This window comes from Chroicocephalus ridibundus, chromosome 1 (assembly GCF_963924245.1).
Source record: "Chroicocephalus ridibundus chromosome 1, bChrRid1.1, whole genome shotgun sequence".
NCBI lineage: Eukaryota > Metazoa > Chordata > Aves > Charadriiformes > Laridae > Chroicocephalus > Chroicocephalus ridibundus.
This window is the reverse complement of record NC_086284.1, coordinates 72,179,803-72,237,047: the sequence shown is the minus strand read 5'-3', so window position 1 is coordinate 72,237,047 and position 57,245 is coordinate 72,179,803. Positions and strand designations below refer to the sequence as shown.

General features: G+C 40.9%; 2 protein-coding genes and 1 long non-coding RNA gene across 4 annotated transcripts; 2 read left to right on the top strand and 1 right to left on the bottom strand.

Annotated features, from left to right (window-relative positions):
• Window positions 1–4,267: 4,267 nt before the first annotated feature.
• Window positions 4,268–15,150, bottom strand: MFSD9 (major facilitator superfamily domain containing 9). Its single transcript, XM_063339110.1, has 6 exons — window positions 14,882–15,150; window positions 12,498–12,585; window positions 11,146–11,189; window positions 10,214–10,343; window positions 8,719–8,928; window positions 4,268–8,180 (listed from the first exon to the last, which is right to left on the bottom strand). Exons 1-6 carry the CDS (start codon window positions 15,041–15,043, stop codon window positions 7,390–7,392), a joined length of 1,425 nt encoding a protein of 474 aa, XP_063195180.1. The 5' UTR covers window positions 15,044–15,150; the 3' UTR covers window positions 4,268–7,389.
• Window positions 13,919–19,470, top strand: LOC134517542 (uncharacterized). Its single transcript, XR_010071663.1, has 3 exons — window positions 13,919–14,052; window positions 14,489–14,663; window positions 18,580–19,470. It is a non-coding gene; the product is annotated as an uncharacterized LOC134517542 (long non-coding RNA).
• A 225-nt stretch (window positions 19,471–19,695) lies between these two features.
• TMEM182 (transmembrane protein 182) lies at window positions 19,696–49,871 on the top strand. 2 transcript variants are annotated; one of them, XM_063339133.1, is made up of 5 exons: window positions 19,696–19,841; window positions 26,598–26,697; window positions 28,041–28,139; window positions 36,750–36,887; window positions 48,763–49,871. In XM_063339133.1, exons 2-5 carry the CDS (start codon window positions 26,679–26,681, stop codon window positions 48,984–48,986), a joined length of 480 nt encoding a protein of 159 aa, XP_063195203.1. In that variant the 5' UTR covers window positions 19,696–19,841; window positions 26,598–26,678; the 3' UTR covers window positions 48,987–49,871. The 2 variants fall into 2 exon arrangements, with proteins under 2 accessions (XP_063195203.1, XP_063195193.1); XM_063339123.1 differs by lacking the exon at window positions 19,696–19,841 and adding an exon at window positions 25,884–26,220.
• The last annotated feature ends 7,374 nt before the right edge of the window (window positions 49,872–57,245 follow it).

The following is a 57,245-nucleotide window of genomic DNA, read 5'->3' as shown; positions in this document are numbered from 1 at the left end:
TTCTTTTCAGTAATGACAGCAGCAGGTGACACAGGCTGTGTCTGAAGGAGCCCTTCTCATTCAAGTCTTGCCCTGGTTTTGGTCACAGGTTTGTCTTTTACTATGTTTTGTTTTTTTTTTTTTTTCCCCTGCAAAGGAAAAAAGAAAGCTCAATAGCTCTTTTTGATCTATCTAAAAGGCCCATCTAACTTTAACTTGCAGAGGAGACTTTTCCTTCATGTTGGAGCAGAGAGTTTGTCTGCTGAATGAAATGCCCAATAAATCTGTCCTCGAGCACCATCTGATGGGGAAAGTCATGTATTGACCGGGGACATGTGTTTCACTTTTTCAGGAAACCACAGCTTCAGCAGTGACTGGGAAACTCGCAAAATCCACATGCAGATTTTTTGTTTCCGGATGGACTCCCCAGCACACTCTGTAGTATTGATATTTTACTGCCTTGGTGAGGAAGCACAATGCCCAATTGTCCAGATTTTGGGACAGAAGGAAAATATCTGTGTTACACTCTGATTCGAGGTTTTCTGAGAATGTCTTTCCCCCTTCAGCTGCTGAGAGGCCTATAAATTGAAAGTAAATAGGACAATGAAGTAGGTATAGCAAGAGTTAGAGAGTAGACACCCAGTTATATGTTTTAAGCAGATATTTGAAAGAGAAACCAAGAATAATTTCACAGAAGCACAGAATGGTTCGGTTGGAAGGGACCTTAAAGATCAACTAGTTCCAACCCCCCTGCCATGGGCAGGGACACCTCCCACTAGACCAGGCTGCTCAAAGCCCCATCCAGCCTGGCCTTGAACACTTCCAGGGATGGGGCATCCACAGCTTCCCAGGGCAACCTGTTCCATTGTCTCAGCACCCTCACAGGAAAGAATTTCTTCCTGATATCCAATCTAAATCTACCCTCTTTCAGTTTGAGGCCATTACCCCATGTCCTGTCATTACATTCCCTGATAAAGAGTCCCTCCCCGTCTCTCCTGTAGGCCCCCTTTAGGTACTGCAAGGCTGCTATAAGGTCTCCTCGGAGCCTTCTCTTCTCCAGGCTGAATTTGCAATAAGAGGCAAAATTTTAAGGGCTGCCCTACTTGGTACTAAAGTATAATGCTAGCTCCAGTGAAACCACAGGTGTTCAACAAAAGAAAACTGTGCTGCGTAACAGTTTAGAAACTTGAGAATGTCCTTCTCCACTGAAACCACATAGAAACCACATGGAGAAACAAAGTTAAAAATTTGGCCAAAATACTAAGCATGCTATTATGAAGAATATCTTGGGGTCTTTGGGAGAAAACACACTGCAGCCTGCATGGGATTTTTCAAGAGATGCCAAGTCCACCAGTTCCAGACACAAACAACATTCTAACGCTGAAACTTCAAGAAATGCTTCAGCTGGTCACCATTTCTAAAATTGTCTAAGTTCTGCCAACATCCCCCATCTCCTGAAGAGAAGATGAAGGATTTTGAAACTGGCTGGAGGAATGCTTTTTGTACTACAAGAGCTCTGATCCTATAAAAATATGTTTGTAAATATGCTTAAAACGCAGCATGTGCAATACACAGCCCCAGCCAGGTCAACAACAGGTTGAAGGCTCAGGTCAGAATGTTTTCTGGATGGAGGGGGTATCAAGTCTAAGCATAAGAAGGAGGAACTGCTTTAGGACACCACAGAGAGAGAAGTCATGGACTACCTGTTTCAGGTGCTATTTAAATCTGTGAGAGGGAAGGACTAACAGCCTTTTTTATCCCTCATTTTACCAGATCACGATATAACTTGCACTTTCTAGATAAACCTACAGCTGTGCTTGACACTGTCAGTTGTGTGAACAACTATCAAGACAAAGAGTTTCATCTCCCTCTTGGCCTGTTCATTAGATGTCCAGCTAAATGGGGTTAAACCACGACATTAAAAAATCAAAAAAAGCATGGCAGCTTAATTCTCCTCTGAACAGTTGAAGGAACCTTAGCATTTGGAAGTTAATCAACGTTGGGGCTGAAAATTGTTCCTCTTAGATACTGTGCTGAGTCACTTGAGACTCTTATCCGTGCAGGTGGTAGACAGATCTTCTAGTAGGACAACACAATGGGAAGACTGGTTTGACATCATTCCTCTCCCAAGTCAGCAAACACTGATGCGATTCCCGTACAGCACTGACAAGCTTTGGAAGCCGTTTTATCCTGTGAGATTTGACAGAATATAAGGGAATAGGATTGCAGAAGGGAAAGCAATAGTTGCACTGGCTGCTCTGATGAGTCTCACTGATTCATGATCTAAAATGTGCTCAGGTTTAAATTTGTGATTTGTGAGCTACAACAGCATCCTAATAGCGGCAGGTTTTGTTTCAAAAATATTTTTTTTTGACACAAAAAGGAAAAGGCATTTTAAATGCCCCAGTTTATTTCATTTATTTTTCATATCTGAGACCTCCTATTTATTGTCTCTAAATTAGAGAGACATAGATTTGACAGATGGACCACTCAGCAGATAAGGAATTGTCTGGATGGCTGCACTCAAAGGGCTGTGGTCAATGGCTCAATGTCCAAGTTGTGACCAGTGATGAGTGGTGTTCCTTGGGGATCGGTACTGGGACCAGTACTGTTTAACATCTTTGTCAGTGACACGGATGTTAGGATCGAGTGCACTCTTAGCAAGTTCGACAATGACACCAAGCTGTGTGGAGTGGTCAATATGCTGGAGGGAAGCGATGCCATCCAGAGGGACCTGGACAGGCTTGACAGGTGGGCCCATGAGAACCTCATTAAGTACAACGAGGCCAAGTACAAGGTCCTGTGCATGGGTCAGGGCAATCCTATGCACAATTACAGTCCGGGCAGAGTATGGATTGAGAGCAGCCCTGAGGAGAAGGACTTGGGGGTGTTGGTGGATGAGAAGCTCAACATAGGCTGGCAATGCACGCTCACAGCCCAGAATGCCAACCGCATCCTGGTCTGACTCTAAAGAAGACTGGCCAGCAGGTTGAGGGAGGTGATTCTCTGCCTCTACTCTGCTCTGGTGAGACCCCGCCTGGAGTACCGTGTCCAGCTTTGGAGCCCCTAACATAAGAAATACTTGGACCTGTTGGAGTGGGTCCAGAGGAGGGCCGCAAAGACGGTAAGAGGGCTGGAGCACCTCTCCTATGAAGACAGGCTGAGAGAGTTGGGCTTGTTCAGCCTGGAGAAGAGAAAGCTCCAGGTAGACCTTATAGTGGCCTTTCAGTACCTAAAGGGGGCCTACAGGAGAGATGGGGAGGGACTCTTTATAAGGCAGTGTAGCAATAGGATGAGGGGTAATGGTTTTAAACTGAAAGAGGGGAGATTTCAATTAGGTATCAGGAAGAAATCCTTTCCTGTGAGGGTGCTGAGACAATGGAACAGGGTGCCCAGGGAAGCTGTGGATGCCCCATCCCTGGAAGTGGTCAAGGCCAGGTTGGAATGGGGCTTTGAGCAGCCTGGTCTAGTGGGAGGTGTCCCTGCCCATGGCAGGGGAGTTGGAATTAGATTTTTTTTTTTTTTTTTAAGACTTTAAATGGGATGGGACTTTAAGGATGGGACTTTAAGGTCCCATCCAACTCTAACCATTCTATGATTTTATGATTAGAAATTTGACAGAATAGAAGAGCAGTTCCTATCCTGTAGCACACCTCAGATGTGTGTGTGTGATTTTATGATTAGAAATGATTTTATGATTAGAAATTTGACAGAATAGAAGAGCAGTTCCTATCCTGTAGCACACCTCAGAACTATTGTTCTTTGATGCTAATTTAGTATTTAAAATAACTAGAAATTTGGCTTCATTTCTCCTTGTTAAGTTAACACAGAAGTTTTTCCCTTTAAAACAAGCTCTACAAACTCATTGTGTAGAGAAAGAAGTCTGAGCTCCACTCAAAATCATTTAATTCTCAAAAAGTTCAGGCTCTAATGCAAGATTCATGATCAGCTCTTTGTGAATGAGTCTTCCAAATTATAGCGCTACCAGCACAGTCGAGGTCTTGGGTTTTCAAATCCCAAAATGCCAAGCCATAAAGCATCACTTACCCAGGGCTATTCCACAGCACCCATAACCAAACGTGGGCTGGCAGCACCTAAGCATACCCATCAGCTAGAATGCAGTGGCATTACAGAGAGTTAATAAGCAATGCTTGTTCTGTTTTGTTGTTTGGGGTTTTTTTGCTGCATTATCTGCTCAGTAATCAACCTATTCTCAGAAAATGAGAATGGTACTGACCTCTGTGGTGGTGCTGCGGTGAGTAAATTCAGAGAAAACAGGACAAGAAACTGAAATCTGCAGAACTGGTATGTTTATAAAGTTTCTCTTCAAATGTATGCAGCGGACACCAACATGGAATAAATCTTAACATTCGCTTCGTCATTTAAAAGCAATAAAATCAGTACATATCATATGCCACCAGCTGCTTTACAGAAATAAATTACTACGTTGTATACACAGCCTCTTCAACGTCAGCTGATCATAAAGGTCAGAAAAGTAGTTACTGTTAAAAAAAGTGACATTTTCAAAACATAAAAAGCAAAAAACCCCAGCCCTGCCTACAAGCCCAAGAAAATCAACCCAAAACTAAAGTAGCAGCAAGCAAGAGAAAAATTTTAATTTGCAGTGATTTGCAGGTAGAAACATTTTTTCTTTAGTCCATATTCAGATCCCTGTTTTGTTACTGTCTCACACACCACAAGTGGATTCAAGGAACTGCTAAGTTAATTCAGTAAAGGCCACTAGACTGTAGCCAAAAATAGCTGCAACTGCTCCTCCCTCAACTTAAAAGGGATGTCCTCATCTCCAGGGATGTCATTTACTCATCACTCTCTGAACTCGCAGGGTTATGGCGACTAAGAGGCAACAAAAGGGATGCAAACATGGTCTCCAGGCACCGTGCACTTTATCTCAAAACTGGCAAGTTCTCTATTTTCTTTGATTTCTTCTTTTTCATTCACTGTCGAGCCACTTCATGCTTGAATCCTTGGCTCCTGTGCCTTTTAGATGAAAAATAGTAGTCAGATTCAAATCATCATTTTAAGGAACGGGTTCAAGAAAAAAACCACAACAAAACCAAACCAAAATCATCTGCACTTCATATTGACTTGAACACCTCTATTTTGTGCTGTAGTTTCACCAGAGGAAGAGGGGAAAAAAACACAGTGACAAAATTGTAGATATGGAATGTCACTTCATTTTATTTCTATTCCTTTAAAAAAAAAAATAGTGCAACTTCTCTTTAAATGAGGCTTTATAAAGAAGAAATGTTTCTGGAACACTTCAGACATCATTTTGGCCTACAAGTAAAATACCTTTCTTCTGTAACATCAGTTGCAACATGGCCCTGAGACCACAGCCTTCCACAGATTTCTCAATTTGCTTATTTAATTTCATTGTTATTTAGCTTATATGGAGAACTGTTTTTCAAAATAAAGCAAAAATATTTGCTGCCGCTGGAAATCACATTTTTCACTTGTGTATAAACAAAACACTGAAATTTTGAAGTTTTTATATAATATTCAGGCAGCTGTAGATGTTAGTATAAACTGAATTTTATGGTGTTTACAGAATTCAGCTTTAATCAGTGCGGCAACTTAGAAGGGTAAGTGTTATGTTACCTGATATAATCAACAAGTATTGGAAAATTACTCAATCTTTTATATATATTAATTTTTGAGGGTTTTTTTCTACCCTTTTCCTTCACACCTTGCTATAGTTGCAAAAAGTTACAGAAGGATGTTTTTAGGTAAAAAAAAAATAAATTGAAAGATGGAAAGAAAGAAAATCAGAAATTTAGGGCAAGAATGTTTTGGGGAATCTACCAAGTAAGACAAGGGGAGATAAGACACTTGAAAATGCCTCAAGTTCCTAGGGAGAAATGAAACACAAATTATTACAATAAGGAACTCTGAGGATCTGTACTGAAATCATAGCAGTAATAAGACACACACTCATTATGTGAATATATAAAATTAAAACACCTCAGAGTTCCATACATATTCCCATCGCGCTGCCGCTGGAATCACTGAGGTTTCAAGAAGGATTTAAACGATACCAGGCACTGGGAAAGGAAAAGAAGAAAATAAAAATGAAAAATGCAAAACATATCTATAACTCTCCTGAAGCAGCGACACAATTTGCACGGATGCATTCAAGGAGATAACTACACTGTTTTTAATAAAAAAAAAAAAAAAGAAAAATCACCAACAATTATACATTGTTGACTTTGTACTTTCATCAAGTAATACCAGGAAAAGCATATGGAACATTATGAGTGCAAAATACGTTTTTCATATGTGTCAAATGAAATGCAAACAGCGGTGACTGGCGAGTAATATGAGCGTGAACAGTAAATAGTGCAGGAGGGTGCTACTACTCTCAGTATAGCTCTGAGAGTACGTAACCTCTCCTTAGTTAAGCAGTGCAGACAAATGAAGACTAAAATACCAACAAATAAACAGCTTTTCTCTTGCCACTGAAATGTCACTTATGCATTAATCCAGATTCATGAACTACTGCCAGTTGCTCCAGCACACCTTTAACAGTCATTCAAAAGAATTAAGAAACAAATTTATTCTTAAAATGTAGAAAAATTGCACAGGAAATATTAACAAATAATTTATGACAAAGTTGCTCAGTAGAAGTTATTACTAAACAGAAACCACCGGTTCGTTTCAATAAAGCTTACGTTCAGTCTCAGTTTCAGTCTGAATCACCCCATATTATTCTAAAATTGTCCCATTTTAGGCCTCCTAATATATGAAATTAGCATATACTCAATTCCGTTACCTGGGAAAGACCAGGAATCAGCAGGGGTCGGATGGCTACCCTGAGGTGCCTAATCATGCTATGCAGCAAGTTTTGTAGACAAAGTATGCTTAACAAAATCACATAAGCAAACACCTTGTTAATTAAGCTACTGTCACAGCAGACAAATGGCAGCAGACCGCAGCATAAGAAATTAAGGCTAACGAGCTATATTGCAAATTCTCTTTCTGATTAAATAATAAAAATTCACTTCTGATTAAATAATAAGAATCAATTTCTGTCTTTTAGCAATCTATCAATCTAAACACTGTTTCAAATGTGACCTACAACCAGGATTTGTGTATTTCATGGCATTCTTTTTTTCCCCTCCAAGAAGGTTAAAAATCCGTAAAAACATCCCAGGCAGTACAATACAGCAACAGCTGCCCCTCTCACCAGTGTTTTAGTGGTACCAGTTAGAGCAACATTTGTCTAGAGTTAACATCCCTGCATCAGAAATATTTATATGTACTTGCCTCCAAGTGAACAGAATGTGCCCTCTTAAAAGATCCTGTTACCATTGTACAAGTCTGGCAGCATCACCCCAGGCTGATTCACTTTGCCTCTCCTGTAAGATAAGTCGATGCAATCCAAATTTGCAGCTATTGATTTTTTAACTTAACATTTCCATGGCTACAATATTTTTGTTTGTTGGCATTCATTATCAGAATAGCTACTAAAGCTAGTCCAACCCCTAGACTTGGAGGGCCACAAGGACTGAACTCCTGAGCAACTCCAGAAAGCAGTGGGGCAACTATACGTCCCACTGATGTCACAGACTGTCCAACACCTAGGAGCGTACCACTGGCCTCATTCCCACCAATGGTCAATTCAAGATCGATGATACAAGTACGACCTATAGTAGTTGAAAAGGCTAAGAATGTGGAAGACAAAACGACCATCCATATGCTCAGCGCTGACGCGTACAGGAGAATCAATGTGCAGGTAAGAGTGCTGGAGTGCAACAAAATTCTGTAAGTGTTGTGCTGATACAGTCTCGTTATTGGTCCGAGCAGACAACCAGCCAGAACTCCAAGTGCGCTGCTATAACTCATTAGGTATCCAGCAAACAAGGGTTTCACCCCAAATCTCTCATCCAAGGCCAGACTAAAATTGCTGTAGTACAGCAGTATAGCAACAGACATCAGCAATCGCACTAAAAATATATCCCACAGATCAGAGCACGCGATTCCTTTAATCCTCTTCATCACTGTTGCAACTTGGACCCACGGAGACCAAAAAAGACTACCGCTTGTCACAGCTCCATTAGTTGCTGATTTGGAGTGCAGGTCACGATTTGTTTTTGCTGAGAAACTGTCGGTTCCTTTGTTGCCTTGTTGACGTTCCCTATTGCCAGCGTTTTCTTCACTCCAGGGTAACATCCAGACAAGACCTATATAGATGAAGAAATTAGTTGATTTAATTCAGTTGCATTAACTTTACATGGAAGACATTAGTCCGATTGTAACATTTTACTTAGTGTAAAGATCAAAATTTAAAAAAGGGCTTCCAATGATCATTTCACTTTAAAAAATTACAAAGATTAAATCTACTCTTATTTACAGTATCAGTTCAATTTTAAATGTGGTGAAAGCAAGGAAGGAACACACTGAGATGCCATATTCACAACATAACAAATCTAATGGCCGAAGTCAAAATTCTGATTTCCAGTCTTCATCTTTTGGCACATTAAAAATTCCCATTCCTGTGTCTGAATGTAAAAGTGATATATACAATACAATGTGGAGGTTAGCTGTTTCAAAAGTTTCACCCGTCCACCCAGGTTCAAATTCAAAGGGTAGTATCAGTATACAGAACATGTATGCCATAGATGATAAACACACCATGAATTCAAGGTATTACAAATGGCATAAAAAGACAAGAGTGGGGAATGAAGGGACCCAAGATGCAAAATACCGCATACAACTTACCAGCATTCAGAAGGAAGATAGAAGCACAGATGAAAGACGTTAGATAAAAGCCATCTTCCAACTCTGTAAGGTAGCCACCAACAACAGGCCCCAGAATGAAGCCCACACTAGAGGCTGCATTGAAGCGTCCCATTACTAAAGGGCGGTCTCTCTCAGAAACCAAGTCAGAAAGCAGGGCTTTAGAGATGGAGAGTGTGTGTTTGAAAATACCTGCAACATAATATAAACAAGATAATAAACATGTACCACTCAGTCCAAAGGATCTTAAATGACAGAAACTATCTGATGTATCAATTTTCAAAATCTATTTTTAAGATTCCATAAACCACAAATTCTTCAATGCTAGAGTCATGCAGCACGTTGGGCCATGCCCATCGTCCTGGCTGTTCAAGGATTTGGACTTAGGAATCAAAATTATTCATGCATCTGTGTTGAAGGAGTGCTCCTGCAGCCCTGCTGAAAGAAGTAGTAACTTAGCTGAGTGCTAGAGCAAACTAGGAATAAAACAGCCGCTAAAATAGGAACTTGTGGGTGGGTAATAGTGGAGTAGGAACAGCTTGTTTGTTTACGAACATAGCGCTGCACGAACTTTGCTCAGTATGGAGATTTCCATGATTGTAACATACCAAATTCATACAGGAGACTGGTGGGTGGCAAAAGATAAGTACAGAAGGGTAAGCATACTGCAAGAATACTAATAATGCATCTTTTATGTTCCTTCCCTCTGACCAGGGCAATGCTGTCACAGTCACAGTGCTGTTAGCATTAAAAAGTATTACCTCTACTAAGTAATCAAATTATCAACCAAATAATTCATTAGAAAATTGTCTTTAAATTAGGAAAAAACATAAAGAGTTCCTAAATCAAGAGTATGGACCATGGAAATGCCCTTTAGTAGATGTGTTCACAGTAATAGCAGTGCATATTATACCAGAATACATGCAAAAGGTGTTCCGCTATTAGAAGAACTCCGATACAAATCCTGGCACAATTCTGTGCTGCAAACATACATGCTTTTGCACAACATAAATATTCTGTTGAAGCAGTGACCTAAAATTTCAGCCAGATTTTGTAGTATCACTTTGAGATATGTTTTCAGCATGAGAAAAAAACCAATAATGCACACATCATTCCATTCCGCATTGCAAGTGCAGGCCAAGATTTCCAGCAGTGGTCTGGTATATTGTGTACCTGTTATGACTAACCTTAAAATAGCCTCTTTCATGGAATTGCTGCACTCCTATTCTCATAAAATTCAGACACTCAAGGTGGCATAAAACTTGTGACAGTTTTTGAGTATTCATTTCAAATTATTTTCAGAAAAAAAGTCAAAAGGTTTGACTTGTAGGGATTTTTTTTTCCATTACTAGGGTTTAGTTGGCGCTGCTGGATGATGATGCTGTGTAGCCATCCACATACCACAATTTCAGTAGCAGTAATTCTCAAGCTGAGACTACAGGGAATTTAAACCACAGAATGCCAAGCATTTACTCACCTACAGGGACTCTAGAAAGGGCAAACAGGAAGACAGTGGTGGATGTTCCAAGTAGGAAGTAACCCAGTGCACTGAGAAGAATACAAGCAAGCAGGGAACACCGTCTTCCTACTATATCACTCCAGCAGCCCTTTCATAAAGCAGAAAATTGAGATTAGCTTTTTATAACATTTAACAATCAATACTTCTAAATTAAATTAAGAAAAGAGATTAAAGGAGTGCCAATGAACGCTTCATAGGCTTATTACACAACTTTCCTAAATGGTCAAAATCTATAAGTGATGAGCAGAGTTCTGCCCTGCTAGCAGTGTACCTGCTGAAACTATCATTCTATTTAATGTCATACATACAGTTTTTTTTAAAATAACATCTCTCTCAAAAATACAATCCTGCAATAAACACTGTGAAATATTAGTAGTAGGGGTGCTCTGAAAATGTTATCACAACCAACCACAAATATTTCTTTCCAATAGTGGTCGCGATGTACTAGACACCGGTTGAGCATCCTAAAAGTAATGATCTTAGCTATGAGGTGTTTGTCATCTGAGCGCAGACAAGTAGGAAGTATTTATGAGAAGGGCAAACAGTAAACGTGCATGTAGCATGCTTACAAATCGGCTTGATTCCAACAGGAAGTTTTTTAAGAAAGCAGGCAATTGTCATAAGATTATAAAAGCAAGTTATCCTGGGTGGCCTGCATAGAAAACCCTGAAACAGTTTTTTCATGAGATGCCCAAAATCTGCTCTCTTGAAAGTCAGGAGGTACCAGGGTAATATTAAAGGTGCTCCTGGTTAAATATAGGCATCTAAGGTATTGATAGGTAAAGCATTCATTCAAGAGGTTCAGCCTTGATGTTTAGTCTCTGCGTTCTTGCTTAGATAAGGATGTAAAAAATCAAAAGTTAATAGAAAATAAAACCAAGCAAACTCACAACAAATGTGCTGGAAAACAGTTGCATTATACCGTAGAGAGATCCTAAAACAAACAAGTAAAATACTAATGTTAAAAATTAAACTGATTTTTTTAAAAAATGAAAACGGCACAAATTTTTTAAATGCTGAAACATGAGAGAAACTCTGGAAATAATTTACTAGCAGAATAGGAAGAAGGAGCAGGACAAACCAAAGATGGAGTTTAGCACATAACCAAGGAAGTATTTTCTGCTGAAAACTTGTACTACTATGTAATGAAGAAGGATGTTGCTTTGTATGGTGTATCAAACAAAACAGATCTTGGCTTTCTCAGAATAAGGACACAATTTCATTACTGGGAGGCACTAAATACTTTCCTCTTCGCACTTCAACCTATTACAAGGCACCACAGAAGCCCTGAAGAAACTACAAACCCTACTCTCTCATCTTGGAGGCTAAAAGTTTAGCAGCAGTTAGTAACAGAAGAGAAGCAGCAAAAAGAAGCAGAGAGAAACATATGCCAGCCTCTTTCATTTAAAAGAATACACCTCAAAACCCAGATTCTTTTAAAGTTAAAAATCAAAGCAGACTGTTGAAATGAAAACATAGTTTTGATGAATTGCTGCTTAAAATAATACTCTGACAACTCAGAACAGAACCAGAATTATTTCATGAAAAGTGCTAATTTCATCCAAAATAAAAAAGCATGGTAGTCAAAACCTGAATAACAGAGCCCCTGTCAATCACACGTAACTATAAAGAATATCATACTTGTATCATTGCAAACCATAAACAGTACCATAAGATATAAATAAGAACTTTAAAACCACAGAACTTCATCTTACCACTTTATTTTTAAGATAAAATTCCAAACATTCAGAATTTACTTGTAAATACTCCCTAAAAATGATAAATATTTTGCCAAAAGCCAGCTGCAAGGAATGTAATCAAACTGGGGGCAATCACAGTCTTTGGAAAGTTCAGGAGAACCAGCTTCAGAAGTTCTGTTTGCAAAGCCTATAAATAACAATAAAACTAAAAGCAACACCTCCAGCTCTCAAAGTTGCTGAGCTGTGAATTCTTGGATGCTGGAAAAGCATCCGTACAAGTATTACTGCAAGACTTCCTTGTTTGATCCAAGAATGCTCTTTCCCAAGCACCTGCTTTTGGCTACCGTCAGTATGCAAATTTGGACAGGTCTTAGCGTCGAACACAGTATGGCTACCCTTACAGTTTTACTTGGAATTTGGCATTACTTTTCATTATGCTACTAGCAAGGAAGAATTATGTTACAATGTCCAATTTGCAGTAAGGCATAATGCAGTTCACATTATCTTATTCTTTGGTAAATCAGTCAAGTACTGCAACTCACCTATTATTCCGGCAACTGTATGACTTGCTCCTAGAGATTTGATATGAAGGTTCATTAAAGGAACAACCATGCTCACACCAAATAAATCCTGAAAAGAAGGTAGAAAAATTTTTAATAACAGATCAGTTTTACAAAGGTGATGTCTTAATAACAGTCAATATGTTATAAAAAAAAAATTAAATCATTTCCATATCAAGACAAGATTAAAAGAAAATTTTTCACGGCCGAAGTGGTATGTTGTACAATGTTACAAAACCACATAAACTGAAAGATAAAGGATTGCCTCACAGAGGAGTTAAAACTATGAAAACAGCAATCCTCTTCCCTCCCTCCAGATACAACCATTCTGAAGTTATATATTTAAACGTTAAATATTCCTTTAATATATATTAAACTTGATCTGTTCAACAAGAAAAGTATTTGGTACCAGTATTTTAAATTCAAAGTGGTCTGTAGTTTCAATAACCTAAAAATATATTTTACTTGTGCAAAGAGAGTATATTTGGAAAATCTACAGTATTTTAACTCTCAACCACAATGGGGAAGAGGCTATGATAGATCTAAACCTAACTACAGACTGCCTTTGTGTATAACTTTAGGAATGTAGTGAAGAGACAGAAACATGAAAAAAGAAAAAAAGAAAAGCGTAAGTGAAAAACATTTTGTAACAGGAGGGCAAAGGACACTGCCCATTCTGAACAGTACAAGGATCTCCTACTTATTCCTTTTGATTTTTTATCTTTTGTTAAGGCAACCACATTGATCCAATAGTTCTTTCACTAATACTATCCGGCACAGCATACAGTGCCAGAACAGAATCTTACAGAACGCCTACTGGAGCAAGATCATCTTTTACCAGTGACTGCTTGAGTTGAACTAGGCTTCCTACTACATCCAAAGCCTGAATAACTGTAACAATGCGTATCACTAAGTAAATTCTCACGGTCTGTCATTAAGTATCTTTTGATGGCTGAAATTAAGACTTGCAAGGTTAGAATCATTATTGAATACATTAGCATGAGCAAACAGCACACGACTTATGAACATCTTCGATAACACAATCTTAGGCGCCATCTGCGAACCTGAAGAGAGGTTCAGTGACCTCATCCAGGTCATCGATAGAGACATTAAAAAAGAACACGTATCAGAATACATCCGGGTAGTACTGGACTTGTCATAAGCATGGAGGTAGAGCAAGACCCATCAAACACTATTGTAGATGGGTAGTTATTTCTCATTTCATCTTTATTTTCTTACATTGACTGCTAAATACCCTAATATTTGCCTGGTTACAGGAAGCTTGCATCACAGACAACAGTTCTTTATTATGATATTTCACCACACTCTTACACACTCTGAAAAGCTACTCGCTTCTTGTTTGATTTCAGCATGTACTCCAGCTCGGTGTCAGCAAGGTATTACAGGGCTGGGGAACCACACTGTTCGAAAGTGAGCTAAAGAGCAAAGCTTGTTCTAACACACCTTTTCCTGGAATATTTGCTCCAGAAGCCAACCCAACCAATTTGACTGTTTCTACTGCCCAACCCGAAGGCAGGTAAGAGAATATATCTACATTTCACGGTGCAAATTTCTGCTCATTTTGTATTCAACTTCCAAGTTAACCCTTTTGATTTTAGATTAATTAAATGACATCTTCCCGAGGCTCATGAAATGATACATAATACAAACTTTCTTTAAAGACTATATATTATGTTATTTCAGTAAGGGTTTTTTTGCGGGATTTTTTTTGTGTGTGTGTGTGTGTGGTTTTTTTGATTGGTTGGTTTTTTTTTTTGGAGGGGGGTTAGAAAATGCGCAGGGTTTGATTGTTGTTTTGGGTTTTTTTTAGGGGGTGTGGTGGGGGGGTAGTGTTTAGTTTACACTAAGCACTGGTACACGAAGAAACAAGGAAGAGCTCTCTGATAAGCGTAAGGCGACACTCTGCGTTAAAGGGCGCTGAGCAATTGCATTTTCCTTCACTTTTCTATCAGGCTGCACGACCGTCGGCAGGTTAACAGCAAAACCGCCGCTACAGAACACATTCAAATTCCAAAAAATCGGGTGAAGCGATGAAGCGATGCACCTCGGAACCCAGCAGCCTCAGCCGGAACGCAGCCCGGCCCCGGGGCCGGTGGAGCGGCAAGAGACACCGGCGAGGAAGATGAGGTGCGTGGGGCGGGGGGTGCCTGCCCGACCTCGGGCCTCCCAGCGCCTCCTGACAGCCCTGAGGGGACTCGCGGCTCCACAGCCGGCTGCGAGGCCGTCCCCACCTCGACCACGGCCGGGCAGCGGGTGGTGTGGGGCGGCGAAGGGACGACTCTCCTCACGCAGGCACGGCCGCCCCGTCCCAGGCCGCCCCCGCCCCACCCCGCTTCCCCGCTTACCAGGAAGCCCACCGCGTAGAGGCAGCGCACGAAGCGGGTGGACGCCGCCGACGCCGGCCTCCCCGCTGCTCCCCGGCTTCCATCCTCCACCTCCTCCATCCGGCCGGCGGCGGCCGTGGGCCCGCGCCCCGTGGCGGCGCCGGCGCCGCTGCCGCTGGGCATGCGCAGTGCGGGCGGGGCGGCGTGAACATGGCGGCGGGGCAGGGAGAGAGGGTAGGGGATGAGGGGAGATCCTGGTGTTTTGTTGGTGTCGGCGAGTGTGTTCTTCGTGTTTCTTCTTATTTTTGGGCGAATAGGAGGCGGAATAAGGATCCCTGCGGGTGTCGGAGGCCGTCGGGATCCCTGCCTGCCGCCCCCCCCCCACCTGTAGGACTTTGCCCTTGTTGCCTGTTTGTACGTGGAGAGTTTTGCAAGCCCTCATCTCGGGGCCTGGGGCTCTAAGGAGAGCAGGACGAGCTGACACAGGGTGGAGGGGCTTTGGAGGCAGAAATACGCCCTGGGAGCCTGGTGGCGGGTCGCCCGGGCCGTTCTCTCTCGGTTGCTGCTGACAGGTGGCTTTTGAACCTGGGCACCTCCTTCATGGGGACAAGTGGCCGTGTCCCACCACTGCTGCTGTTGCTTGTCCCTCTCACGGGGCTCAGCCCGATGCCTTCATCAAGTGTTTCTGGTGGCAGAGTGTTTTCCTGCCTTGTTACGTGGCTGGTGGTTGCGGCACTGAGCCAGGGAAGAAGGGCATCCCTCTTTCTGCCAGGCACGCTGCTGTGCTGCATTCCCATTAAAGTCAGGGATGTTGGAGATGTGGAGTTTTGGATGGCTATTATGTTATAATGTATTTGCATCCAAAGAAGTAAAACAGCAGTCTTAAATCTCTGAGATGCACAGGTGGAAGTGATTGTCACATGTAAAATACCGTTATGTTTGAGGCAGAGGTGATTTTTTTTTCATGTAGCAGCTAGGCCCGGGATCGATGAAAGGGCTGCGGTTTTAAATACTTTTTAAAAAAAAAACCAAAAATGCACAAGGAACAACTGAACTAGCAAACAGGAGATGTTTTAACTTTTTTTTTTAATTATCATTAAGGAGAAGCTTTAGAAAAACAATTACTTAAATTTTAAAAGCACCAGCTGATAAATTTTGAGAATGATCAATCAATAACTGACAATAGAATAGCCATAGTTCTATCTTCATGTTTTCAGAAGAAATAATTATTACGGGATGAAGGGTTTTCTACAGATTTAGGTCACAAAAAAGGAGAAGGTAACGCGGGTTTCCTTATGGTTATGAAGAATTAAGCTCAAACCCTTCCCCCCCCCCCCAAAAAAAAAAAAAATGGAAGACAGACCTATTTCTAGATACGCAGCTTATTTATAAGATACCAAGGCAGAGCTTAGCGTAGCATATCCATAGGGACAAAGAATTTGTCAGAGTCTCCAGAATAACTCAGTTGTTTTATATCCCAGTGGCTGTGATATTTTATAGTTGGCTTAACCAATACATCCCATTAATTTAGCTCTCTAAGGCCACTTTGAATAACAAATCCTCTCAGTGAGATTTTTAAAATTCTGGAATAACATTAATGGAGATCGCAATTGCATGCAATTTCTCTGAAATGGACAAAACGGTTACAAGATATTGAAATATCAGAGCATCGTGGGAATTGACACTACATTGTCTGATCGATAGTGCGCTAATTTTACCCCCTTGGTCATTTTGACTCTGACAGAAGAAATGGAAAAGGCCTGAAGATGTGTCGGAGGAAACTGTTGAAGAGGTGGATGATGTTGCAAGGGTTTAGGTGCTGTTCCTGGGGTATGAGGCAGATTGACTTTTATGCGAACACTGATCCCAAGTGAAATTTTTGAGGTTCTACATAAATGTCAGTCTCTGCCGTAAGTCTCAGAAACCAGAGTTAGCAATTCTGCATTCTTCTGAGATTCTGAAGATCAAAATAATCTAATATAATGGGGACAAAATAGCGTAGACAGGAATATTGAATTGCCTGACAATGAAAACTCTTTCTTAGTTATGTCTATTATTCCAAGCTACCTCCATGCAGGACAGCTTGTAAAGCAGAGAATAACCGAACTTTTTGATGGTCTGATAACATTGTCAGTGCAAACTGTTCATGTAGGGAAAAAAAAAGTATTTAGAAAAATATAGGTGTCTTCCTTCTCTTACTGCTCTTACAAAAGCATTAGATTAGTAAAGAATTGTGCATGCTACATGTTTACTTTTGCATAATATATAAGAAAAAGGCATTAACATACAGTAACATGGCAAATATCTCAGTTTCCTGTGAAGTGAAGGCAGATGGTTCCTGCTACCTCACTCATGTTCTGTCACTGCAATTATAAAATTTAAGATAAAGGCTCACAAATACAGAATTCTTAAGATACAGGCTCCTAAATAAAGTGATGGTATGACTGATAATGGAATTGACTAACAAAGGAATGAAATACGATGAAGATCATGTATCAGAGTCTTATTGAAAATACAACCAGCCTAATATTGTTGGGGGCAGAATTACATGGTTGGTTGATTAAAATGATAGTATATAGTACACTTACATTCCTTTCAGGTATTTGACTTGGTGCTGCTTTAAGGTGTTTGACTTGTTACTGGATGGTTCTTAAAGATAGTAGAGCAATATGTACTCAGAAATGGCAAATAGCACGTGGATTCAGAATTGTCTGATGCATCTCCAGACTGTATTTGTGAACGGATAATCTTCCCTGAAGAATAAGTGTGTCTAGGTGGTCCTCTTGTTTCTAAACCTTTTTCCATGACCTGGAAGAAGAGATAGAATAAAAATTATTGATTTTATGGATAACGCTAGGACCAGGAAAATTATGCAGACTACTGACACAGCACGATCTGAATACTCAGCTTTCATGATATGTAAGTACTCTGAGCGTAAAAGCACAGCTAGAAACAAAGCATGATGCATGCTTAGGGGGTGCACCTCTTTCTTGTGGCAGTCTGTGATTATGAGATGAATTTGGTAGTCATGGGAGATAACCAGTGACCGTAAGTTTTGATTGCTATTCTGTGGCCCAAAAAGCAAACTCCATCTTCTGATAGGAAATAGAGGAACCTGAAGTAGAAAAGCAGGAAAAGTTTATTCCTTTTGTATCAGTTACTTGGTCTGGTCTGAATACTAATGCAACATGGTGTCTAGTTCTGCTGTTCTGAAGATCAATGTTGAATAAATGCAGAGGGTAAAAAAAAAAAGGTTACTTTAATGGCAGTATCAGGCTGCCGGAGATCGGTCTGTCCTCAGCCTTGCTGAGTGGGCTGGTTTTGCCTCAAATTATGAATGGGAGGAGAACTAGTCTGGGGGAATCACAGAATCGTAGGGTTGGAAGGGACCTCTGGAGGTCATGTAGTCCAACCCCCTTGCCAAAGCAGGGTCACCTAGAGCAGGTGGCACAGGAACGTGTCCAGGCCGGTTTTGAATGTCTCCAGAGTTGGAGACTCCACCACCTCTCTGGGCAGCCTGTGCCAGTGCTCTGTCACCCGCAGAGTAAAGAAGTTCCTCCTCGTGTTTAGGTGGAACTTCCTATGTTCCAGCTTGTGCCCATTACCTCTTGTCCTGTTGCTGGGCACCACTGAAAAGAGCCTGGCCCCATCCTCCTGACACCCACCCTTTAAGTATTTATAAGTGTTGATAAGGTCCCCCCGCATCTGTCTTTTTCCAGACTGAAGAGACCCAAATCTTCAGCCTTTCTTCATAAGAGGTGTTCCAATCCCCTAATCATCTTTGTAGCCCTGTCTGAGAAAACGTCTGAGGTTCAGTTTGCTAACGAGAAGAAGGGGTGAGGGATCTGCAGTTCTTTACGAAAACCATCCGCTGTGGTAAATGCATGGTGTCACCTACCAAGCAAGGGCTTGAAGCGGTCTGCAGCTGCCCTTCCTCAGCCAGCCTGGTGGCTGTGCGTGCTCCAAGCCAAAGCGCTGAGGGAAACCATCTGAAATCTAACAAAGTTTTGAAGAAAAAGAACCTTTCATTCCTTCCATAAGGAAGAAAATTTTAAACCGTATAAATTCTTAAATAAAGTTCGTAAAATAATTTTGCAAGACAGACCTGAGACAACTACGGCAATTTGTTGCGGTAAATGGAACATCTTCTTGGATTCACACGTTACAAATAGGTAAGGTCAAGACCTCCAAAGGTATAATTTGTCATCAAATTTAGCGAATCTAACAATGACTTATTTCATTCTGGTTTACCGCTTCAGATCATTAGGGTAACATTCAACAGTCATTTCAACTTTTCATATACAAATTGAGCCTAGTAGAAAAAGTTTCAATCCAGCGGTCCAGAACATTTTAAGAGGTACTGTAAATGAACTTGAGTTTGGAAACTGATGTTAATCTGAAAGACATTTAAAGTGTAATCTCTCTGAAAAGATCTGCAGCTTTAAGGAATGTGGAAAGAAACCTTTTAATTGACTACAGCCTTAAGCTGTGAGTGCTGGTGGGCATGACAGAGTGATTTAGAAAGCATTTCTAAAACTCTTGTTAAAGGAAGGAATTACTTCAGGTGTTAGGCCTCATTCTCCCCTTCTGGAGTTTTCCATGGCAGCATAACTAAGACCACGTAGCTTTCCCTGTTTCTTTCAATTAATATTTAACAGATAAAATAAATATACCAGGAATGGTTTAGGTACTATTGATCCTGCTCTGAAGCAGAGGATGGCCTGGATGACTCCTGGTGACCCCAGTCCACTTCCTCTTGTACTTCTATACCCTTATTTCACACACACACAGCCTGTGATTTTTTAATTTTTTTTTAACCTCAGGAGCACTGTAGAAGCTGGAAGTGTACAGAAAGGACTGTTCCTCAGGCTTCCTGAATAGAATCCGAAAATGTGTACCAAAAACTGTCTGTGCAGTAGATGGAAGGAGTTACTACCTGAGAGTGTGATTCATACTAGCTTCCTGCTGTGGAAGGACCCAGGTAAGACAGCAATAAAAATGGTGAAGAAGGGTGCAATTCTTAATTTCTGATTGTTTCTGGCGTGCAGGCATATAACTGTTTCCATGGGAAACTGCCTGGAACAGCTCCTAAAATTAGTCAACTCATTAACTTCTGTGTAAATTGCACGCAGGGGTAAGCCATTCCTTTAAAGCACTGCAGGAAACATTAATGGTATTGGCCTGGCTTTCCTATAATTGAAAGAAAAGTTTGGAGCGCTCACCCAGGATGTGAGGAATTCAGAAGCATCTTCTTGTACCTCTGATGGTTCTAGTTATCTTGCCCAACTTCCAGGGACATGGATTAATTTCACAACAGTCACTGTTAGGACATCACATAACAGTAGTGTTATGACTCAATCAAAAAATATCGTGCTTTCCCATATTTTTACCTATTTTATCCAATGTCGATTTAATGTAAGATATGATGCAGAATGGGCTATATGAAACAGTGACCCACTCACAGTCACTAAAATTTTCTCTTCCTTTCTGTGGCTGAATGAATCTTGTGATGCTTTGCAGGTGTCAAAGTCCTGAGCACAGAGAGGGTATGAGGCAGGGTCCAAATGGGATATACACCCTACAGCTTTCTTCATTCGGGTGGCTGCAAGTCTATCGCATGTTCCTGCAGATGCGTGTTGCACCAGATTGTGCTAATAGAAATGGGAGGGAGAGGCTGTAGTTTTCATTACCTCCCACACAGTAAATAAGCAGAGTGTATGATATAATGCATGGATACATAAGAACGTGTAGTTATAATGGCTCATAAAGAAGACTGTTCTTGTTGGTTTATTAGAGTTCCTGTTGAAGCTGTTGCTGGGATATAGGCTGCTTCTGTCCTCAGATCAGAAGAAGGGTAGTTACCATCATCGATCTCTTCATGAGCTTAGTGTAGCTCATGCAGAATGAACGACTCTGTGATACCTGTGTCCAGAATGGCTTGATTTCATCCATATGTAGAGGACTTGTACTCTCTACAATCTCTGCTCAGGTTTTACATGAGCCAAAAATGTGCCCTTGTGGCAAAGAAAGTGAGTGGTATCCTGCTGTGCATTAGGCGTAGTGTTGCCAGCAAGTTGAGGGAGGTGATCCTTCCTCTCTACTCAGCACTGATGAGGCCACACGTGGAGTACTGGGTCCAGTTCTGGTCTCCCCAGTACAAAAGACACATGAACATACTGAATAGAGTCCAGCAAAGGTGATGAAGGGACTGGAGCGTCTCTCCTATGAGGAAAAGCTGAGAGAGCTGGGACTGTTCAGCCTAGAGAAGAGAAGGCTCAGGAGGATCTTTTAAATGTGAATAAATACCTGAGGGGAGGGTATAAAGAGGACAGAGCCAGGCTCTTTTCAGTGGCGCCCAGTGACAGGACCAGAGGCAGTGGTCACAGCCCAAAACACAGGATGTTCCTGCTGGATATCAGGAAACACTTTCACTGTGAGGGTGACTGTGAGGGCACTGGCATGGGTTGCCTAGGGAGGTTCTGGAGTCCCCAGCCTTGGGGATATTCAAAAGCTACCTGGACATGGTCTGGGGCAACCAGCTCTAGATGGTCCTGCTTGAGCTGCTTGCGTTGGATAAGGTGACCTCCAGACGTGCTTGCCAACCTCAGTCGTTCTGTGGTTCTGATATATGTGGCCTGATTTACTGTAGTGTTAATATTAAAGTAGTCATATCTCACACTAGTTGTTCCAGGCCCCGTTTTAGTCAGTGGAGGAAAAAAAAAAAAGGAAAAAAAAAGTAATTGAGCTTTTAAGGCATGATTCATTGCACATTGGAGCAGTCATCCAAAAATAGGTCGGATGGACTGTGCCCTGGAACTGCCAATATGACTGTAAAGGAAACCTGAGGTGACTGGCTTAATTGGAGACAGCTACCCTGCAGCTGTCTAGTGTTAGGTTAGATGAGTCCCAGCCAAAGATTTAATGGACAAGGTGTACTATACTCTGTACGTCTGCCTGGCGCGCTGCTGACAATTGGTCGTGTAGGTGCAATGGATAACATACCACCCAGCTGGAGAGGCTGGGCAGGATGAGGACCTGAATCAGCAGGTGAGATACTCCATCACTCTTCAGAATGTTTTTCTGCAACAGTAAATGGGCAGTGAGGTCTCAGAAGGACTCAGCTCTGAGGCAGCTGCTGGAATTGTTTCTTGGTGTATAGTGAGACATGCAACCAGTTCTAAAGGGCTGTTTTTAGATCATGGACATATCTGCCAGCACAGATAAGGAGCTGCCTGCCAATTCCAAACATACACATACGACATTTACTCAATCACACACAAACATAAACAAGCAAATAAACAACCTCCCCTCCCATAAACTAATCAAGCTTTTTCTCCTTCAGATGGAAAAGGAAGAAAGAAACAGCCTGCTATTGTTTTGGTTTGGGTTTTTTTTGTTGTTCTTTTCTATTTTTAAATACAAGGAGGGGCTCGGATACTATATTGAAGCTGGAGCTATTTAGATACATAAATAAAATATGCAGATTTAGGAGTTAGTTTAGCCCTATCTATCTGGAAATTAAATGGAAATAAAATCATAAAACTTTTGCCAGCTTTGTTAAATGAGGTTGGAATCCATCCATTATGTGGGGGCCTTCAATCTTCACACTATGAATCAACAAAATCAATGAATATTGGGCTTAATTGGCCAAATTGATTGTATATTAAAACTGATTAAATTACTTCATTGTCATTATAGTAGGGATAAATTTGGCTAAGTCATTGTGATTTTAAAATGCCAGTCGTTCTGTAGAAATTTAGGAGTTTTGGAAGTAGTTGGGGAGTGACCTTACTTAAGATTCAGAATAATGATTGTTTTGGCTTGATAAACCTGACCCTGTTTTCTCTGCCTTGAAACATTCTCTCTTCTATTGAGGGACCTTCAGAATTTAATTGAATTGAAGAAAAAGTGCCCATAGACTTTCTGTGAGCATTCAAGTAGTGGATAACATGAATTTTTAAGCTGACATAACAAGACTTAACAGGGCTTCTGATTCATTCCTGACATAGCTGGGCATAATACTGGAGATGTTAGAGTATTTGGAAGATAGCACTGCCGGAAAATGTGCCATAAATATAAAAGAGAATAATTAAATTAGATCCTCTCAGGATGAACATGCTGAACTGACACCAGAGTGCATGTACAGTATATTAAAAATAAATACTTGTACTGCACAGGCAGTGATTCAGCTGTCATTTGAATTCAGTGAAACTTTTCATGCAAACTGATTTCAATGAAGCTACTCATGAGAGTAAGTTATTCTCATGCAGAAATGGGTTCACGGAGTCACCGACGTATTTCTGACCTGAAGCCACGTAGGTGTAATAAGACTGAAACCAGCTATTTTGTTTCTTTGATTATTTGTGGTTCAGTAGCTGAGTCAAGTGGTTGGAGTTCTCTTTTTACTTCTGAGGCAACATTGAAAAAACCATTTCACCATTGTGTGACACGGTTTCCTTAGTTACAGGTATGAAGAGTAGTGCGTAACTATCTTTGAAAAGAGCTTTGAGAATTGTAGAGTAAAGCATGAAAAATATTTTTATTATTTTCGCTGTCGGAATTCACCAACTTCAGGTTTGTCCCCTTTTGCAGTACTCATACATACATAGGTCTGTCCAATTGGTATCTTGGAGGTTATAAATTCATATCATTGTAAAAATAACATTATTTAGGATGAGCCAAATGACATTATATTAATTTAATTAAATTTTATCTGTTTTTTTTAAATGGTTATCATGAACATGTTGTGACTATCTACATCTCTGGATTTCACTAAATAAAATGTCTTGGGCTTTGGGACAATGTTTTGTAAGGTCACCCATACAACAGCAAAGTGGTTGGGAACTCCAGCCCACTGAGTGGGTTTCAGTTCCAAATTAAGACCTTTGCATTCAGACTTCTCTGTGTGAAACAGGAATCTGTGCTGCCGTTAGAGTTGATGGACATCTTGTTAAAACACTCAGTAGTGCCTCCAGAATGACCTGGCCAGCTAATGGAGACTGGTTTCAGCGATCTAAACAAAGGTATCTAGCATCACTTTTAGGTGGTGTGAACCTGGCCTGTGGTTGTCATTCAAGAAAGTTGTGGGTCCCCTCTGAGTCCCTTGTCATACCTGCCTGCCACATGTAGATGCCTTAGACATCCTGGAGCATCTAATGGTGGGAGATGACAGTAAGGCAAATGTATCCCTCTGTCCATGTTTGATTCAGTCAGCATCACGTGGGCTCCTAGTGACATTTGAGGTTAAAGAAGGTGCCTAAGACCCCTGTGTGGGGCTGGCAGATATGGTTAAAACGGGGAGAGAAATATACCTTTCTGGAGTGGCAGCTGAGAGCTAGTAGGAGACCCTGGGAACTAGCTAGAGCTAGGTGTCTGCCTGAGTGACTGAACTGAGCTCCCCAAGTCTAATCGAGGTTGTGCTGAACCGCTCTCCAGGCTCCACTGACTGTATTGACTAGATTGCTATTGATTATAATGGAAAGACATCTAGCTCATGTGAAATTGTCTAAATTTGGGCATGTTAGTCCTGAACTGAATTCTACCTTGCTTTTTTCCTTTTTTTATTTTTCTATTTTGAACTATATTCTATTTCTATTAGAATAAAATCATAGAATCTAATAGAATCTAATAGAATCAAATAGAATAAAATAGAATGGAATGAAATGGAGTGGAGTAGAATATTTCAGTTGGTAAGGGACCTACAACAATCATCTAATCACCTGCCTGACCACTCCAGGGCTGACCAAAAGTTAAAGCGTTATTCTAACCTGCAAGTAATGCTTTTCTAAAATATGCCTTATTTTCTTTTATAGCCCATTCCATGTGTTCTTCTTTTTCCCAAAGTCTTTTTTTTTTTCTTTAATGACATAGAGAACAATAAAACATCACTTTCCCAAGTGATGTTTCCAAACATCACTTTCTGCTATAGCAAAGTGAACTGCATCAGTGGCTGTCAGGGAAAGCAAATATGGCAAAAAGAGTCTGTCTGACTGAAAATTCATTTACTGTTCTGCATACACTGAAACTGTGCAGTGCAAAAAGGCCACAAAATGTCAGAAGTGCTTGTGTATGAAGTTAGTATAGTGTCAGGTTTCAATAAAATATGACTTGTAACAAATGCAAATATGATGTTAAGCGGATAATGTAATGTTATGAAAACACGCAGGACACATCTCTGGTTCATCTGTCTGGAAATGAGGAGATGTGGTAGAAACAGTCTTTTCCTTTCTCTCCCTCAGCACACTGCTGCACTGTCCAAACGGATACTGGAAGTAGGAGTCCCTCTACCTGGAGACCTAAGTCTGTTACAATAAAATTTTGTGACAAATGTGTTCTGGAGTAAACTGACTTCATCCTTCTCTTGCTCCCAGCATGTCCCAGCATGGGAAGTCAGTGGAATGTTTTCTATTGTGGAAATAGGAATTTTAATAGGAATTTTTAATGGCATGCATTTCTGATATAGGCAAATAAGATGCATCTGAATAAATAAAGCAGTTAAATGCTTAGTTTAGTGTTGTTAAAGCTATTTCTTTAACAGTAAGATGTAGATTTTAAAAGCTAACTGGATTTGTAATAAAAGTTAGGATCTTTCAAAGGCATCTCTGCAATTTGGCTAACAGGTTTTCAAAGCTCCATAAAAAAATCTCAGCCTTCATTTACTAACATGACTTAACAGTAATGTCCAAAGTGTTCCATGTGCGTCCTTCCCCACTAGCAGCCAAGGAAACATTCACCACCAAGCCTGAGCTTTGGAAGTCCTTGCTGCTACTATGTGCCCTGTAACGCAGTTCACATGGACGGACAGAGCCATTGCATCTCCATCACCATCTCCACTGATGTTGGTGCACCAGCTGCAATAATATTTCAAGTCAATCCCTGCTTAGTTAGGGGAAGGTCGGCTATTTCTGACTGACCTCACCCAGACAGAGAAACAGAATGAAGCTCTGCCATCAGTGTCCTAAAATAGAAGGCCCTTTTCATCTGTCAGGCTTGAGTCAGCCACATGGAACACAAATTAGGAGACACAAATCGACTTACAGGGCATTGGGAAGAAGGGCACAGGCAGAAAGTCAAGTGAAGAGAAACTTCTTCAGATATGAGCTGTATTCTCCAAACAGCTTTTTAGTTACTTTCCCAATAATTTTACTGCTTCCTCTTAAGTAGTTAAGTTTTTGTTTTTGTTTTGTTGTTTGTTTGTTTTTTTTAAGATAACTGCGGTAATGAAACTGAGTGTGGGGATATTTTTTGGAGGCTTCTTTGCGGCTCTGGGGGTTTTGCTTTTTTTGGTGGCATTTGGAACTGATTATTGGCTTCTTGCTACAGAAATAGGAAGGTGCTCAAAAGCACCTGAAGATGCTGGGGTTAGTATGGACACTTTTATTTGTAATGAGAATGATATATGTTTCTTGGATGTGTTTTTTTAAGACTTTACTTCTGTATGAACTTTTCAATATACTCATTTTGACATTCTAAAGGCTTACAAGCCTACTTCAAAACCTCTTGTAACCAGTTGTATCTGAAATGAATTTGTCTTTTGCGATACTACTTCTGCAATACGACATTCTTTCAAAGGAAGTATGACTGTTCAGATATGCTATAGCTAACCTATATTCAGACAGGCTGTGTTTCATAATGATGGTGGTGTTTTTTACCTCAATATCTAATTTCAGTTGAACTTGAGTCTTTCAGCCATTTAAAAATTGTAAGGTAATGGCGGCTTTTTTTTTTTTCCCCATAGGGAGAGAAGGCCACTTTCCATCATGAAGGTTTCTTCTGGAGGTGCTGGTTTAGTGGAAATGTAGGAGAAAATAATGCCAGCATGTGGAATTTCTGGTATAGTAAGTAACCTTTTACAATATCTACAGTAGTTTGTTCTCCAAATTGTTGTGGGATTTTCTTCCGTCTTATGAATCACCAGATTTCATATGGCTTCTTTGGCGATTGGGTTCTTCAACTACCCTAAAATAAATTCTTTACGTTTTTGTAATCTGTACTAAAGGAAACCCCAGGACAAAATGAGACATGTTTATCAATTTATGCTGTGGCTGCCCTGTTAACCTGAGTCCATTCTTATCAGGACAGTCTCTTGCCACTTATAGTTAAACAGAGAGTTTATTTCTATAACATAGGGAAAAAGAGCTTGATAGTTAGGATCTTCCATGAATTTTTGCTTGGAGAGTTTCTCCAACTAGTTCTACGAGTGGGTTAAGGAGGGCATGGGCAACTCCACTGTGAAAATGGTGTAGGACGCATTATCTCCAGAAAAATTCCTCTACCAAATTCACAGATGACCCTTTGCTTTCTTTCACTATGTGCCAGGATTCTGGAAGATCAGATAGTATTTTACAACCAAAAGTCTCCCATGAAGAAGAGGTCAAGTAAAACTCCTTTTCCTGTCTTTAACCCTTCCTCTGAGGTGCAGAGATCCCTTTCCTTATTGCAAGACTTCCACAGTCCTTGTGAAAAGCAGGTGCCATCATACAAATTCGACTTTAATAACCCGTATTTTGCTAAACATATTGCTTGGTCTTAGGTGTCAAATATGATATTCACTCTAGTTAATTTCCCCTTGTTATTTATCTGGAGAATTCTGTGGTCAGGAATCTGAAATTTAAATGTTGTTTAAGGTATAGTCAGCCTTTATCTTTCCCAAGAAAGAAGGTGATGTTTTTATAGGCATTTAATATAAAGGATGAAATTACCCTTCTCTGGGGATATTGATTCCATAGACTAAATTCATATTTGTTGAAACTGTAAACTTTCTGAAGATGCTTGATATTTTTCATTGTTCTTTCACAAGAGAAAAAGTAATTTCCTTTTTTTTTTTGCTGTGGCACATGCGATAATGAGACGGACATAATTAACCCTCACAAGAGAAAGGAGAAAGGTACATATGCATATAAAAGCATACGTATGCATTGCATATAAATTGCAGTGTGCCTTCAGCAAGGCCACTTTACTGTTCCCGTAGTACAAATCTGTGTTGCCCTTTAAGGAATATCCTTGGCTGGAGAACAATGCTGGTATCTCTTACCAAACCAAATCCACTGTAAGCTATTGCCTGGGAAAGAACCTGGAATCCTGACTTACGAAACTCAGTTTGCCCATTTGAAGAAGAGGCTTAAAATATTTTATTGTTAAGGCAATGAAATATTCATCTTTATCTTTCTTTCACTTTTAGCTAACCAGTCACCTTCTAAGAATTGTACACATGCTTACCTGTCACCATTTCCTCTTATCCGAGATGAACACAACTCAACCTCCTATGACTCTGCAATCAGTAAGTATTTTTTTGGCTGCAAATGGATACAATGCCTATGGTTTCAAGAAAACAATTTGGATGGTTCAGTATAAAACAGCCTTATCGCTCCACACAGTTTAATTAATAGAGTTTTGGGTGTTTCATACTTGTCATAATTTTACAACATGCATATTTAAGCCACTATTTAGCAAAGCACTTAAATGAATGCTTGGCTTTAAGCATGATGGTAGAATGGAAGTCGTTTCTAAAAAAAGAGACATTTCCGTTTTAGTGCTTTTTTCTCCGACATAAAAAGTATCTTCCTTGAGCTGAATGCATTAAACAAGTGCTTCTTATGTATTCCAATAAAACTGGTTTGTTTGTTAAATAAATAACAACATGTAAAAATATATTGCATTTTTACTTTATGAGGAAAGAGGAGAGGGGCCTTGGTACTGTCTGAGCTTATTCAACTAACTCAAATATACTGCACCGACTGCTGGAAGTGCCAGCTTCTCTCCATTGACGCTATCGGGAGCTGAGGCACTGAAATTACTCTGAACAGTGTGTGCCATACATGAATAATGTAGCCTAAGACTGTAGCAATGGGCAGTTTTGTTTTGTGAACTAAGCTCTTTTTAAATATATATATATATATTCCCTATAATAGTTCATAATACTTACTATGTTACACTGAGATATTAACACTGAGAAACACTAGTGCAGTAACAGAGATACATATACACATATATATATGGAAGATACACAGTAATTGAAAACCTTATGTTTGAATAATGCCTGGAAAGCTCTGTTTTTACAGCTCTTCAAAACTACTTAAATATTGGTCACATTTCATCAGATCAAGGGCTTTATGCAAACGTATTTGAAGTAAATAACTTCTGATACCTATTTCATATGACTTTTTAAATAACCTGTGACGTGTGGATTCTGCTTGTCTCTGAACTCACTGACTCAGTGACTTAAGTGATCCCCTCCTGTCCCGAAGCTGTAATTATGCCTTTGCTAACTTTGAAGTGTCTTCAGAATCCAATTTTTATGCTGCAGACTTGAACAAGAAAGTTGACTGATCATGGTTCTCTTAATCTTTAGAAATTATGAAGTGTTTGTCCAGGAAGAATTCAGACCTCACCATTCAGAGATGCAATCTGTAACTTCACAGCACATCTAGAACAGTTTATCTTTCCATTTGAAAGTGACAGTCATCAGCTCCTAATAATCTAGACAGAGTTTGTATTCCACCATTCACTCATACATTCACGAAGGATCCTCGAATTATATTGCATGATTACACAGAAGTGGACAAACAAAGAATATGGAAAGGGGAAGGAATATCATCAAAAGTTTAATTAATTTTAGTTAATGTTTGCCAAAAGAGCCACTGCTCAAATATAATTTTCCTATCTATATTTCATATTAGGAGATTAAAAATAGACAGAACTGTACTATAGATGCTGGCCCAGGTGGAGTATATTCAGAGCCATTCCTGCTATATAAATAGATACAGTTGGATTGCTTTCGAGCTCATTAAAACCGAAGAGGGGTTTTTTATGCCTCCAGTTCATTTGCAGCATCCAAGCTGAGCTATTTACTAGAGCCAGGTATGCTTGTTCAAGAGTCTTTCACAACCTTTTATGAAGAAGGTTATGTCATTGTCTCTTCTGTTAGTTCAAAACTTGTTTCTCCTTTAGTCTAGTCTGACGGTCCTGCCCATGGTATTTGGCAAACAAGTTTTTAAAACCTAGCTGCAACTGCAGTTGCTAAATTAAGAAATGCTAGAAGGTTATTATCTTCTTCTTGATTCAGTGGAGGAAGTGCTTCTCTGTACAAGCCAGTGGCAAAAGCCCTCGGTTTGATTTCATGAAGAACAAGATTTCATCAACTATTTGTATATCCAGTTGGCTGCACCTAATACCTGTTATCAGCTAGTTTAGTTATCAGCTAAACATAGAACAAAAAGGAGCTACCAAAATATTGAGGTTACTGTCCCTCTTTTTGGTTCTGCTGATGTTTCTTGATACAATATTGCCATTTTCACGGCTCATAGCTTTCTCAGTATATTCACTTTTGGGGATAAAAAAAAAAATCTCCCCCACAGAAACTGTTTTTGTGAGTCCCTGAAGTCCTGTTTTAATTAGGAGTGGATAAGAAGAAATATTCTGTCATTTGAAAAATACTTAACTTGCTCTGTCATAGAAAAATAAACAGCTGAATAAAAAGCTTTAAACTTCATTAGAAAAATCAAACATGTATGCACAACACATTTTTCTAAAAACCTCTAACTTTCTGTTAACAGAACTGTTCGTTTCTGAGCAAGCAAAAGCATGTGACCTCTTTCACAGACTGTTTGTCTTAAGAGACTTTGGGACCTTATCGGAGATATTTGGATTTAACTGCAGCCCCTAGTGGAAACACGAGTGTGGTTTGTTGGTGGACAGCCACGTTACCAGCCAGTTAGAAGGGCTCAGGCAAAGATAAGTTTGCTGAGGAGCATAAATTCCCTGATGATTTTCAGGTGCAGTGACTGGACCAAGTTCTCTGTTGACAGAACTCCTTTGGCTTTAGTATCAGTAGGAATATGGCTCAGAGCTTTTCTGGGCCAGAATTCAAAGGAGGCTCAATCTATCCCCTCTGAGCTTATTTACATCTTTCTGTCTGTTGATTTTATGGCATTTGTGTGATAGTGCCCAAAAGGCTCAAACACTGAAGACCTTCAAGTTTAGTGTTTTAGTACACTTTACAAAGCTTTAGACCAAAGGCTTGGTTCATCCTGCTGTGCAAACCTCAACTATGAGCTCTTGATGTCGAGAATTATAGCCTTAGATGGAAATGTAAAGACCGAAGAGCCTATAGTGATGCTTACATTAGAGATTTGAATGCATGTTTTAATGTCTTATGTTTCTTTTCATCATTACTGCCAGACGCATGATTAGTTTCGAAGGGTTAGGTAGCACTGCATTGAAACTGCAGCTTTCTGCATCTTTTAATCGCAGTCACAATGGTTTTGTTCATTCACTGGTTTTGTTAAATATCTTGGTGGAGTGGGGAGGACTTCACCTACCTGCAGTGTAGGGTCCAAGCTGTGCTAACCATCATTTGTGCTTAATGCGCTTACAGAAATTTGCAGGCCGTGTCATTTATCTTAACCTGAAATAGGCGTCTGCATGAACTCAGGGGAAGTCTGACTGGTGACTTTCTGTGATGGTACAGTGGTTTATAGTGACAGCTATTACAGCGTGCAGCTATTAAGTAGACACAGACAGCACCTCATTGTGTTGCCAGCACATTCATTTATATGATGATTCACAAACATACGTGCAACAAACTACAAGCTAGGAATAAAAAAAAATAAATTAGCCCATACAATAAAACTGCCAGAGTAGTGACCTCTGCATTCTAAAGTAAACATACATTTGTATAATCATAATCAGACTGGTTATCCTGTCAAGCTGTTTTGAAAGCATAATAGTATAGTACTTAAATAATAATTCACTGCTAGCTAGATTAATGCATAGTATCCTGTCATTAGATTATTTAACACTGACATTAAAGGACTACCACACTTTTATGAAACTCTTTTACTACAGGACAATATTAGGCCTTGTTTTGAAAAATGTGCAAAGTGTTTACTCATACAAGTAGTCCTATGGCTATAGTGAGATTATTCCTAAGAAAAAGAAGTGTAAGATCTAGCGCTTAGTCAAGTCATTAATTTTATTTTTGAGGTGTTTTTTTTCAACTTTATTTAGAGATAAACAATAGTGTCTTAACTGTTGTAAATGGCCCCAGCGCCTTCTGAAGCTAATTTGGAAGCCATTTAATGGGGCTGTGCTGACACATTAGTTTAGTGCACTGATTTTCAGCTGCTAGTACTTTTTTTCCTGACCATTAGTATCTTATTTTGTCCAGCACTGGGCACATTGCCAGCATTTGCAGTAGAGCCTAATATAATGTAGAACACAGAATGTTTATAGGACTGAAGCAAAATTCTCGTTCAGCAACTATTACATCTAAAATAGTGTGATCAAATTTATTGGCAAGTTTGTTACTGGACTGAAATTAACCTAAAGTAATCTACAAAATATCAGCAATGAAATCTGAAAGTAAAAGTTGTACAGTGAAACGTTAGCAGTAGCCTATTTCTAGGGCAAAAAAATGCTGTCATGTAATACAGTCACATAATTACCCATAAGAGATTGTAATACAGTACATTTACTAAGGGAGAACTCCCCAGCCACCAAGCAGTGATAAAGCAAGGAGTATTTAAAAAAGCAATGTATTCATACTGTGAATATTGTATTTGTTTTACTGTTAAGGCTATTAAAAAAAAATATTACTACTAAGGGATAGTAAAGGGTACTGAATGAAACTGGGAAAAGTTTTGCAAGGTTTATCGTGTTGTCAGGTGTGTCTCCTGTGCTGCTGCTGAGATCTGTGATCTCATTTACGGCTGCTTATCTGCAGAGAAGATACTCCTGATTTAAGGCAGTTCAGGGACTTCACCTTTCACTGTATTTTATACTGTGTGTGGCAAGGCTCTTGTCAAAACTATTTTGATATCTCTTAAATTAAATAGAGAGGTTAAAAAGACATATTCTAAAATACAATCCACAGTCAAATCACAGGAAAGGTTCACTTTAGGATGTGAGTTTGTGGATGAAAATTCAAAGCAAATTTCCAAGCCATTTTTCCTATCCTTAGTAATGTTTATGCAGCATTTACTCGCATATGCTTCAAATAGTTTTTCAGCTTTGTAGTGCTTAATAATTTGTGTTCAATATGGAATTTGATACTAAGTGGCTGGGCTTTTTTTTGATAGGCCATAGAAAATGTATGGGCTGATGGCTGAGATTTAAAAACACTTGAAGTCATCAAGGGCAATAAAATATGTGGTATGTTTTCATGAGGTTGGTGTTAATGTCTCCAGTTGTAGATGGGTGTATCATTGTGTCATTAGTTAACCTTTTCCTGAATAACCCATTACGGAGCTTCAGAGGTGTGCAGAGATACTATGCAACAAGCGTGCATTGCAGATGTGACATCTTAAAATACGAGTCTGTGGCTTCAGTTTGTAACCAATGCTGGGATCTACTATATTAGAAAAGGGTGCTTTTGATAATTTTCAGCCATTTCTCCAAAATTCAGTCCCTTAATCAAAACTAGATACTTCCAGTTTTCAAATGATGCAGAAGTCTCCAGAGGAATCCAACTTAGGATCTTTAAGGAGAAAAGCAAGTAGCAAGGGAAAATTACAGGTCATGCAATTTTGGAGGCATATACTGCAGCTATAACGTTCCGATGGTATACAGGCCAAACGGTGTAGAGCTCAAAGACAAGCAGTACTATTTTATTTTTAGGCCTGCCTGTCACTGCCAAGGCAAATGTTGTACCCGATGAAGGGGCAGCTTACCAAGACAAGTTACAGAACCTTCTGTTTAGCACTCTCGCAGCACAGACCAATGGTATCTAAGCTTATCACTACAGATACGTTTGCCTTGGACTCTGGTGGTAGTGCTTGTACTTTATTTCTTCTACTGTAGGAAATACTTGGAATAATGCATGCACTTGAGGTAGCTAACTCAAATATATCTGGCAAGTGCCTCGAGGCAAGGGTATTCCTTGTCATCTGAACCAGAACATGGGCTATCTTATGAACTGCCTCAGTGAGACTTGAAATGAAAAAAACATATCTTAACACCTTGTATAGGTACACTGAGACACTGTTTCTTGGAACAGGCTGCTTGGACCACAGTGTCATCCCTTTTCATGGGATTCAAATCAGCATCTTCTGTTGTTTTTTTATCTGTCATGGTTCACCTCAATCTCAGAGCAGCAAAGTCTTTGACTTGAAGAGTAAGTTCATTCTTAGGTTGTTTAAATTTCAGCCAGCTCTTTTGTGTTTGCCTATAGATACCAGCTAAGCTAAATGACAGCAGTAGAGCTGCATTGTAATTTTGAATGGTTAGCCCTGCAGGAACTGATCTTGCCCACCTAGGCAGAGAAGATGGGAAATGTGATCTGAGCAAAAATGGTCTGAGTATGAAATAAGCGAAGCCTTCTTCAGCAAAAAAATGGTTGCTTTTTAACTCCCTTACTAAAGGAAAAAGTCTAAATGCTCTTAGGATGTTTCCTCAGACCTGTGCCACAAATGACCCTAATGACTTACTGTCTTGCAGATTAGAAAAGCCACTGATTTGGGAACATTGCAGGCTGCTTACCTGTCTACTCCATTTTCAAATCGATGTTTAATGATGGGGTTAGCTGGCTAAACAAGTATTAGGATCATCAGAATTTATCCATGATTCTCTAGAGTAAATAATTATTTCTAAAGAAATAGAATGAAAGCTTTTTTCAGGTGATAGCTAGGTCAAATCAGTATTTCACATATAATGCATAAAATACTTATGCTTTCGGAGCAGAGAAACAGTTTTGCATAGTTGCAGAGGTTTAAATAAATTTTCATCAGTTACATTTGTACTCCTTTTGTGTTCAGTTTCCTGGAATATTTGAGCAAATCAAGCTTTTCTGGTAAAATTGCACTAAAAGCAGACTTCAAAGCTTCCTGTATGAAGAGTAGATAATGAAACTGTATACTAATTTTATAATGCTGGAGAAGCTTGTGTCTTCATCCATTCAGAAAATAGAAACACTGCTCTATGACTTAGGTGACTGACCATAATGATATCGAAGAAAGCTTTTTCAAGGTCCATTTTGGCCAATGTGTCCTATTATGTAGCATGACTTTGAAGTACCTTGGGCCATCCATGTAAAATAGTTGGGTGGTTATAGACTGATTTAGAGGTATTAGGTTTTAAATGAGGAAGTAATGTCCCATGGACTTGGGGACTGCGATGAAGCTTAGCAAAGTAGACCCATGAGGAAAATAATATGAAATTGCTTCAGAGACCCAAGACTGAAGGACTTGAGAGATTTACCTTTCTAGGTCTCCATTCACTGTCCATTTGCATTAAGTGAATCATTTAACTATGTGTTTAACTTTAAACAGGTGCCTAAATCCCATAAAAGGTAGAGTATTTAAAGGAGAACACACACTTAACTGCTTTGCTGAGCCACAGCCTTATTTCTTACCTACTATTTCCATATTTTTTTGTTTATGTGGAAAGAAGTCTTGTATTGGATATGAACCAAAACACGATTTTAACCCTTCTGCCAGCTACTTTCAGACACATTCATCCTTCCTATGCGCAAATCTGCTGATCAGCATGGCGGAAAATTATGTCTCTGAATGTTTGCCTGGATTAAAAAGGTTATTATTTTAAAAGGGTGGCTAATGTGATGCATTGAACGTGATATAGCTAATACATTTACAAGGCTGATAGAAGCAAGATGGTGTATACTTTAACATCAGTTAAGCTGGTCAAGTTAAAAACTATAGATTTTTGGAACACATTAGTGGGAAGCACGAGCTGATAATGTCTAGTGCACCTTCAGATTTTAGATGAGAGCAAACCTGAATTATTCCAGAATAGCTGGCTCTAACAAGCTGTATGAATTTGAAACTTTGAGGATATGAACCAGTATAATAGTTGCTTGGTTGTGTTTTGCTATAACAGTAAGTAGGTGCTGTCAAATGATAAGTGGCAGTTTCTTTTGTGACTCACTTTTCCTGACTTGCCAGCTGGCTTATATGCTTTCCCTCAGTTGGGTGGAAATGTTTTTCACTGACTGAATTGTCAGTGCTTCAAGATTTTCAGATCTGACGATGGAGATCTTTGCAACTCATAATTTTACTAATGGGTTGTGTTAATGTACCAATTTTTAAATTCATGGGAGAAATTTATGTCACTCTTGTAGCATTTGTAAAATGATGACTTTGTTAAATGGATGTGCAATTAACCAGCTAAAAAATAATTGTTAGAAAGACTCTTTTGGCCAGAGTATGTCACAAAACTCTCGGCTCATTTATCACCAGCTGCATCCATTAATTCAACACTGCTTGGCACTGTCTAACAGGGGCTTCTGAAACATCATTTTAAAATTTAATAAAATGCAGAGAGCTTTAGAGCAGGAATAAGCTGGTTTAAAATACTTAACTGTTTTTCAGAACCCGGTTTACATTTTTTGAGTTTCTCTCCCTTCTTGATTTAGATTTCTGTCTATTGAATATGGCTATATGTAAGGAGAATTATTCAGCTGTAAATTGTAGAGAACTTACAGATTGCTATTGGTGATATAGTCTGAGCACTAAGAACATCAAAATGTTATTACAGCCCTCTGCTTCTCCTAAGTAATTTTGTTAAAACAATTGTATCCTGTCAGTCTAATCATTTATCCCAAGGAATCATTGCTACAGCTTTGGTGTACCATTTTCTAAAGAGCATAAATTTGGTCAAGTTGCTACCTTACAAGTCACTGCTAAATACTAAGCAGATGGATTTCATTCCTGGTAATTTACAACCTATTTTCCATGATCATCAGATAAGGACTGGCGTTCAAACCTGATTTGGTCCACATGATATATAATGTATATGCACAATAGAATGAATGTTTCATTTGTTAATAAGGCAAGTAAAAAGAGAAGGGGAAAAGAAAAATCTTTGTTAGCCAAATATGTCACTTGTTTAAGTTCTTAATAGTCTTGTATTATTTTTTCCTTCTTCCTTTCTCCAGTTTATCGAGGTTTCTGGACAGTTCTTATGCTCCTGGGAGTGCTCACTATTGTGATGGCTAGTTTCTTCATCATCTGTGCAGCTCCTTTTGCCAGCCACATTCTGTACAAAGCAGGAGGAGGCTTTTTCATCCTTGCTGGTGGGTATACTGTTTGTTCAGTCAATTAAAGAAGAGAAAGGATGAGGTATTTCTTCCATTTCTCTTGACCAAAAATTATATTAACCATGGTTAAAAGAAAGAAAAAGCATATGCTTCTGTTTGGCTTGTGGAGTGCCTACCTTGGAGACAATTCTTTCCACAGTTATTTAGTCATGAAGCTATTCAAAAAGCTACTTTGGGATTAAGATAAAAAAAATCCAGGACAAATCATGGAACTATACTGCAATCTCAATCTACTTTTTTTAGAAGGAAAAAGAGTGCATATTTAGGGATGCTGCCTTACAGGATTCTCAAGGGCTTTAGCTAAGGAGAGGAGTGTGTTTTTTTATCAGTGACATAAAAGATTATTACAGTAGGCTCTAAAGAAGTTGGAAGACAGGTCACATTCATATGACCAATATAGCAGAAATGTTTTGGATGTGATTGGAGTAAATAAAATAGTTGTCACATATGAGTAAGTAGGAGCTCTAAACCTCTGTGAATGAAAGATAACAAATAACTGCATTCCCTCCTTCCTCATAACCCACACATACTATGGCAGATGCACCCTCCCAGGATTCAGCTGATATGGGCAGCTCTCTGGGATGTTGTTCGGTTAACCTTGACAAGTCTGGGAAGACGTCACACTGGCGTGTAAGATACAGTTGTACAGGATGTAAGTGATAGTATATGCTCAATCACTGTTCTCCTTTGTATAAAGCCTGGTGAGAGGCAATCCTGTGAGAGCAGTGTTGTGTTACAGGGTAGAACCACTCGTGTCAGGACCAAAAGGCCTGGGCTCTCTCTTTGCTTCTGTTACTAACCTGCTGACTTTGCTTCCCCATTCATCTCACAGCTCTTCATACGCAGCTAGTGATCATTATTCCGTTTTAAAGGACCCTCAGTGAAGTGTGGGAAGTATTTTATAATATTTTTGCTGAAAAAAACTCCTGCATAGTTGCATTTGATCCCTTGAGAATTACCCCTCCACGCTTTTAAAAGACATAAAGAAATATTCATAGTCTGACAGAAATCCTAAGATATTTCAATGTTTTTTGTCGCCAGTTTGCAGGGTAATGGCCCACGTGAGTCCTGCTCTTTTTCTGCATTTGTAATCTGTAAAAAAACTCAGCTGTCACTATAAAGTAGCAGAGGCTGTTACAGAGGAAAAGGGCACTTGAAAGACACCAGGAACCAATGGGCTGAGGTCTGAAGCGACGTGTGTGTTCTCCACTCTGGGTCAGTTCCTCTGCCCTCATTTAGGCAGCGGAAAGTTAGATCCCCAAGTCTGTGCTAGTCTCCCGTGGCTTTCCTAGGAGACCTGCAAGTGGCAATAACATTCATTGGCAGTAAAAACAGTAGGCATGTAAGAAGTTTCCCTGTCTGGGTAGTCATTTCATCCTGAAAGAGGGGCCTAACTGGATCAGATGAATGTGCTATGGGACGAACCCTACACCTCTCTTTCCTTTACTGAGGGAATCTAGAGAGACTATTTTTTTAGGTGTGTGAAGTCAAATGAGCTTTATTATCCCAGTGTCTGACCTTGGGCCTGTCTCTTTGCCCCTCTCACCCTTTTTCCCTATAGAGCAGATGTACTTCAAGGGAAATCCTGACTTTTTACTCTCCATATTTGTTGTATCTTTCAACTTCAGGACTGTTTCCAATCAGGGCTTCAGAGAAGAGCTGTGTTATTCTTACTATTACCATTGTTGTTGTTGAAAAGCAAGGATATTTAGCAAAATCCTGCTATGATATGCCAAAAGGTAGTGTTGGCAGCAGAATATAGGACCCTGCAGCCATTTGGCTTGTACAAGACATCTTGGCTTAGGTAGGTTCCTTACCAAGCTCTTCGGCATTTTCTCCCAGTCCCACCAGTAGGGCGCGGGAGGTAATTATTGTAAATATCATTATCCTACCCAACACATCAGATCAGCCACAAAAACATTTTAAAAAATTTGTTGCACTCAGCCCTTCTCACAAGTACTCGTGTAGCCAAGGTGAGCGTTTAGTTATATAATGAATGAAAATCACGCTGTTGGGAGTGACCATACTGACACAAGAAGATTTTATAAATACTTTGCATTGTCAGTAGTTAAAGCTATGTCCTGTGGAATTTCTTGGGCAACAACTCAATTTCTTTTGGTATTACTGAACAGTGGCCCATCGTATTAAACAGAGAGTAAGAGGGATTCTCGGACCCAAAGGTATGACAGCATGAAATTGCTATCTCTCTTTCTCTCTCAATAGGAGTTCCTCACAATAATTAATATCTTAAATCTGGGATAACTTGGGGGCAGAGCAAGATAAGGTAGAACCTGATACATAAGAGGAGTGGTTTAACCTGCCTCTAGAAGGCAGGGTGGTGTGCCTTACTGTGTTCATAGAATCATACAATGGTTTGGGTTGGAAGGGACCTTAAAGATCATCTAGTTCCAACCCCCCTGCCATGAGCACGGACACCTTCCACTAGACCAGGTTGCTCAAAGCCCCATCCAACCTGTTCCCTGCTGTCCTGACCCCTTCCTCTGCCCATCTCGTCCAGGACTAGACAGCCTGTTCATTTACTGTCTCCCAAAGGAAAACAGGGCATGGAGGGGGAGAGTGATGAGAAGTGTTATTTTACCACTCATACCAACATGTGATCAGGATGCAGCCATGGTGTGCATCTATTTAAAGACAGCCCTAATAGGAAAATTAAAAGTTGTCATGTGACTTAGATCATAGGTGAAGTTAGAGTTCTTGTGAGACAGAAACCAGCATAGTGATTCGAAGAAAAAAAGGAATGATATATATTGTTTTGAAAGGGCCTGGATGCTGTCTTACCACAGAGTTCAAGTAGCTGTTAGACTGGAGAGAATAGTAGGCTTCTGAGAAAGAAGTTAGACAAGGTGGTTGTTCTATGGAAGTTTGAAAGAAGATAGGAAGATCGGTCATTTTTCTACGTACATATCTTTGAAGAAAAATGTTAGATGAAGCAATTTTAATACCTACTATTGGACTGAAGTGTCTGTAACCTTTTGCAACCTTAACTGACAAATTAGGTAGCAGATAAAAGTTCTGCCTCAACTGAAGAGAACAGCTTGTAGCATGATCTGCTGTGCCATCTTAGGGTTCAGAAAGCAGCTGAAGATATTATTGGGAATGGGATTCATGCCAACAAGTTCAGCCATCTGATAAAGCTAAGTGTTTTGTATGAACCAACTGCTTACAAAACACACTCTCAGAGGGACAGACACTTCACCTTATCTGTGCTAGGGCAGATAGACTTGTCTTTTAGAGGGACCTAGGGAAGGAGCCTAAACAGAGATTGTGAGTGACACAGAATAAATTTAGATTGCAAAAGACCTCTTGTGGCAATCAAGTGTGACTTCCTGTTCAAAGCAGGGCTGGCTTCAAAGTTAGATCAGGCAGCTCAGAGCTGTATCCAGTCAAGTTTTTAAAATCTCCAATAATTGATGTTCTACAGCATCTTTTGGCACTTGTCCCTATTTGACCAACTTAATTGTGAATTTCTTTTTTCCTTGCACCCACCTGAAATTGTCCTTGCTGCAGCTTGTGACCATTGTGTCCCATGATTTCAGTGTGCAGGTCTCTGAAGAGTCTATCCCCATCTTCTCTATAACCCCATTTAGAAGACTGTTCTCTTCTCTAGACTAAAACTCTCCAGGTCACTCGTCCTCTCCTTGTCATCCATCCCCCTAACCATCTTGGTGGTCATCACCTCAGTTCATCTGTATTCTGTTTCATTAGGGGGCCTCAAACTGGACACAGTTTTCCAGATATGATGTCACAAGTGCTGAGTAAAGGGAAATTGTAGTATTTACAAACCTGGTGACTGTGTTCTTGCTAATGCAGCTCTATATGAGGTTAACTTTCATTTCTGCTAGACCTGCTTGAATTCTAGCACATGGAGAGAGACCATTCTTGTGCTCTAAGAATGTTGTCTGTGAGGAACAACCAGTTCTTCTGGGCCCCTTTGTCCTTCAGGGCGCCTTTGTCCTTCAGGGCAGCCTGCCTTGGGATCCTGCCTACCAGTTCCCTGAACAGTCTGAAGTCTGTTCTCCTGAAGTTCTGGGTCTTTAATCTCCTACTCATTTTTCATATTCACAGAATCACAGCATGGTAGGGGTTGGAAGGGACCTTCGGAGATCATCCTGTCCAACGCCCCTGCCCATGCAGGTTCACCTAGAGCAGGTTGGACAGGAACACATCCAGGCGGGTTTTAAATATCTCCAGAGAAGGAGACTCCACAACGTCTCTGGGTATCCTCCTAGGATATTAAACTTTGCCTTTTTGTGGGCATTATAACCATAGCTAACACCATCTATGATATTCCTGGCCACTTTTTCCTTATTTCTGAGTAGCAGATCCAGCAAAGTTCTTCCATTAGTTGGTCTGTTCCACAGCTGTTTCAAAAAGTTATGCTTGATGCAGTCAGCTACCTACTTCCTGGATTGCTTGCTCACTGCAATGTTGCCCTTCTAAAAGGTATTAGGCTGAGTCCCACATGAGAACCAGAAGTCTTAAATATTTTTACAGTCCGGTTCTTGATTAGGTGGCCTGTAGCAGATACCCATCGTGACCACAGCCTTTTTGTCCACCGTGTTGATCTTAACCCATAAGCTCCTGTTACTTAGAAGATCTCTGTCCATTCAGGATACTTCTTTGTGCAGACTGCAGCCATCCCACCCCATCTTAGCTGCCTTTTCTTAAAAAGTCTGTATCCATCCAGCAAAGCGTTCCAATCAAGCAAGCAGTCTAACCATGTCTGCAGCTGCAGTGGCCTCATCCATCATCCAGTGACTGCATGAACTTGAATTCCTCCTGTGTTATTCCAACACTGAGTTCATTTATGTACATGCATTTGAGATGGGCTTTCAGATGTGCTGCTTTCTCAGTGGAAGTGTACGAGCTTCCCTCATTGCTCTGTCCCATGCATATGCTCTCCATTTTCTTCCCCCTGCTTATCTGGAGGCTTTGATGTCCATCTGCCAATGGTCCTTGCAAATACCTCTTCTCACAAGGTTTCTGAGCTTGTCTGACCCCACCTTGTCTGACAGATCTCACCTCTCCCCAGGAGTTCTTGTATCTCAAAGAGGGTCCAGTGGTCACAGAAGCCAAAGCCCTGCTTGTGACACTATCTGCAAAGGTAGGAGCTGATGGACAGCGTATGCCAACTTTTGTAGAGTTTTTATCCTTTAGGCAGCAGGTTTGAGACCATCATCAACTGGGCCCCATGCCATTACCTCTCACCCTCAGAGTCTGCCAATTACTCACTCAAGGACTCAAGGTCTCTCTGCCAGCATCACTGGTGCCCATGTTGGTGAACTGCAAAGGGTCTCCAAGGGCCAAAAGAACCTCAGAAGCCTCTCCACAGTGTCACATATCTGGGTCCCAAAACAGCAGCAAACCCACCCACAGAACAATTCTGCTGTCTGATCTGTGGTGGAGTCACACACCTGCCTTGTCTTCAGCCTGTTCTTTAAGAAAGGCTGCCCACTTCTACTGAGTGGTGCAGCTGAACTATCACAAATGGAGAGGCACACACAATTATTAGTATTGGTGGCAGCTTATTGACTAGCAGCTTTCCCTATTAAGCTTTGTAACCACATTAACTACCTGAGGCTGTAGGTGAAACTACAGAGGCTACACCTGTGGGGAAAAAGTGCGCATCAGTTCAATGATACCACAGTTAGTGTCTTGAGCACTGTCTTTGCAGTCTTATCTCTACGTCTGTGATATCAATGGATGGACCAAGAGCAGCTACAGTAGTGCAAAATGTAAGAAGCCTTATAGTTGTTTCAAAGGTCATAGGAAAAGAAGGGAAAGCTGCCATAAAATAATCACTTCGAGCAGCCTTCAATGAAGTCCCGAATTACCTTGGGCCTGTTCCTGTCCGGGCAGTGGTGAAAACTGTCCTCTTGTACTGATGTCAAAGCAGCAAGCCCCCAGGATGTGCACAGAGCATTACAGAATCACGCCCTTGTGAAAGAAGCAAGACCATTCTGTGGTTCTGTGATTAGAAGTACAAACATAGAAGCATAGAATATTTTGGGTTGGAAGGGACCTTAAAGATCATCTAGTTCCAACCCCCCTGCCATGGGCGGGGACACCTCCCACTAGACCAGGCTGCTCAAAGCTCCATCCAGCCTGGCCTTGAACACTTCCAGAGCACTTCTCTGGGCAACCTGTTCCAGTGTCATCACCCTCACAGTGAAGAATTTCTTCCTAATATCTAATCTAAATCTCTGCTTCCTGTCAAAAGAGTGGGAAAAAAGTGATATATTTATTCTAGCTCCTAGATGAGGACAAAAATCCGTCTTCAATATATATGTGCCAACTCCCATAGCTCTTAAGTGGGATCCTCTGCAGGTACTTCAGAGTGGAATGTCAACCATACTTTGTAAATAAAGGTCACAAGAGGCCAAGGTAGCTGGTGAAATCTGTAATAAGGACAAGGACAGAAAAATGCAATTGAAAAAAAGAATACATACACATACAAGTTTTCCTCAAGTGAGATAAAGAGTTCTAAACTTCTAGGCACAAGTAAAAAGCTCACATCATTCTTCCCAGCACCTGTTGTCTTCGTGTCTGCATACTAAAAGATTCATGCCATAAACAGCTATTCACCATTGACAAGTGAAAGGCATTTCTATGTGGGAAGAATAAGTACTAAAGGCCAGCAAACTGCTTCTTGAATTCATAGACATTTCTAAAGGTTCTGTATTCTTTCTCCTCTGCAATATGCACAAGTATTTGTTGGAAAGAAATTCAAAAGAATAAATGCAAAAGACAGAAAAGAGTGACCTCAGAGAAGTCCATGTCTTATCACACTGCACAGAGCTGTGTATCAAACATGTGCGTTCTTAAAAAAAATGCAAAATAGAATAAAAGAAAGAAAAAGGAGGAGGAGGGAGGTATTTATTTGTCTTAATCTCTCTCACACATATTTCATGTTCTAGGAATAACTTCCCCCATCATTCCTGATTCATGCGACTGCTGTTTTATTTTATATTCACTAAAAGGCAAGGGCAAATGGACACCCACACACTATGCAAAAGGTCTAAATGCTGAAAATGTAGAAATACATCATAGCACATGTTGTTCCTAAAAATACTTGCTTCATGAAATTGTGGAGTTTTTTTTCAATCTCAGTAATTTTGCTTTGGAGCTTGGCTATGAGAGTTCATGACATTCACAATAGATAGTGCAAGACTGCAGGAACAGACTTCCCAGAATAAATATATATTCCTTTCAGTATATTCTCCTCCATAATGAACAGCCATTCCTATTACACTTGTAATGGATGCTTTCTCAGCTCTTACTGGCATGACTAATATTCTGAAGGAAGGAGACAAGCCAGGGAGGCAAACTTCTGGATACAGAAGTAGGATGGAATAGCAATGGTGTAGTTACGTAAATGGAGGAATTCTCTCCATTATCTTCCACAAGCAGCATAAAATTTATCTAAGAAAACACTCTCCAGCAGTACAGAGTCTAATTCTGACCTCTCTTCCGTTTTACATGGACTCTGCTGATGGTTCTGAGTCACTAGTATTCTAGCGACTGTACTTGATTCTTCGTAGTCAAGTCTAAATCTTGTGATTGGGGGTGATGTAAAGAAAAAGCCTAATTTTAAGCTTTTTGCAATATACGATTTTTCTTCAAAAATACCGTATTCCCTACATATAAATTAAGGCAGTGAGATTTTGCAGTGATGGGAGCTAGTTTGAAACATTTGCGCAGACCAAGATAGACCATTGCTTAGGAAGATTTTGTGTTGCCTTCAGTCCAATGCCTTTCCTTTTGTTTAAGTGCACTCCAGTGAATGGTACTTCACCGCCTGGTGTAAATATCCAAAGCAGAATGTTGCAGAAATAGTGCAGATGTACGCACAAAGCAGAAGGATGGAGAGGCAGAAGACTTGTATTTATTAGCAACTCTGCTGTGGTATGTGTTATGTGTAAAGCAAATCTGCCTTGGCTTTGAGGAGCAAAACTCCTTTGAAAGCCGCAGTCAAGAGCAAAGCTCGGATACTTAGAACCTCTGAATATCAAATTAGTTGTTTCTGTTCCTCATTTTTCTTTCTACAAAATGGAGACAAACCCAGCTTTTGATCTGTATTTTTGTAAACGCCATATAAAGTGCTGACTGTTATTTGACATGACTATTACAGTTCATAGTGCATAGACCAAACTGATATCTTGTCACCTGTAAAAAATACTTCACACGCTACGTGTATCTGGATTTTATATGCTATTCAGTCCACTGAACAAATTGTTTGTACTCTCTTCATGATACTGCTTTTTCTTCAAACCTTTCTTGAACTGTTAACATCCCTCCATTTTGTTAAAATAAAATGATGTAAACAGACATGAAATCATATAATCTGAAAAGAAGCAGTATTCTTTTGGAATCTAACAACCAGATAAGTATTTAAGCTCTAGTCACCGTTCATTAAGCTCATATTTGCCTTTGAATCAGGTATTTTGATGCAATCAGTGTGGATGCCAGGAGGAAAAAACATTTAAGTCAGAGAGACTTCCACATGTGCTTAACTTTAAGCACAAGCTGAAGTGCTTAATGGGTAGGAAGGAACTAATGCCTCTGGCCTTAAAAATCAAACATTTTAAATAGATGCATTAGTGATAATAGAAGTACAAGATCTGCTTCCCTGCTCTCACCACTGCTTCTGATGTACTTGAACATCTTAGGAAACAAGACCAAATGGACAAAACAGAGTGTCTACCTGTTAAAATGTTAAAAATGTTTCTGTTTTCTTTTTTCTCTGCCACCATTTGTAACATACAGGACCATCAGTAAACTCCTGTGTAAGTGCTTAACTCCCATGAAATCATAACTCTGTGAACATTAGGCAAAAGGAGCACTAATGAATGAAATGCTATTGGAGTCGACAGGACATGGTCAGTTTTTACGTAGCCTGATTCTACTGTTCAAGACATTTCTTGGACACACTAGTCAATATGCCTACGAATTAGCCTCCGTTAGCAGATAGTGAGAACTCTTAAACCTCTTTTAGTGCCTTAATTAGCTGAGGGTTTACATATTCTCCCTTTCTTTTTCTTATCTTTTAAAGAAGGGCATTTCTCTCTGCTTGACATACATTTCTTCAGCAAATTTCCGTACCTGTCAATTTGTCACACACAGGTATTAGCAGCTTGCTGTGAAATCACCTGGTGGATTTCAACTTCCCTGATGGTGTTTTACCACTCACTGGCAGCACTGGCTTGCTATTTTGCACCTACATGGAGTTGGCTCTAGTTTATCCAACTAGAAGGTGTTATTTCAGACTGCTTGAAGAGCAAGTGTTTTGAGATTAAAGCACCTCTGACGGAGTCTTGTTTTAATGGCAGATGCTTCTGACTTAACTAGGCGACGTAGCTTTATATCTGCCCGGGGTGCTGGAGGTGAAAAGCATTCCAGATGTGCAAGGCCTGGTTACACTTACCTGCTGCTACAGTAAGGGAATATGCGTCACTACTTTTTGTAATTATTATTGGTTTGGACTAAGCTTGCCCTGAAGTAGAGAATAGATAGAAGACTACAGACATTTGAAAATTCACAGGCACCGCCATTTGAAGAGGTAAATTCCAATGTCCCTATGGATTTTGCTATATATGAATGTATCTTTCCAAATCTTTTTGTTACCTGGGCTAGAATTTTGTATTTTTTTTTAAGTTTGGAACATGAAGAAACTCCATGTCTCTAATAGCTCCATTTATATGTTTGGCCCTGAATCTTTTTACATCAAAAGTTCCTACCTCTGTTTAGTTCTGATTTTCCTGTGTTGCCTATATTATCTGTTATCATTAGATGTTCTGTTATAGGAATCTTCTGCTCAATTTGACTTATATTTGGCGAGTCTTCAATTTAATTTCTCATTCTTTATATCTGGCCCTAAGGTGATCTTTCTCTCTGATTGTTTCACCAGTTGTAGGTTTAATACAATCACAGCACTAAATTCCATCAGAATTGAGTTTTACTTAGGTAAAATACTTTCAAAATTGAATTCATGCCTTTTAGAGTTGAGTGTTGTTTTTTTAAAAACTTTGTTAGGAATTTGAGCCCTAGCAAAAAATGTAATCCTGGAAGTATATTTCATAGGCAGGAAATGTGTCTGCCTCCTTCTTTATTTAGTTTTTCTACTTTCTTTCAGCCTCATAAAAATTGCAGATCCTTTGGGACTTTCAGTCACATTTTGATTATGCCTCAGGTTAACTACTTCAGCTCATTTTTTGGTGGGCTTCAAAAGGTAGCGCTCACAAACATTGAGTTGTGAGCTCTCAGCTGTCAGATGTTCAGAATGTAAAGCTATTACACGTTGACAATAAAGCACCAACAAGAATGTCACCAGATCACCAACTTAAGCTGCTGCAGCTAACCTGTCTGATTTTGCCTGAAGCAAATGAGGGAGTGATGACAAGAGTTGCTCCCTGGTAAGTGGGTAGAAAGGGGAGGGAAAGGAGGTGGTGAGGCAGCATCTCAGGGTGGGGATGGGGAAAGGTAACCATGAAAGTTTACCAGGACAGGTGGGTCTGGAAGCAAACGCCTATCCACGGGTGCTTACACAGTACATTGGTAGGTTTTGCCACAGGTGTCACATTTGTTCAAGGTTGCATTGCAAGTATTTAGGAGGATGGGGAAGAGACCACAACTACCTTTGACTTTGCTGCTCTACAGCCTGAAAACTCGAGTGTGGCAATAAGTATTCCCAGGAGTATGCACTGGCTTTTGGTTTTAATGAGGCACCTAAACATCCTGAGATAAAAACACCATGGGTGGTTTCCCCCAAATATTTTAATGTTGGAATGTCCTGCTGCTGTAACTGTGCTGTGACAACTGGAGCTCAGGGAGCAAGTGGGTACATGCTGGAGCATGCGAAAAATTCAGACTTGTGCCCTCAGTTTTCTAGCAAGTCTTCTGCTGGAGCATCTGTGCTGCAGGCTTGCATTTCTCAAGTGTCCACATTCTTCTAAAGTGAAATGAAATATTAGGAGTGCAACTGATACTCTGGAAAGCACTTTCTTCTTATATCTCCTTCTGGTGTATAGTAACAAAGAGATTAACAAAGTTTGTAAGGACATGTGCTCCTATTACTATCATGTGTAAACAATCCAGAGCCCTTTCAGAGGAGTGGTTGGGAAAAGGCTGTGAATTATGTGGTGGATTAATTCCAGGAAACTGTGGTATCCCATCTGAGGTTAATACTAATAGCCTGCTTCATAGCTATTATTTCATTATTGGTGCATTTTGCTCCTATACTAGGAACTTCTTTTCTAATGTGGAGGATTTTGAATTAAATACATATTATTTTTTCTGCAAAATACTTGAGTAGAATACTCTGAAGGTAGTACGTTCCAAAAAGACCTCTTTTCATAAGAAAAAAGAAGCAAACATAGAGATGTGAAGATGAGAGAAAGATTTCCTACCCCTTTCCCATTTTCGTATCTCATCCAAAAGACTGTGATAGAAACAACGTCAGAGTTTGGGAAGCAAAAGTAATTATTTTTTTTCAGGTTGTCCTGTCCCGTCCAGCCTCCTTCCCCCTCCCTTGGATCCTGAATTCAAAACAGTAAATACCTGTCTTAATTTTGTCCCTAAACACACCTGTGTTTCGGGCTGCCCACCAAAACCAGTTATATCCTTTGTCGTGGGAATATGCCTTTCAGTGCAAACCAGAAGCAAGATGGAAATGGTTCTTGTTAGAGGAAGCCAAAGGCAAAAAACCTCCAGTGGTGGCTGACTGTGACTTGCGGATGGGGCCTCAAGCATCGATGGGTTCGTAGGTGTTGGAGTAAATGCACCCAGCATTTGTCTTATACTCTGTTGTTAAAACCTGGTGTTTCTTTTCCAGGTGTCTTGTTCTCTCTGGTAGTCGTGATGTATGTCATCTGGGTCCAGGCGATGGCTGATCTGGAAGACTACACAAACATGAAAAAAATGGATTGCCCAGACTTTGCTGTTTATGTACATTATGGCTGGTCATTTATGCTGGCTCCTATAGGAGTATTTTTTGCTTTATTAGCGGGAATGCTGTTCTTGTTGGTAGGGCGTGCCATTTATTTACACTCAGACTAGTCATACACTGCTGCAGGGAATAAAGGAATCTTAGTGAAACTTCATGACGATTGTAAACTGGAACACAATTTTATACGTTATTACCGTTATGGCAATCCTAAGTGTGCAGGCAGACTTCTGGAAGTTCTTCTGTTACTTCTTTAAGGGTAGAGGACACAAAACTCAATACAGGAAGAAATCACCTGTAGTCCCAACTAGTTTATTTGAATTCTTTAGGAAGTACACCCACTGTTCTCCATATAGTACTATTAGCAGCGTTTTTGCAGTTTTGCAAACAGAGGAAGGCAAAAATTGTCTGTAACCCAAAGCCCAACATGAAGTGGGCCAAATCAACATTTTATACATTTGTCTTTTAACATTTATCTTGTGCGTCTGCTTGTGGAGAATGGTACAAGGTGGAGGGGAAAACAAACATTTAAACAGAGTAATTCAATCTACCTCCTCTCCTGTTTTCCACTGCTTGCCTTAGCTTTAATACAAGCAAACATTTCTGCACTTTATAAAAATAGAGTGCAGTTGTTCATGCAGCATCCATGGGAAGCGGACGGGAGAGAAGACAATTGCCGTGATCTGCGACATGGTGCTAGTCCATACATGTAAAAACTTACCTGCTTCTGTTACACATTTCTCTTTTCTGTATGCATCTGAAAGCTGTATACTTCTGTATTCTGAAATCCATATTTGTTGCATGATTCTGTAAGCCAATATGCCATAGTTAAATCTCTAGCTGAAGTTATGCCAAAATTGTACTTTGAATTATACCATTAATATTTTAATCAAGTTTTAAGCCTTTTATTTTTGAATGGAATAATTGGCTCCTCCAACAAACATTTTCCTGGTTGTGTAAAATGACTTTTTTATTAAAAAATGTTTATGAAGACAATATCTAGGACATGAAAATGTATGTTTTCTATAGCCTTCATCTTCCTTCATATTAAAAATCTGCATTATAGACCAAATCCAAGTTGCCTACTAGTTATCCCAGGGAAAGCAAGGAATGTACCTAAGACAGCAGGGGAGATGGATTTGGTTCTGTGTTGTAGGAGTGGATGGTTCTGTGTGTGTGTGCGTGCATATGTCTGGAAGATGGGTGAGGATGGGGCTGTATGCATGGTATGGAAAAGATGGGGTGGAGTTTTAACAATGGGGAAACTGTGTCTGGCATCGGGCCCAAGCTGAAATTAAATCCATCTGAGAGTGTGTTGGTTTTCACTTTGTAACTCAATGCAGAATAGTTTGGGACTGATGGGGAAAAATAAAGACTGCATGTTGGTTTCTTCTTGTTCATAATGCTTAATTCCACAGCTGTTATGAATACTGAAAGCATCACTAAAAGGCAGGAAAGGAGTGCCCACCTAGAAGATGTGGTGGGCCAGATTGGATGCTGCTTCCATTTCAGGAGCTTTTGTGATTGGAAGCTTTCCAGCCTTCCCTGCTACTTATTTATTTTTCCATCATCAAGATTAGCTTTATACATTATAGAACAGGAAGAAAACAAGGGTGGGGGGGTAGGGGAGCTGGGACTCTGAGGTTTAGAATAATTACCAAATCACAAAAATATTTTTATTGGCAGCTAACATGGTGTTTTTAATTACTGTGTCAGAGAGTATGATGGGTGAATTTTAACCAAATATTCATAAGCATATATATGAACTCCATATAAATGTTAGCCATCCGGAGAACATTAGGGTTACACCATAATGCCCTTGGTTAGTCAGGAAATGCTGAAATTAACCCTGCCCCTTGTGCATATGGTATTCTATTCCTGCCCTTAATTACACAATCACATACTGTTTCTCAAATAATACAATCTGTTGGTATTTACCCCCTTTACAGTCTAGGATACTCACTGGTAATTGTGGAGGCAAATTCAATAATCGAGAGTTATTTGACTAGGTACCCCTCCCAAACCCTGTCGGCTTCTCTGCAGGGGAGAGCCCTTCTCCACAAGAGCTTAGAGGGGGCAATACGCTTGAGCCACTTTCTTGCAACATTTAGAAGCTGGAGGAATTGAGAGGTGCCTCAGAGCTGGACTTCTTCCAGCAAACCTAACCATGTGTGCAGCAGCAGCTAATAAACTCTGCAAGGAATGAGCCAAAGGCTCCTGTGGAGCCCTTAATTCAGCCCATGTGCATCTTCAGAACTCTCTCCATTATGCAGCTAAATTAGCTACACTCTTGTGTGCGAGGCGGCCTCTCTTGGAGGCAACCCGTTGGGTCAGACTGCAGGCGTAATGGCCGTTGAAGACCCAAGGTGTTTCTGAGGGTTTGCTTAGAAACTTCAGGAAGCCTTTCTGGCGTCAGTAGAAATTGCTTGAGTACTCATAAATTCTTCACTCAAACTCACACTTTTTGGCAATAGTCTGTAGCTCTGTCCATTTGCTTTAATTGGGTACCACCTTCTTCTCCTAACGGCAGAACTGAGAGTCAGGTTCCTTCTGAAATGGTGTGGACGGGTTGTTTGCTCCCTCCAAAACCTGTATGTAGCTGAGCATATGATGCGTAATAAGGAGCTGCTGCAGACCGGGGAATGGTGTTGAAGGTGGTGGGGAGGCATTTCTGTATGGATTTACCTAAAAGCAGAGTCTAACTCTTGTTCTGATTTCATTAAAGAACTGCGTGCAGGGGAATGGGTCTGTAAGAACTGAGGGAAGACAGGCCAGCTAAGGAGACTCACTCCGTGGCATTCTTCCAGATATGCTTTTGTCTAGAAAATCCTTGGCGGCGATGCAGGGATTTTCATGATTAGAGCTGAGTAAAAGATTGTAAAGGGGATTAAATACTGTAATCAAAATATTCTGTGAAATTGGTCACAGAACTGTGTTGCTCACAAACCTAAAGGGTTTTTTGGTTTTTATTTTTAATTGGCTGGCTGGCTTAATAGTCTGTAGTCATATTGGAAGAAAAGACATATTATTTTTTTAAGTAACGTGTTTGGAAAAGTGATGGTGAAAGGAACAGGTAGATAAGAAGCATTTTCTGATTACTTTCAATCTGACAATCATCCGCTTGTCCAGTGCAAACATGACGAGGACTGTGACTGCCCATGCAGGAGGCAGGAAGAAAAGGAGGGGCTGGAGGTGAGAAAGGAGGGAGAGAAAGGAGGGCGAGCGTCCCTCTGCGATACCCTCTGCCAGCCCGCCGGGCAGCTGTTGTGGATTCCTGGGGGACACGCTGACACAACGTGGTGAAGGCAGCTGCGGACATAAACAGTCAGAAAAGGATTTGCCCAGGATTTATCCTTGTTACTCACTGGGGTGGCTGCTGGAAGTTTCAGTGGAGCTGACCTTCATGAAATATGTGGCTGTTTATTGGCATTTATGTTAGTGAGGTAAAGCAATGGTCTCCTTTGAGGAAATGCAACATAAAGCCTGCTCTATTTGTCTGCAGAGTGTCTAGCTGCTGCAACTAGGACCGTGCTCTATAGTGCTAGTAAACTACTAGTAGGGCAATGTAAGTAGCGTTGGTAATGCCGTGTCCCCAGTCTTGCAAAATCCTGTCTGCAAAGTATGTTGTGCTTATTATCTTCTTAGAAGTCATATTGAACCTCTTAAATGAGCTATTTACCTTCTGATGCAGCAGCTGGGTTTTCCTCAGGCTCTCCTGTTCCTATCTGTACTTTGGGCAATGTGATTTCCAGGCAGAGAAGACAAGATAAAGTATGTTCAGATGAAATTGTGCTGTGTTAACTTAGAGTAAATCTGCATTGATGCTGCTGAAGTCAGTGGAGATACCGAAATTGAAAACAGAAGTTGGTCATCTATAACAAAAAGTGAGAGAAGGGATGAAGTGTCTCTTACTCACGTTACCAGTTTAAACTGGTCTATCTTTCCAGTCCACAATGTTGTTCATCTACCCGGGAGACATGCTGACAATGGGGATCAGGAGAGCCGTTTGACATGAAGGTAAGAAGGAATGAAGGGCTGGCAGCATTTCCTATGTTAGACACCTCCAAAGTCTGCACCTGGTTTTTCCCTACCTCCCAAAGAGCCCAGAGGGGCCTCACGGCGTGCTGCGAGGCTCTGCATTTCACTGTGAGGATATGGGGAGGGCTGGAGCAGAAGTCACCTCATGTTATTTGCTGTAGATCTGTTCCTTATCTGTTCCTAAAAACTGCCAAGGATGCATTTAGTACAAACCAGGGGGAGGCCCTACACACGGAAGGTGCCTATCACACTGGGAGGCAGCCGCTCCGAGCTGGATTGCAGCAAGGGGATGGTCTCAGCCGTGGTACTTCACCGTTGGCACACGGTTCCCCACCACCCTGTGCCCCGGGTGCCCAAGGAGATGTGCTCCGAAATGACCCGCACATAATTCAGGTTTTAAACCCTTTAAGAAAAAAGATCTTAAATTAATTTGTCTTTAAGATGGAAACACGTTTAAAACAGAAAGAAGCCCAGAAAGATAATGAAAAACGTTCCCCCCTCCCTTTTCTATACCACATCAGATTGACTTATCCTCTGTTATGTGGCTTTACTTTGAAACAGATCACTCTCATTGCAACACGTTTAATGCTGCCAGCCACCACATGGTTATTTGGCAGCTATTTAAAGCTCAGATCATATTACTCTGTCGCAGTGCTAGGCACCCATGTTCCAACTGGTATACAACTGATCTAAAGAGAAATCAGCTTCAGGTTTTGTTCTCTGAAATTAAATGTGACGGCATGATCTCTGTGATCCTTTTTTTTTCCCTTTTCTCCCCCCCGCCTTTTTTTTTTTCATGTGCATTATTACCTTTTGGAACAGCGTTTTGCTAGCACCACAGGGGAAATTCAGTTAGGTTGTCAGCCTGATATAGTGTATTATCAGACGCGTTAGCTTTTCCTCCCTCTTAGATTTGCTTAAGAGCTTATAAACCACAGAGAATAAAAAGTGCTAAATAGAATGAAATGACCTGTCAAGGGTAGATATAGTATTTGAGAATGACTTAAAAAAATTCCACCAGCTTCAAGCACTCCAGTCACACTGACTGTCTGCACTATCTTGAAATTTGGCCTCTTTCTTTTTTCCCCCAAATAAAGCGCTTTGATGGTCATTGATCTTTGATGATTGCTTCTTGAAAAGGACTAATTTTGTCTTCCCATATTCAGTCCAGGACGAGATTTTGTAGCAGGAAAAGATGCCATTATGAGAATCGAAATAGATTTGAATCCTGCTCTTAATATAATGAGCCTAATCTTGAATTTTACAAAACATTGAACAAAGTCAAGACAAGCAACTCCCAAGAAGAATTAACCAATAAATACTTTACACTGCAGGGAATTTAATTGTTTTATTAATGGAGAATAGGAGATTTTTCCATAGGAAATAAAGTGACTGATCTCATACCCAGGTCACTGTTAACCCTGGTACATGTATTAAATTGAGAAGCTGGGGTGATCAGTTTGCGCGTAACCTCTCTCAGGACACATGGGATAGTGCTTGCCCAGAAGCGCTGGTGGATATCGTTGAGGAAACTGAAGTTTCGTATGTAATCCTTCTTTCACTCCTTTTTTCTAAAGTCCTGTCCATGTCATTTGTCATCGTTTCGTGTGTCCCGTCCCCAGCAATTGTGTCAAAAACCGTTTCAGGGTTTAAAGCTTTGCCCTGAGCTAGCAACTTGCCAGTCAAAGCAATATGAAGAGCACGTTCCTGTGTGTTAGAAGTAACTTGTTTCTTTGGCACGTACATCACGTAATCGGGTACAGGAGCACCTTTTCAGCCTTCCTGGAGGAGCAGGCTTTAGGGAGGGGAGCACTAAGGCTCCTCGGAGCACCGCATCCTCCGAGACACTGTTGTGCTGCTGCCATGCACACAACAGTCCCAGGCACGCCTGGTGCTGAGACGACACCTACACGAGCTGCTCCAGGACCTACACCGGTGTCCAGATGTGGGAGGATACAGCTTAAAATGCAGCGTCCAGAGATGTCTATGTAGCAACGTAGTGTGGGCCTGCCAACTAGCTCCAAAAATTTAGCTGAAGTACTCCACTCTGCCAGCTGATGGTGACGGTGCTGTGGTGTGCAAGGCAGAGCTGGTCGAAGAGAGGAGGAACTATAACCTGGGCTGTGCTCTCTGCCTTACCCACAGAGACAAGGCACGGTGTGCCAGTACTGTGGTCGCATCACTGCAGCTCCAAATGCTTGTTTTGGTCTTGAAGTTGCACCATTAATTCCTGGGTTTCCCAGATGTTAGCTGTGTCTGCGGAAATGAACCTGGTGGGATTCAGTGGTATGTGTAGGTTGTCGCTCTTCAGCTGGATTGAAATAGCACTGTATAGAAGCTGTGCAGAGCTTCATGTTTCCTTGGAAGACATTTCTGATAGACTACTGACTCTCTGTATCTACAGAGAATGCAATCCACAGGAGGCACTGCTACTAGTCTCCATCAGAAAAAAATAACTCTAGCCTGATAAGAAAAACCCAACTCCTGTCTGCTTAGTTTTTCTAGCCCTAATGAAAACCTAGTAGTACCTTATTGTATGAACAGTCTCACAGAAATCTGTCACAAGGCAATGACGTACACGCTTAAAGACAGGATGGTGACAGCTGGTTCTAGTACACGAGACCCTCTTATAACTCTAACCTGTGATTCACCCAGTAGGAAAATATTTGGATAACCTTTCTGCAGTAAGAAGCATTACTTTGTAATTCAGATGTATGGGAATATTAAGTAATTATATTCCAATTATTAATTGCTATAAAAAGGCATGTCTGACATTTTTTCTTTGCAGAAAAGAACCCCAACAAATTCTATGCATATTTCAGTGACAATGAAATACCCTTCAGATTGCCCTTGGTAATCTGTGCCCATATCTCCGCTGCTGCAGTGAAATGAGCACATCCCTTGAAGACTCTGCGTGAATCAGCCATGGGCTCTTTAATTTAATAAGGAGCTTCTGCACTCAGAGAGGGAGGAAATTCGTGAACTAGAGAGACCAAAGAAGAAGGCCCAGTTAGAAGCTAATGCTCTACACGGTGGTATCTGAAACTCTTTGATCACTCATATGCTTGGGTTATTTGGTCAGATCCTTATTCCAGCACAAACGCACTGCCTGTTCAGTTATCACCTGTGTGTCTGGACATAGGGATACCTTTAGATGCAAGAGTGTCTAAAACCTACTCAATAATAGAAAAAGGCAGGGCCCTGAGAGAGTGATTTAACAAAAAGCATTTGGCCCGTGCCAGCTTTCCAGTGCACCTGGGTTCCCGCTGATGAAGAATGCCGAAGGTGTGGCTTGAAGTTTGGAAAGGACACTTACACTACATGAGCTTCTGAACTACCTGTTCTTCCAGCGTAAGACAACTGGTTGGCAAAAACAAACTCTGACCTCACGAGACAGGGATGCTCCCCAACTGCTTTATCTGCAGTAGAAGAACCGCAGCCTGCATGGTGTTTATAGAGGTTTGTTATTTGCCCTTCAGCTTAAGAGGGAACACAGGGAACATCCGCGTCACCCCAGTGCAAGCCATAACCCATACATTGTACGCCGGGTGGAAATCCTGGCAGCTGATGCCTACATCTGTCAGCCTGCCGCCGGTTGCGACCCATAAAAGTGGGCTGCAGGAAGACGACGAGGAAATTTTTGTAGAGGGGATACGTGGGCCAGGGGGCTGACGCCGTGGCGAGGTTCCAGCACCCCAGGCTGTGGCAACACCGCGGGGTTTCCGGCAGAGCCGCGGGGCCAAAGCGCAGGAGCCTGGCAGAGGCGTGGGGAGAAGTGCAGGAGCGGTGCGGGAGAGGCACGGGAGCGGGCATGGGTGTGGTGCGGGAGCGGGAGTGGTGCGGGACAGGCGCGGGAATGGCGCGGGAGAGGCAGGAGAGTGGGCGCGGGAGTGGATGTGGTGCGGGAGCGGTGCGGTAGAGACGCGGGAGCGGGTGCAGTGCATGAGCGGGCGTGTGCGCGGGGGCGGTGCGGGAGCGGTGCGGTGCGGGAGCGGTGCGGTAGAGGCGCGGGTGCGGTGCGGGCCGGGCTGGGCTGCGGGGGGCGGTGGGGGGCTGCAAGGCGGCCGGCGGCCACTGGGGGGCTTCATTTCACCTCGCAAGGAGCTCGGCCGGGAGCTGCTTCCAGAGAAAGCGGCTTGTTAGCGCTAATGAGCGCCTGGCTTTCCTCCTCCCCGTCGCGGAGCGTTTGCTGTTAGCTCGGGTTTTAGCCATTTAAAGGTATCTCGGCCTCCCTGCTTATGGCGGGGGGGTGGAAGGGGGTTTCAAGTCCGTCCGCCTTCGCGGAGTTGAGGCTAATACACTCAAGCCCGTTTTACCCTTCACACGAGTCTTGC

Bases quoted from the DNA above. Each gene is read 5' to 3' on its own strand.
- MFSD9 (XM_063339110.1), bottom strand. From the start codon at position 15,043: ATGCCCAGCGGCAGCGGCGCCGGCGCCGCCACGGGGCGCGGGCCCACG. The intron at 11,190-12,497 runs GTGAGTTGCAGT...TGTTTGTTTTAG, and splicing joins TACAGTTGCCGGAATAATAG to GATCTCTCTACGGTATAATG. The intron at 10,344-11,145 runs GTGAGTTTGCTT...GCTTTATGAAAG, and splicing joins TGTTTTCCAGCACATTTGTT to GGCTGCTGGAGTGATATAGT.
- TMEM182 (XM_063339123.1), top strand. From the start codon at position 26,080: ATGAAACTGAGTGTGGGGATATTTTTTGGAGGCTTCTTTGCGGCTCTG. The intron at 26,698-28,040 runs GTAAGTAACCTT...TTTCACTTTTAG, and splicing joins CATGTGGAATTTCTGGTATA to CTAACCAGTCACCTTCTAAG. The intron at 28,140-36,749 runs GTAAGTATTTTT...TCCTTTCTCCAG, and splicing joins CTCCTATGACTCTGCAATCA to TTTATCGAGGTTTCTGGACA.